Genomic DNA, 72,089 nt, shown 5'->3' on the forward strand with positions numbered 1-72,089 from the left:
CTGCCAAGCTCACTGTCACTTGGAAAGAAGCAGTTGCCAGGAAATGGAGCACTGAAAGAACTTGCACAAGAGGGGGGGGTCCCAGTGGGGTGACGGATATCAGATATCAGGTCAGGCTCCAATTGGGGTCACAGCTCTGTGATTGTGGCCCTGTCAAGTCTATATGTGAGGATTATGTGCCTGTCCTCCATTGTTGCCAAGTCAGCCAGGGTTCTGTACACGGGGGTAGGTCTCCATCTCCTATTCATCTACAATGGTAGCATTCTAAGGGACAAAAGAGTGAGGAGCCGGTCACAAACTGAACAAGGGGCTACAAAAATACAATGCATGCTGTCAAATTGTAATGGGTCAGTGAGAATTGATCTGTATGTCTAAATGTAAACAGTGATGCAGTAATTATCCAGGGCCTGCCCCCCCCCCCCCACCCCAACCCTTAAATGGTGTCCACCTGTCCTGTGGAGGGACAGGTGGAAGAGAGGTAATTCTACTGATGTTGTGCACATTGCGGGAGGTGGTCTGCAACCTCCGTGCAACTCCTTGTTGGTTAACATTGGGCTCTATGGGTTGCAGTGGCCAATGGTGATGTGCGCCGGCAGTGACGGTATGCATCGCTGTGGACGTGACTGTCATTTTCTATCATATTCCTCATGTGCTACCTTCAACCGGAGAGGACCTACACTGCATGTGCTGCTGTGACCTGTGTCTGGAACCTACCATTGCCCGTGTGACTGGGGAAAGGGCACCTGCCTTCACTTTGGCGGAGTTGGAGAGACTGGTGGATGGGGTCCTTCCCTGTACGGACTGCTGTATGGGCCTTCAGACTAACAGGTGAGTACACTGTGAGCACGCTGCATGTGGCATGAATGCATGGAGTGGTGTGTGAAGGCATCGTGTAAGAGGGGTGGGTGGATGTCCCCTGGGCAGCGTACAGGTTGTGTGCTGGGCCATGTGTGTGTAAATGGTAGTGTGTGATGTGTAGGGGTATGGTGGGCTATAAGTGTAATAGGCAGGACTGTCTGACTAATACTATTTTCTTGTGTGTATTCCCTCTGCAGGTCAGCGTCCACCAAAAGAAGGGTATATGGCATGTCATCGCCAAGGACATGCAGACTTTGGGGGTCTGTGGCAGGCAGAGCACCCACTGTCGGAAACGGTGGGAGGACCTGAGACACTGGGCACGGAAGACGGCAGAGGCCCAGCTGGGGGTGCCCGTCAAACCCTGACTCCCCTGATGGCCTGCATACTGGTGGTGGCCTATTCTGAGCTAGATTGGCACTTGGGGGCATCACAGCAGCTCAAGGGGGTGAGTACAGTGCCTATCATTACTACTTACACATGGTAGGGTGGTTTCCGTGTGTGGGATGTTAAAGTGGGTGCCCCAAGACCAGGCCTGACATTGCATCTCCTTCGCCTCAGGCCCTGCCCCAGTTAGCCCTTCTGCCCTGCGTGAGAAGGCTATTGACCTCCTGCGATCCATCTCTGTAGGGCAGTCAACCATTGTGAATGCCATCCAAGGGCTGGCAGCCCAGATGCAACAGACTAATGCATTCCCGGAGGGCATTCACACTGGCTTGGCGGCCCAACAGAGATCAATCCAGGCTCTGGTCTCCTCTCTGATGGCAGCCATTTGTCCCTGTTTCCACCCTACCCTCTCCAACATCCTCTTCCCAATCCCATTTCCCTCAACCCCAACCTATCCCATGCACACAGGCAGACAAGCATGCACACAAGACAACACACAAGAGTGGCATAGGCAAACACAAGCACCACACATCATCCCGCAGGCACTCACACAAGCACCATCCAGATGCAGACATACCAAAATCCACAATTTCCACTGTCTATCCCTCCTTCTCCCCCATCTCCCTCCCAGTTCCGTCTACACTCACATTTGCATGCACTATCTCCTCATCCACTACCAGCATCACCACCATACCTAGCAGAACACACACCTCACTGGCAGACACCTCACAACAGCCATGCACACGTCTCCTGTGTCCTCTCCCACTGTGTCTGACCCCTCCTAAAGTACACAAACACTCAGACACCCAACAACCATCCACCTCACAACAGCATCCAGCCCATGCACCTGCACCCAAAATCAGCAGACAGACACATCCTACAACCACTCCCCTCTTACTCCACTCCAAAACCTTCTCCCTCTTCCCGCCCCAATGTCCCTAAAAAGCTTTTCCTATCCACCATTTACCTCTTTCCTACCACTCCCCCTGTCCTGCACATCTGGCCAGGGTGGCAAAAACCCAGCCAAGCACCTCAGCCACCCAGTCCACAGGCCCAGTAGTCACCACACCCACTTGTGATGGGAAAGGATCCTGTGCACATGTCCTGAAGGTGATGGAGCCAGCACCAGGTAGCCTTAAGGGTAAGGAGCCTGTCCCAGCTGCTTCCAGGAAGACCAAGGAGCCAGCACCAGCAGGCAGGAAGGGCAAGGGGCCTGGGGCTGGACGTCTGACGGAGCCCCCACCAACCGCCAACCATGGTTGTGTAGCCATCCGAGGCAGCAGGGGATGGGCTGGAGCCTCCCCCCACCAGCAGCAGCACCACCACCACCGGTGGGCAGCCATCCGAAGCTGCAGGGGTTGGGCTGGAGCTTCCCCCCCCCTCCAGCAGCAGCACCACCACCATGTAGCAGCCGCCTGAGGCTGCAGGGGATGGGCAGGCGCTTCCCCCCACCAGTGGCTGCAGCAGTACCACTACCACCACTGAGCAGCTGTCACCACCGGCAGACGGTATGTAGTCCTGCATCCATGGGCTGCTGTGCGGCCTGCCCCCTGCAAATCCAGTGGGTATGACACCCACCTGAGAGACTGTGACCTTGCACTCCCCAGGATCAAGAGCACAGGGCACGATGCCCCCTCCAGAACCAGTGGGTAACACACCCACCAACCCAAGCCTCCCCAGGATCAAGAGCACAGGGCACGCTGCCCCCTCCAGAACCAGTGGGTAAGATACCCACCAATCTCAGCCTCCCCAGGATCAAAAGCACAGGGCATAATGCCCCCACCAGAACCAATGGGAAGACACCCACCAAACAATACGCTTATCCAAAGTTTTACTGGTTATGTCACAAAAAACAAGTTCTTAAAATCCAATAGTTATATGCAGCCGAAATTGCAGACTGAGAATGATCCTTTCACCTTGAAATCCAAATGAAAAGTGACCAGGAGATGGGCAAAGCTTGAGAGGAACCTTCTGAACAGAAGGAGGAAGTTAGTCTCTGAGGCGCTTCTTCCCTATTGAGAAAAAAAAGAAAAGTAAAATATATTTAAAAAAATGCTTTTTGCACTTAACCTGAACTGTCCATTCAAGTAGAATATTAACTCTAGGTTTTTTTTAGTTGATTTTAGCTGCTTCTCTAGTAGAAACTCTACTCAAGAAGGTGCCACAGCTGCTAGCAATCACTGGTGTCACAAAATTGTGCTGAAAGGCTCTGTTGTGACCGAACATCACACTAGTAGGTGGCAAATCTTGTTTGCACACGTGAGTGAGCGTTTAAGGAGCCTTTCATGCACCAATGGGAATATAATTCTGCCAAACTCTGGATGGCAGAATTTGACAGAAACTCCTTGTAACATGGAGTTACCTAACTTTTGCCAAATCCGTGAGAGTGAATTCTATTTCCACCCAAGCCTAACCTGAACTCAGACTGAGAGAGTCCTGAACCCCCAAGAGGTGTGCCACCAGTCCTGGGCCCCTGGTTGTGGTGCTAAAAGTACCCACATGGACAAATACCAAAACTGTGGATTAAAAAAATTTCCCAAAAACTGCCTTGAGAAACAGGCAGAGACTGGGATCAACCTGCATTGCCCAAGATGCATTGCTGGTTGGATTGACTTTGCAGCTTTTCCTGCTATGTTTTCCACTCCAGCAAATCCTTTTCAGCTATCCTTCACTACAGGGTAGTCCAGCATTGTGGAACTGTCTTAAGCTACAGTCCTCTGCCTCGTTCTACTGGATATTTTTGACTGCTATTTCAGATACTAAATTCAAATGTAGAAATCTTCACCTCGACTTCGACCTAAGGCTATCCAACAATGACACTTACTCCCTGGACACTACCTGCAACCTTGGCCTGCTAAACTTTTCTTTCTCAGACACTTTTTCTTAGAACAAATTCTAAGTCCAAACGTAAGCCCTGACAGGACTCAATGCACCTCTTGTATCCGTACCAAACTCCATCAGGGTCAGCCATAGTTTTTGACTTAGACCTGGTCTTTCATGACTAGGGGGGTCATTCTGACCCCGGCGGTCTAAGACCGCCGGGGCCAGGGTCGGCGGGAGCACCGCCGACAGGCCGGCGGTGCCCCGCAGGGCATTCTGACCGCGGCGGTTCAGCCGCGGCCAGAAAGGGTAAACCGGCGGTCTCCCGCCGGTTTACCGCTGCCCTTAGAATCCCCCATGGCGGCGCAGCTTGCTGCACCGCCATGGGGGATTCTGACACCCCCTACCGCCATCCTGTTCCTGGCGGTTCGCCCGCCAGGAACAGGATGGCGGTAGGGGGTGCCGCGGGGCCCCTGGGGGCCCCTGCCGTGCCCATGCCAATGGCATGGGCACGGCAGGGCCACCCGTAAGAGGGCCCCACAAAGTATTTCAGTGTCTGCCTAGCAGACACTGAAATACGCGACGGGTGCAACTGCACCCGTCGCACCTTCCCACTCCGCCGGCTCAATTCTGTGCCGGCATCATAGTGGGAAGGTTGATTTGCCCTGGGCTGGCGGGCGGCCTTTTGGCGGCCGCCCGCCAGCCCAGGGCAAATGTCAGAATCACCACAGCGGTCTTTCGACCGCGGTGCGGTGTTCTGACGGCGGTACCTTGGCGGACGGCCTCCGCCGTCCGCCAAGGTTAGAATTAGGGCCTAGATGTCCATAGTTGGCACTTTGATCTTTTAGTTGCCAGTTTCCACTAAAAACTTTAAACAATCATAGCTTTTGTTCTACTGATAGGATTTTTGTCATCTTGGCATCACATGATTTATAAAATGTACTCTGTTTCTCTGAATGTGTTTGCTTGTGTTGTAGTTTCACTTTATTGTGTGCTCCATAAATTCTTTACACATTGCCTTCAAGTTAAGCCTGACTGTTTTTTGTGCCAAGCTACGAAGGGTTAAGCATGTTCATTTAGTGTCTTTTTGTGAGTCACCTTGCAAGGTATAGAGGCTGTTGCTTGACCTGGGTTAACACCCCAGTCAACCAGCAACCCAATTACTCACAACTGCCATAGGCAATAATATTCCAAAAGCTAGCTGTATCTCTGTTTTGCCTTGATGAGATCTTTATAGTTGGCCTCTTCCCATTTCATCTTGCTTATTTATAAAGTGTGCCTGACACGTGCCCTAGTGGATTGTAGCGCAGTAGGAATGAATGCTTTTATTGCTGTAATGAGCCTAGAGTTTACTTTGACAGTCTTTAGTCATAGTATACCACAGATAACTCATTGTCTTTTTTGGGGTTCCTAGAATTAGGTGCATATCAAAAAAGTTGTTTTAATTGGGTAAACCAGAGATTGTAAATCTTAGAAATGGGGATATCATCTCATGGAAGTTTCACAGAGGGGCACTAACTAAATAAAAGTTATCATGTATGCTTGCCAGAACCTAGTCATTCACTGAGATTCTGGGCCATTTAATAAATCTATATCTATTCCCAGTTTTAGGTTGCGCCCAAGTTGGTCCACTATAATTAGAAAAGACCAAAAGCACAGCAGTACTCCTAGTGAGATTCAGCAAATTGTGGTCACTCTCTGCTCTAAGTGCCACTTCAAAATCAATCATTTTGGCCCAGATTGCAAGGTGCAATGAAATATTTCTTCTCCTAGATTGCTTGCTCCTGGTCTTGTTTTGGGGTTTCTTCTTTGTGTTCCAGTTCTGGACTCTGCATTCTGCTTGGGTCCACGTCTGTAGCCTGCAGGGTAGAAGGTTTTTCCTCTCTATTTTTGTTACCTAGACTTGATAATCTGAAGCCTGTGATTGCCTTTGAGAGGGTCAGGCTCTATCTCTGCAACCGAAGGATTGTCAAGTCATCGCCTAGAAGACCTGCTCTTTACTCAAACTACCTTATCCAATCTGGTTAAAGTGCAATGTTTGTGAACTAAAAAAAACAGTTTCTTCCTCCCTGAGGGTCTCCGCATCATTAAATCCAATAAAGCAGGCGCTCTGCAAAAAGGTATCTGGCTATGCAGAACTCATCATCAGATACAACCTGCAGCCTTCCCATGCTGAAGGATTATGAGCTCTTAATAAGAGACTAAGGGCCTAATTTAAAATTTGGCAGCTGGCCTGTTTCTTAATCAGGGTGACAGAGGTGCCATCCACCAAATAGAGAAGTGACTGCAAAGCAGGCAGTCATGTCTTTAAGTATTGACACATCACAGCAGATCCAGTCAATGTTTTGTGAAGCTTAGTGTAATGCTCCTTCAACATGATGGAGCCATGAACCATACAGTTTTCTTTTCGGAAAATACAAAATAATGTTCTCCTTGCCATTGGAACCCTTTTCCATGACGAGTGGAGCGTTATAGTTTCCATTGCCCCTTCCCGCCAGTGTTTCTTGGAAATACCTGACTGTGAAACCTGACCTCTAATTTCTCCCATCTAAACAGGGTGGGTGGTATTACAGGCATGCATCTGAGACCCTTACCTACCTGGACATCTGACTGGTTTAATTACAGTAGAGATGGAGTAGTCTCTGCCTTGCTTAAACCTGTGGTCCACCTGCATCTAAATCGGGCAGGATGACCATATTCTTGCATGTAAGGACACTCACTGTTACTTACTACCAATAACTAAATTAAGCCCTATCTTGGAAAGTAAAAATTTTGACTGAGCGAAGGCATCAACATTTTCCACCCAGCAAGACTTTCCTAGGTGCAAAATCTGAACTTTTCCAGCTCTGAGCTTTCCCCTTAAACACCAATGGATTTAGTGGGACTTCATCTAATACCTATCCGACTTTGTGAAGAGTTATTTGGATACAGCCTACTGCCTTGCCGCATGGAAGGATTTTGACTTTGATTTCAGAGTTGAAGTCCCAAGGTAAAACCTCTTATCCGGTGAAGCTGCTTGATGTGTCAGACCTGTGCTCCATCACAGAGTGCCTCAAATCACACCTAGGTCCCAGTCTACCGAGATATTGATTACCATTGACACTTTATGGTTTTCACTTAAATCTTCTAAAATTCATATTTCTGATTGTTTTTTTAAATTCTAATCTAATTTTCTCATTTGGAGTGAGAGTTTTATTGTGTCGTTTTTGAATTTAGACTATTTTGGTCTTTCTAAATCCATGACACATATTTGTAAGTTGAACATGTTTCCTTTGTGCCACAGACACCAAGGGTTGAGTTCAGGTTTAAATATCTAAAACATTTAAATTGACTTAGCAGGGTAAGTGACCTTATTACTTTTAGTGGACTCCATTATCCCAACTAATAATCCACTTTCACACATTGGTTTTCAGAGATGGGATCTAGAATTTGTAATTATGGGTACCACTTAGCTTTTGAAATGACATTAAAAATGCAGTGATTTCATTGAAAACAAAATATTTGATTTTTAATTGGCATTAGGGTCATTTTTGAGTTTGCCAAATTATTTTTCATTCAATTCTTTGCAATGTGAATGTTTTTGAGGATCTGTGGGGAGTTCTGGCTACCATGGTTAGTCTTACAGTGGTGGCGATGAACGGCATGTGCAAGCAAAGAAGCTGAAGGTGGGCCTGAATGCCAGGAAGGTGGATTATGAAAATGCCCTAAGTGCTTACGGAGAGATTTGCTAGCTACAGATCTCCACAGAGGTAATTTTGGGGGAAAGCTCTGCCAAGAATCAAGGTGTTTCGGCAGCGCATCTATTAAAGAAAATATAGCAAAGGAGTAAGGAAGCAGCCTTGTTTTAAACCACAACATTTTTTAATTGAGTAATACAAGGCCTTTTTATATTCATTTGAACCAAGATCTCATTATGTAGTTTTATCAAAAAGTGTACTATCTATTCCCCAGTCCTTCATTTCTTCCCATAGTTGATTTTTTTGTCAGTTTTATCAAAGACCTAGGCATTATACTATGGGCTGACATGTAGTACATTTCATAATTTGTGCCTCTAAACCCCCACACTCCATGGGATTAAACAGTATATGTAGTGGCACAAGTTTTGTCCCCACGTCCCATATCAAGTTTGCAAGTATACTGTTCTTATCTTTGAAGAAACAATAATGGAGGCAAACCGACTGCATCCAAAAGAATTCAATAGATGTGGCAAAACAAGCATTTTCTCTGTGTTTATCCTACCTTTCAGAGAGAACAGCAATGCTTTCCATAACTTGCTAGATTTCCTCATCACCTCTAACACCTGTTGATATTGGATTAATCAATGATGATGCACACGCCAGCAAAACACCTTTATACATAAATACAATTTTTTTTTATACACAAAGTAACATCACCTGCTAGATTCCACCATCATGAACTCTCCATCAACCCCAGCAGGTAGGTATATGGAGAGGCAGGCTGTGCGGCCCAGGCTTTAAGCTTAATGCCTGACAGGTCTCTGGTGGGGTAACACTTAACTGACAGCCAAAAGTACAAACAGGGAAGCTTAGATCCGATCCCACTTATAAGCAGCCACACAACAACGGTCCCCGTATATTTGCCCCAGTAAAGCACAGTTAGCCAGAGGGATGCATGCATTCCCAATACACCATAAAGTTACATGCCTTATGTAGTTAGGTACACTTAGCCAATCAGGACAAAGCATAGACAGCACAGGCAGTGACCATGTGCCCCTCAGGTTGGACATTTGGACAGGTACTCGCTGGCACACATTGTGTCAACGTCAGGTCGAGGCCCACATGCATACACTATCGGGAATTTTATTTATAACTCCTTGACAAATGTTCACAATTTTTAACAAGGAAGGAATGTTTTTAAGACTGTCACACCCAGAGAAATGTATAAAACATGCTTCAATTTAATGTACAGTGAGAGACAGTCCTCAGACCTTTCCTGGCACAATCTTTAATTAAACAGTTTCCTGTTTTGCCAGTAGCCTCTTGTGTTTTAAGGTAAATTCCCATTTGAGTAACAATCCTTTGCTGGGTTTCCTTCTATTAATACCTCACTTGGGTGATATACAGTCACTCCAAGATATTCGCAACAGTCAAATCTCCACTCAAGTCTCATTGACAGGCTGAATTGTGCTTTATTACATACATTGGATGTACAGGGAACAAATAGGACTTGTTCCAGGTGACCCACAACCCCGAATGGTCTCCAACGACTTCAAGTATAGTGAAGATTTCTGCTAGTGCCTGAAGACCACCCTGAAAATAAATCAGGGCATCATCGGTATGTAGTGGAATAATTAGCAATTTGCCTCATAATCGAATAACCACATTCTCCTCTTTAACAGGAATGCCAATGGTCCCATTGCAATTGCAACCATGAGAAGTAACAATGAGCACCCTTGTCTTTCACCCCTGTTTATAGGGAAGGGTCCTGATTTTGTCAGGCCCATGTGCACTCTGAAACCTAGATCAGTATGCAAAGTCTGGATCCACCTGCGATAGTACAGCCTCATGCCCATTCTCTGCGATACTTGCATATGGTACAGTCAAGCCAGGGTATCAAAAACTCTTTCTGAGTCTAGAGAACTTTCTATTTGTTATGATTCCCTCTCCCCATTTGGACAGTTCCTAACAGGGTAAACGAGCAACACAGGTTCAGAAAACATTTTCTCCCACAAATACATTTTGATCTGGGTGCAACATAGAGTATACCATTTTTAGCAGCCTATTGGCCCGTACTTTCCTCTGTGTTTTTTTTTCTTCTAGCTTAAGTAATGCCAGTGGCCGTTAGGAGATAAAATCTACCCTGTTTTATGAAAACCACTGTGAGTTCCTCTTTCATGTAGCCCAAAAAGGTTTCCTAAGTTGCTAGCCTCCTCCTATATTTTAGGATGTTTCAGGTCCAGTACAACCATGTATGTGCTATAAAACACGGTTGAGAGGTCATATATCCCTGGAGGTTTAGAGGGCACCTCAGATTTTCTTTAAGTTCAGGGGCTCATCTAATGTTTGACTTTGCCATAATTCAGTCCTACAGATCTCCCCATCCATAATGACAATGTCCATGTCCAGCCCCATCTTGATGCCATGTGAGGTCTTTATGCAAATACCCATTAATACCACCTTAAATGCATCCGATTCTAGCAACTCAACACTGGCTGTTCTCATTCTCTTGAAAATAGTGACTATAAGCACTTCCCACCATTTCCCTGAATGGTGTCTCCACCAGTGCACACACATTTATTTGCCATATTGGGATTATGGGTGGGCGTAACTCACATAATCTGTGTCGCCTAATCATGCAGAATTTTAGGGTGGTGTCTTGCACAAGTCGTGCCAGAAAAATTATTCTAGTGATGCCATTTATGACAAAGAAAGAAAATAAAAAGCAGCACAAACACAATGTTGCAGTACACAAGCGTGCAACCATTTTGTTTAAGGCCTGCTCCTGCTTAGCCATCCCCTGGTGTTCATGCTCATAGGCCCCATCCAATCCACCCCATTCTGCTCCACTTGTACCCTTTTTTAAATATATGTTCATTTTTTAAATTACTTTTCTATCCCTGTGTTTATTTTTTTTTGTTTTTGTTTTTACCCACCCCACCCAAACCCTGGTTATGGCGCTGCTAAGGCATGCACATCCTGTGGCAGACAGCAGTCTAAAAGGGATGCTCTGGTGCATCTTCTGGTAGTTGGAGGTGGCAGCACTAGTTGTTTTATTTTTTTTACATTTTTTTTTGTTATGTTTTTTATACGCAGCAATACCTCTTCCTCATGCTGGCTGCAGGTAGCAGGCCTGGTCGGGACTAAGGCCTAGCAGAGTGTTGGTAGAGGAGGGGGAGAGTACAGAGTAGCATACACTGCCAAACAGGGGTCTCCCGCACACAGTATATGTAAGTGTGTGTTGAGGTAGCTACTCTATAGTTATAATTAGACTGACCAAAAGGAGGGATTTTATTTGCCCCTTAATTACTTTGCACCCATTTGATGAATATCTGCAAAACCTTGCAGACCTGCCACCCTCAATTCATTGTCAGACTACTGAAAGTTTTGTGATGTTTGGTCAAGGAGGTGCAAAGTAAAGAGGGGTCCCAAAACGGGCTTGAAATCCAAAGCATTTTACATGTACTTTTATATTTCATATAGGTCAAATACGAGCAGTCAGATTTTGCTGAAATTTGGCAGCATTAGATATTAAAAAGCACAGATGATTCTTCTTGGTACTGCAGGTAAATAAAGTATGTATTTCTTAGGTTATAAGGTTTTTCCACTTAGTGATATCTTGTAGCACAATGCTACTAAAAAACTGCGTGTGTAAAGTTTCAGATTTACTACATGAACTGAAAGACCCATTTTGATCAGATGGTAATAGAAACATATAAAAAAAATCTAACAAATAAAATACATCTTAATCTACATAGATTTTCTTAGCATGCTGTCTGGCTCACAAAATGAAACTAGCTAAATAAACCAAACAAAAATAATTTTTCTTACACACCCCTGTGCAACAAAATGAAAACTTTACATAGCTGTCAGCCATGCACACTACTATTTGGAGGACATGTGAATTGACCACTAGGAAAGAAATATTAATCTAAATTTTCATAACAATTGCATTACATTTATTGTGGTGGCACATATAGCACAAAGAATGAACAAGAACGCCTATGTAAACTTTACATGATTATGTAAGCTAATGATCAAATATATAACAAATACAATTGATAAAAAGAGAGAAGTTTAGTAAAATTTGATTGCCACTCTGTAGTTATAGTTAGTATTCCTCAGATACTAGCTCCCTAATCACTTTCCACCCATTTGATGAATCACCACAAAACTTTCTAGACCTGTAGCATTTTATGTAAATGTTTGTGGTGAATCCTTAATGGAGTGCAGAGATAAGGGGGCCCCAAGTGTTTTTTTCCACCAACGTCTTTTCCATCGACTATTGACTATAGACTACAGCTAAATGGATGTACATGACATTCAGCAGGATTCTACATTACAGTGCAGGGATAATAAATAATACATTGTATTTGTATAGGCTTTACTACCCCTGCTGAGTCATTGAAACGCTTTACGGTATGTAGCATGCTACCCAGAGCCTAGTTAGCGGTCAGTCAATTGGTTATTGGGGTTAGTTTTACATGCTGTGTGTGGTGCTCATTTTGTTTGATGCAATTATTAGATGGGGCTATGAGAGGCACTATTTCTAGCTGGAATAAATATTGTTAATGTTTCCAAAGAACTTTGAGACAGATAGGCATGAGATTTTAGAGTAACTTGTATACAGATGAGAAAGACGGAAGGTAGAAAGAAGCAGGAGTAAATTAAAAAAACATAAGTGATGGGAGGTCAGTTTTTCATGCAGGATTTTAAGAGTTACAACAGGTTGAGAATTTTTGCATGCAACTTGTGCATGTAAACCTGCTGAAAGCAACAGTTTCAAAGATACTTCTCATAGTAAAAAAGGAAGCACCGTGACAAAAGCCTCTTTTTATATACCCACTGCACTGTATTGTAGATTATGGAAATGGTATGCTCCATACACAATATATTATGAAAAATGTTTGCAAACATCCAACAACTGAAAAATACAACAAGGAAATTAATATAGACACATTGCAGTAACCATTATTATATTCAGTGCCATGTTTGTCACCTATTCAATGTCTGGTTTGGAAGGCACCATCTCCTTTCACCTGAACCTGCAAAACACCCCACAGAACAGACACCATGTCCAGCAGAATGGATGTGTCCAAGGTCCCAGTCTCCTTCTAGGATCCACCTTGCCTGGTAGTGGAGCACACCTGGCCCTATCCAGAGATGATGCTTTTTGCATACTGCAGTTAAGTTGGTAAGTATGATTTATGTTATAAGGCATTGAAACTTAATGATGTCTGCCACTGCTGTACTTTTTGTTAAACGTATTTAAAAATACAAAAAACAAATAATTTCCCTACCTATTACTACTTAGTGATAATAAGTTACGGGGCCTACGACCTAACTATATCTAGTGCTCTAACATTGAACACAGCCAAAGTGTAGTAAACACAATATGGCAGCCTTTTAATTCTCTAAAAACAGCTGTTATCTAATTATATTCTGGCTAGTTGTTGCCATGTTCCACGCTATAATGCAAAGCTATGACAGAATAACATGGCCCAAAATATAACTAATGCCTATCCGTATTATTGGATTATGGTACCCTTGTTTCACTCATGGTGTGACATGGGCAATGCAATACTTAAATCAGATTTTCAAATGAATTTAAGGCCCCCGTTCATGGCACTGCATTGATTAGTAAATCTGAAGGAACGCAAGGCAGTACAATCCACTGGTTTTGCAGTACTGTGCACACCATAATCTACATTGCTGCTAAGTTTTACATTTATCTATATGCCAGGCTACTGTAGCCACTATACGCTACACTGTTCCACTCTATGCCACTACAATTTACACCTGTCCACTGTACGAAACTCCACTCTACACTATTACACTGTATGCAACGCCGCTATATGCCACTCCAGTCTGTCACTCTACTGTACGCCACTCCACTGGATGCTTCACTATACGCTATCCACTCTGTCTTTCTACTGTATGCCACTCCATTCTACTCTATTCTGCTGTATGCCACTTCACAACACTTCACTACATGCTATTCCATGGTCTGCCTCTCCACTATATGCTACTCCACTCTATGCCACTCCAGTATCTGGCACTCAGCTCTATGCCACTTCATTCTACGCTATTAGATTAAACCCCACTCCATTGTACACCACTCTTCTGTATGCTATTACATTCTATCCCATTCCACTGTATGCCATTCCAGTATACACCACTCCATTAGACTCCAGTATATGCTACTCCACTAAAAAAAAAAATACAGTCTATGCCACTCTACTGTACAACACTCCACTCTACACCACTCCCCACTATTACTCTGCACACAACTCCATTCTATGGCAGTCCACTCTCCACTATTACACTGTATGCAATTCCACTCTATGCCTCTTCAGTAAACTCCATTGCAGTGTACACCACTCTACTGTATGCTATTCCAGTATATGTTATTTCACTGTACGCTATTCCACTGTATGCCACTATTCTACTCTATGCCACTCCAGCTTATCAGTGTATGGCACTTCCCTCTATTGAACTTCATTCTGCGCTATTCATTCAGAGCCTACTCCCATGTACGGCACTGAACTGAATGCTATTGCACTCTACCCCATGCCACTGTATGCCTCTCCAGCCTACCCCACTCCATTATATGCAGCCCCACTGTATGCTACTTCACTATAAACTAGTACACTCTATGCCACTCCACTCTACGCTATTACACTGTACATAATTCCACTCTATGGAAGTCCACTCTACACTATTACACTATATGCAACTAAACTCTACGCCTCTTTAGTGTACGCTACTCCACTGTATTGCACTACTCTATATGCTACTCCAGGAAATGCTATTACACTCTAGCCAATTTTATTGTATGGCACTCCATTCAATGCTATTCCATTGTATGCCACTCTACTATATGCTGAGCCACTCCACGCCAATCCAGTGCATGCCACCCCACTCCATTCTACGGTATTCCATTGAACACCACTTAACTGTATGCCGCTCATCTGTATGCTACTACATTTTATCACATTCCAGTGAACGCCACTCCTGGCTACACCTCTGCACTTTATGCTACTCCACTATATGGTATCCCAGTCTATGCCACTTTTATAGCTCACTTCACTCTACACTGTTCCACTGTATGCCACTCCACTATGCCACTCCAGTGTACACCATTCCACCACTAATTGACTCCAGTCTTAGTCTATTAGATGCCACTCCATTCTATACTACTACACTCTATACCACTCCACTGTATGCTAGTTCATTCTACCCCACTCTACACTACTCCAGTCTACACCACTCCACTGTACGCTATTCTACTGTTATTCTACTTTACGCTATTCCACTCTATGCTGTTCTACTCTACGCCACTCCTCTGTCCTCCACTCTGCTATTTCACTGTACGCCATTCCATTCTACATTATTACACTGTACACAACTTCAATATTTGCCTGCTACTGTACAAAGCCTTATTCGACCTAGTACTGGGCTAGCTCAACCACCGTCTGAGGTTCCACCAGCCTACCAGACACATTTCCTACTCGTTGTCCCTCACGTGCCCACACCCTGAATCTGTTGCAGTCGCAGCAGTAGACGCTCCCCCTACATTGCTTCTAAATCCTGGAACAACCTGCCCCTCCCCCTCCAAACTGCACTCTTTCTCACAGACTTCAGAAGAGGCTCAAGTCCTGGCTTTTCAACAGAGACCTCATACCCCAGCACCCACATACCCCATGGGTGACATTGCTGCACTTTATAAATGATTGAATAATGGTATTCCAACTTACCCACTCCACTGTATCCCATTCCACAGTATGCTATTACTATCTACCCTACCCCACAATACACCCCTCCAGTCTAACCCACTTTAATGTACATCACTTCACTTTACGCTTCTATGCTATGTGCTATTATACTTAACTGTACTCCACACTATATGCTAATACACTGTATGCCACTCCATTGTATGCCGCTCCAGTCAGCACTACTCCACTCTGCTATTTCACTCTATGCTATTCTACTTTATGCCACTCCACTGTACACTACTCCACTCAAACTACTCCAGTGTACTCTTGCCCACTCTACAAAACTCTGCTGAACTCTATGCCACTCTCTTCTAGACTCTAGTCCACCCTATCCCTGTACACTCCGTTCTCCAAATTGGCACTCAACTTTATGCTCGTAGACTCTAGTGTAAAAATCTCTACTACACAACCATTTCCAACACTGCACGACAGCACTCCACTCTACTGAATGAGATGCCACTCCTTTTTAAAACAGTTTCATCAACCCTACGCCACACCATTTCAATATATGCCAGCCCACTCTGTACTCTAATCCACTGTACCCTATTCTACTCCACATATCTACACTATACACAACCCACTCTACGCTCTTCCACCCTTTGCCACTCAGCTCTTCCACTTTCCACTGAACAGTATTTCAAGCTATTCCACTGTACGTTACTTCACTTTACAGTTATCCACTCCATACAACTAGTGTATGTCACTCCACTTTAAGCTTCTCCATTCTATGGCCGTCTCCTGAAATCTATATAATTCCACTCTATAAAAGTCTACCCCACTTCAAGGCACTCTACAACATTCTACTCTACTCCATTCCTGTAAACTCCACTGTCCAAAGCTATACTCCACTCTAAGCCAGTACATTCTAATGTACAACATTCTGTGCCACTATGACACTTTTCTATGTGACACACCACTCCACTCCTCCTGCATGAGACCCCACTCCAATTTATAACAGTTTCATTGACTCTACACTATGCCTGTACGCGTTGCTCCATGCCTATCTAGTAGTACACTCTATTTTACTTTAGGCCATGCTGTTACACCGCTCCGCTAGACTCTACTCCACTGTACAAGACTTTACCTCAGTCTACACTACTATACAATAATCTACTCTAAGTAGCTCCATTGTTTCACACACTGATCCTACCCTATGCAACTCCACCCTACTATACTGTATGCCACTCTCCAACACTTGTGTATAACACTTTTCTCCACTGTACAAGACTGTACTATACTGTATGCCACTTCACAACATTCTACTGCACTCTGATACTCTAGACAATTAACACTCTATGCAACTCTTTGTATGCCATGATACCACACTTTACACCACTCTAAACCAGTATGCCATTGTTTCTACACTGTATGCCAATCTGTTCTACAACACTGTACTGTACACCACTCCACTCTACAAAAAAATAGACTTCACTCTGTTCCACTGTAGTCTACATCACTTTCCAGTGCTGTACGACACCCCACTACAGTACCCTGTTCAACACGGTACTTCAATTTATGACACTTTACTCAACTGTATGCGACTTCACTCTGCTGCATTCCATGCCACTTTACTCTACAACATGCCACTCCACTTTGACACTTTACTCCACTCGACCCTATCCACTCCAGTGTACTCCAATCTACTATACTCCACCCTGCTTCACTTGATGCCATTGGACTACACTCCCCTCTCTGCCGCTCCACTGTCTGACACTCTATTTCACTACATGCAACTCTACTCTACAACACTCTACTCCACTCTATTGGCATCCATTCTACGATGCTGTTCTACATTGTATGACACTCAGACCGGACACCAAACCTATGATATGGCACACCATTATAGCACAGCACTCCTCTGTGTGACACTCTCCTCCACTGCACTTTGACATGCCACTTGATACTTCACTCTGACACTACTTCACCCTACTACACTTTAAAAGGCTCTAGTCTGACATTCCAAAACACTCTACTGTACCCTAGAGTAGTGAGCAATAATTAGTAATGTCTGATTTGTGAGTTGAAAAGCTTGTGTAATGAGGTCTGCTACTAATATTTTTAAGATAGTGGATAAATTGTAAATAAAAGTTGTAACTATAACTTTAGAATTTGTAAAGTCTGTATAGGAAAAATATGTTTTTCTAACTATAACCAAGCTTTAACCTTTGTTGTTTTTATTGTGTATGTGTGTGTAATATATATATTAAACCTAACTGGCAGTCACCAGTAGGTAGTTATAGTTTGGACCATATTTCCAAAGAAAAAGCCTTTTTCAACTTGCCTATATCTTGACACATTTTACGAATCTTCAAGCAATTGTTTTTAAAAACAAAAGTAGGCCGGTGATTTTTGTTGAGCACAGTAAGTTTAGGGATGATCCATCAAGCGGAGGCCAAGAAAAAGGGGACTCAAAAACCGTTGCGTTTCCCATGTTAATTCCCATAGGACCGGTCAACACGTCCACAGCTCGAACCACTAGGTGGAATTATACCAAGTTTGGCAGAAAGCTAGCTGCCGGAACACAGATTGTGCTTATTTTTTGGTGTAAATCCGTTCAAGGGATTAGGAGATATTTAAGGCCAAATAAATTGATATATCTCTGGCCATGAATATTTTGTGAAATTAGGGAATTCTTGTGAATGTGTATGAAAAGAAGTGTTGCAATTGGCTGACCGCAACCTGACTAGAAAGTTGCGATCACCATTTTATTTCATGGGATACGTCCACGGGGGTGAAAATTTAAATTGAAAGTGTCATAAAGGGTCAGGGTGAAGGTATCCTGACACCAAGGGTGTGATATAGGTGTGTGTTAGGGGCAAATGAAACTCTGTGAATTATTCTCAGAATATTTGTGATTATGGAAAAATGTGAAAGAAAATCCAGACTCATTCATACACTAATTCATTCACTCGTGCATGCACTCAGAGGCTCAGGTGCCCACTCACATAGCCATTCAGACCCACTCATAGATTCACACACCCTCTTTCAGATCCTCTCAGACACTCATGCACCCACTCATACATCCACTGACAAAGATGGGCCCAGTAGCAAACCTGCACATGTCCAAAGGCCATGTTTGGCATGGGGTTGGGTGGTTAGGCCATGCATTGCAGCGGTTGGAATAACATATAGGGGGTCATTACACCATTGGCGGTAAAAGTCGCTTACCGCCGTGCAGAAGACTGCCAATACACCGCCGCGGAATTCCACCACAGCTATTATGACACACATCTCGGAATCCGCCGAAATACAGACACCCACACAAGTCCGCCACACCAAAGGTCAGTGTTAAACTGGCGAAAACCAAACCTCCACCTCCACGCCAACAGAAACACGCCCATGCTATTACGACCCACGAATCCACGCGGCGGTCTTTCAACTGCGGTATTCCATTGGCGGTACACACCGCCGTGCTCAAAATACACACACATCTCCAAAACATCGCCACATTGGACAATTAAAAAAACACACACATGATACACATACAAACACCACTCCCACACACCCAACACAATATAAAACACACACCCACATCACCCACAAACACCTATGACCAAAAATTAGTCACGAAGGCCAGAGAGACACCACAGAATAGACAATCCCACCACAAAGAGGCACACAACACCATCACCCACACAACATCCACGCACAAAACACCACACACCACTACACATCACCACACACTTCAACACTGACACCGCCCCACACATCACACTCACCACCCCATGTCATGCCAAAGACACCCCCGCTTTTCCGAGGAGGAGCTCCGGGTCATGGTGGAGGAAATCCTACGGGTAGAGCCACAGCTACTTGGCTCACAGGTGCAGCACACATCCATAGCCTGGAAGATGGAGCTATGGCGCAGAATCGTGGACAGGGTCAACGCTGTGGGACAGCATCCAAGAAATCGGGAGGACATCAGGAAGAGGTGGAACGACCTATGGGGGAAGGTGCGTTCAGCGGTCTCCAGGCACAACATCGCGGTTCAGCGGACTGGTGGCGGACCCCCACCTCCTCCCCCACAACTAACATGGGAACGAGCAAGTCTTGACCATCATGCATCCTGAGGGCCTCGGAGGTGTTGGTGGAGGAATGGAGACTGGTAAGTCAAATCTTAACTATCATATCCCCCACCCTACCTGCATGCTATCACACAAACCACGCTCACCCCCTCCCCTATCACCCAAACTCCTCACTAATGTACTAAGAACACAAACCACACATCCCAACACCAAGCCCTGCATGGCACAACTAAGCATGGACACCCATCACTAAAGCATGCTTACTGCACATACCCATAACAACCCCTAAGCATCATCACACAAGCCCCTACACAGGAATGCTTGCACTGGGGTACACGCACACCCACCCATTGCACACCATGACACACACACACGCAATAATCATGCTCTTATGTCCCTGCAGGATCACAAAGGACCGTCACCACACTGGAGGGTCCAGACAACTCCACTCCACCCACAGAAGAGGCCCACAGTGACGATAGCAGCTCTGCCCTACTGGATCCTGATGACCAGCCCGGACCATCGTGGGCCTCGGGACAGTCGGTTCCCCTTGCACAGGCACAGCCCAACACTGACCTTCCACCCTCTGGTAACACCAGCACAGCACCCACCCAGCGGGCCCAAACCTCTGTACCCAGTACAGGTCAATCAGCTGTGTGTCCACCACTACAGGGAACCCAGGTTAACCCACCACCCCAACAACAGGGACCTGGGGGCAGTGGTAGTGGGCACACGGTCCAGGAGACAGAGACACAGGAACACAGGGGAACTGGGAGGGCTGCTGTGTGACAGGGGGCCGACAGGCCAAGGGAACCCACTCTGCACGAGGCCCTCTCCTCCATCATGGGATCATACCACCACTCCCAGGAGACGATGGTGACCGTCCTGATCAAGTTTCAGGAGACCCAGCGCCTGCAGGAGGACCAGTATTTGGGGTTCAGGGAGGAGCTCAGGACCATCAGCTCCGCCTTGGGCACCATCGTAGGGGTTCTGAAGGACATACAGCAGACCTTGAGGGACACCGTGGCACTCCAAGGGGCCCCTGACACTAGCATGGATGATGAACTGCCCACCACCTCCGCCGGCGCTAGTGGACAGGACGCCCCGCCACCGGACCACCACACCAGCACCCCACCCCCTGCAGACGGACAACCACCACGCAAGCGGTCCCTGAGATCCAGGAACAGGACAGAGCAAGATGGCAAGACCCCCGCCAGGAAATGAGACCACCCTGATTGTCCTCCCACTGTCCCACTTTGTTACCCTGTCCATACTTAAACTGCCCCAGCTCCACTTCCTATGCCCATATGGGCAGTGCACCTGTGAGACTAATAGACTGGACTCTGCCATGGACATTCCTCCACCATCACCCATCACCATTTTACAACCCCACTCCATTTTTGAGCACGTAAATAAACACCCTTGAACCACAAAACAATCTGGAATAGGTCTATGATTTGGTAAAATGGATTATCAATGACCGTGTCAAAATGTGTTTCTAGTTGTAAAGGCAACATACCTATGTCACACATCGCAAGTCCTTGAAGGATGCATGCAGATGACACACGTTGGTTAGCACAGCTGTGAAACCGTAATGGAAAGGAACAACTCAGTTACCAAATAATCCTATGAAATTACACACAGGATAGAGGAAGACGTGTGAGAGTGAATGTAATGGTAAAAATTAAAATGCTCTCACCTGTGTGTCACTGGAAATATTGCTGTATGACTGACTCCCTGTTGTCGTTCTCTTCTTCCTCAGCTACCTCCTCATCACTGTCCACAGGCTCCACAGCTGCCACAACAGTCATCTGGACCATCCTCCTGCAGAAAAGGCACCTGGCGTCGCAATGCAAGATTGTGAAGCATCGAGCAGGCGATGATGATCTGGCACACCTTCTAAGGTGAGTAGAATAGGGAACCACCTGTCATATGGAGGCACCTGAACCTGGCCTTCAGGAGGCCGAAGGTGCGTTTGATCACCCTCATACTCCACCCATGGGCCTCATTGTACCGTTCCTCTGCTGGTCCTGGGATTCCTTTTTGGGTCAATAGCCAGGTCAGGTTGGGGTAACCAGAGTCTCCTAATAGCCACACACGGTGCCTCTGGAGTTGACCCATCATATCAGGGATGCTGCTATTCCGCAGGATGTAGGCGTCATGCACTGAGCCAGGAAACATAGCATTTACCTGAGAGATGTACAGGTCTGCCAAACATACCTTCTGTACATTCATGGAATGATAACTCTTCCGGTTCCTGTACATCTGTTCACTCCTGTGGGCGGGACCAGAGCTACATGGGTCCCATCAATAGCACCTATGATGTTGGGGATATGTCCAAGGGCATAGAAGTCACCTTTCACTGCAGCCAAGTCTCCCACCTCAGGGAAAATGATGTATCTCCTTACGTGTTTCAGCAGGGCAGACAACACTCTGGACAGCACGTTGGAAAACATAGGCTGGGACATCCCTGATGCCATGGCCACTGTTGTCTGAAAAGAGCCACTTGCAAGGAAATGGAGCACTGACAGCACCTGCACGTCAGGGGGGATTCCAGTGGGATGGTGGATTGCTGACATCAGGTCTGGCTCCAACTGGGTGCATAGTTCATGGATAGTGGCACGGTCAAACCTGTAGGTGACGATTAAATGTCGCTCCTCCAGTGTCAACAGGTCCACCAGCGGTCAGTACACCGGAGGATTCCGCCATCTTCTCAATTGTCCCAAATAACGGTGCCTAGGAAGGACAACAGCGACCACAGAGTCAACTTTTTTCCAGGTATGTACCCACAGTTACACAGAACACGACACCAAACACAAAACCCTTCCTGTATGTGTGTTGAGTCTAGGCCTAGCTATGTGGGACGCAGAAGTAAATGAAGCCATGTGGGCCCCTGAAATGGTGGCTGCCTGACCTTTAAACTGGGACAATGGGATTGTGGGGTAACTGCGTTGCCGTTGCACACCATCGCAGACCGCGGCGCAATGCTGCATTGGTTAACATTGGACCCTATGGGTCCCAGGAGCCAATGAACAAGTGCGCCGCCGGTGATGATACACACCGCCGCGGACGTCACCGCCATTTTCTATCTGTTCAATCACTAGATACCTGATCTTCGACAGGAGAGGACCTACACTGCAAGTGCTGCTGTGACCTCGGTCTGGAAGCGACGATGGCTGCTGCGTCTGGGGAAAGGGCCCCTGCCTTCACTGCTCAGGATTTGGAGAAACTAGTAGACGGGGTCCTCCCCCAGTACACGCTACTCTACGGTCCTCCAGACCAACGGGTTAGTACACAGGTAGCACGTTGTATGGGCTAGGCCTGGGTGGAGAGGGCTGGTTGTAAGAGGGAAGGGGGCAGAATTCAGGGAACATTAATGCATTTGAATGAATGTGCCACATGGCTAGGGTAGGGAGGGGGGACACTCACATCAACGCGCAGTTGGTAATGACTTCTCTTCTTCCCTTGTGCAAGTCATGTAGGTCAGCGCCCACCAGAAGAAGGACATTTGGCGTGCCATCGCCAAGGGCGTCCGGACCCTGGGAGTCCACCAGAGACTGGGCACCCACTGCCAGAAAAGATGGGAGGACATTCGCCGCTGGAGCAAGAAGGTGGCGGAGGCTCAGCTGGGGATGGCCTCCCAACGTGGGAGGGGTGCCGGTCACACAATGACCCCCCTGATGTTCCGGATCCTGGCGGTGGCCTACCCGAAGTTGGATGGGCGCTTGAGGGCATCACAGCAGACACAAGGGGGTGAGTACAACCTCATTCTGGGTACTTGGCACGCAGTGGAGGGGCTGGCTGAGGGAGGAGGGCTGTGGGTGTACCTAGGCCAGGCAGAAATACGTAGGCTAGGCCCCTCTGAAATGCAGGCCATGTGGCACTCTCCCCTACCGCAGTAGAGTGCCAAGTACAGGTATACATGCCCCTGTGGCATCCATGTGTGCAGATGTCCACCATAGCCATGTAGGCCAGATCCCAGAAATTGCATCTGTAGAGGCCAGGAGCATGGCGTAGTGCAGGGGCTGCTGTGTCTGTATTGTCTGCCAACGGTAGTGGTATGCCATGCACTCAACCTGTCTTTCTTCGGTCTCCTCCCCCCCACCCCCCTTTTTGTGCTCTCCCTGTTCTTTTGTGCATCAGCATCATCAGGCGGAGGTACAGTGGCACCGGAGCACGAGGGAGCTGCATTCCACACGGCCATGGAGGGCCACACCACGGACTCAGAATGCACCAGTGGGACGGAGGGCGAGGGGAGCTTCACGTTGGCCACTGGCTCACCAACCAGCGACACAGACTCATCCGCCGATGGGAGCTCCCTTGTGGTGGCGGCACCATCCGTGTGCCCCACTTCTACAGGTACAGCCGCCACCTCCCCTACCAGCACTGCCCTCCCAGCAGCCCCTCAGCGTTCGCCCTGTGCCCGCTCACCCAGGAGGGTGGGCATCACCTTCGCCCCAGGCACCTCAGGCCCTGCCCCAGTCACCCCTGCTGCCCTCAGTGAGGAGGCCATTGACCTCCTCAGGTCACTCACTGTTGGGCAGTCTACCATTGTGAATGCCATCCAGGGTGTAGAAAGGGAGTTGCAACACGGTAATGCATTCCTGGAGAGCATTCATTCTGGTCAGGCTGTCCTTCAGCGAACCCTGCAATCTCTAGCCTCAGAACTGATGGCAGCCATTGTCCCTGTGTCTAGCCTCCCCCCTCCAACCTCCTCCACCCAGACCTAATCCCCTGTACCCCAGCCCATCCCAAGCACACCATCAGACCAGCATGCACACACCTCAACACACAAAAGTAGCTCAGGCAAACATAGGCACCACACATCCCACAGGCACTCACACAAGCATCACACACATACGGACACAGCAACATCCACTGCCTCCACTGTGTCCCCCTCCTCCTTCTCCCTCCTCCCTCCCAGTGTCGTCTACACTCTCACCTGCATGCACTACATCTACAGGCACCAGGACTCGCACCAGAACACCCAGCACCACACCCCGCTCACCTGCAATCACCACCTCCACTCCCATTTACACGTCCCCTGTGTCCTCTCCTAGTGTGTCTGTGATGCCCCCTCCCAAAGTACACAAACGCGGGCACCCACACACCCAACATCCATGCACCTCACGACAGCCTCCAGTACCTGCACCTGCACCCAAATCACCTAAAGTGACACCTCCTACAACCACCTTCTCTTCCTCCACTCCCAGACCCCCTCCAGCTACCCATCCCAGTGTTCGTCAGAAACTGTCCCTCTGCAAAGTTGACCTTTTTGCCCCCAGCCCCCCTCCAATTCATCAGTCCGGTCGTAGCACCTCAGCCAAAAAGCCTCCAGTACCAGTGGTGTGTGTTTAAGGTGTGTGGAGTGCACCGGCCACCAGGGCAGGCAGTGTGACACGAAGCCAAGGCACTGCCAGTCCACCACCTGTAAAGGCTCTGAAGTTGGAAAGTGGCCAACGGGACCGTGTGAAGACTCCTGGAGGCAAAACAACTCACAGGGGTCCCAGGGGGATTGCAGAGTCAGCTGTGACTCCTCCAAAGGTGGGGAAGGGACAGAGGAAGTCTTCACAGCCTGGTGTGAGCATCACGGCGGAGAAGGGCGGCATCCTTCCTGGCGGCCGGGACGCCACCGCCAGCACCGTCGTCACTGGTCAGGAGACCACCGCCGGAGTCAGTGTCCAGGAGGGCCCAAGTATCATCACTGGTCAGGAGACCACCGCCAGAGTCAGTGTCCAGGAGGGCCCAAGTATCATCACTGGTCAGGAGACCACCGCCAGAGTAATTGCCCAGGAGGGCCCCGGCAGCCACAGCCCTGCTGGGCAATGAGGGACCGTCATGCCACACACCAATGCCCAGTCCAGAGAATGTCATGCCACAAACCAATGCCCAGTCGAGAGACCGCCATGGCAAAGCACCGCTGAACAGTCGAGAGACCGCCATGGCAAAGCACCGCTGAACAGTCGAGAGACCGCCATGGCAAAGCACCGCTGAACAGTCGAGAGACCGCCATGGCAAAGCACCGCTGAACAGTCGAGAGACCGCCATGGCAAAGCACCGCTGAACAGTCGAGAGACCGCCATGGCAAAGCACCGCTGAACAGTCCAGAGACCGCCATGGCAAAGCACCGCTGAACAGTCCAGAGACCGCCATGGCAAAGCACCGCTGAACAGTCCAGGACCGCCATGGCAAAGCACCGCTGAACAGGGCAAGCACTGCTGAACAGGGCATGCACCGCTGAAGAAGGAAAAGAGCGCCACATCAAGCATCGTTATCCCATGTGCAACTAATCCAGTCTGGGCACCATTCCCCCTCCAGAACCAGTGGAGAGATCCATCCACTCTCTGTCCTTCACAGGATGAAGCACTCTGGGCACCAGTCCCCCTCCAGAACCAGTGGAGGCTGTTATCTACTGGAGAGACTGTGGCTTTGCACTCCCCAGGATGGTCCAGTGGGCAACCCACCCACTGTAGAGACTTGAGAGACTGTGGCTTTGCACTCCCCTGGATATGGCAGTGGGCAACCCACCCACTGGAGAGACTTGAAAGACTGTGGCTTTGCACTCCCCAGGATACATCAATGGGCTTCGAGCCCCGTTGTGGATCTGGCTTTGCACTCATCCGGCTGAGGTGCCCCCCCTTCCCTTCACCCTGAGGTGCCTGTTGTATTTCTCTCTGATGCCCCGGCAGTGTTCTCTCCGTTTGTGTACAGGTATCTTGTGTGGGCCTCGCCCATGCATTTTTGGACTAGTGGTGCACGGACATTGATATGTGTATATCTGCACTATTTCTCGTAATGTATATACTTTTGAATGATTTTATAATATATCTGTATATATTTGAGACATGTATATTGATTCATTACAATGTTTGAACTGATTTCGTTTTGTCTTTGCATTCTTCCGGGGGGTTGTTTCTACATGCATTGATGTGTGTGTTGTAATATGCGAGGGTGGGGGTGTTGCGTGTGTGTCCCCCTGACTTTTGCCTCCCCCTCCCCTATGTCGTAGGTGCAGTACTCACCGTTTTCTTCACCGGCGTTTGTCTTCGTGGATGAGTAGGAATACAAGGGCCGGTTGGATTTGTAATTCCGGGTCCATGGTGTCCTCCTTCCTCGTGGGATGTGTTCAGGTGAGCGTTTTCACATTGCAGAAACTGTTTCCGCCGTGTTTTTATCCACAGTGAATCCGCCCCGGAAAAGGTGGCGGATTGGCGGGTTGTGATACTATGGGCGGTACATTGTCTTCCGCCTGTCTGTTGGCGGTGACCGCCGTGCTGCTTGTCTGTACCGCCGTGGCGGGCGGAGTGTTAAAGTGGCTGTCTTTGTTGGCGGTTTCCGCCACGGTCATAATTCCCATTTTTGTTCCGTCGGCCTGTTTACGGTATTACCACAGCTTTAACACCGTCCGCCAGGGTTGTAATGACCCCCATAGTAATTAAAATTACTTTACATGAAAAAAACATAGAAATACACTGAAACAACCAACGGTTGCAGGGATGTTATTGTTAGGGTCTGAATGTACTTGTACAAAACCATAGAAATTCAGCAGTTATACTTATAGTTCTTTCAAGTAACCATAGCTCCCACCCGAAGGTAACTACAACTTGTGCCTTCGCCATACACAGCTAATTACTCCACATATTGTGTAATTGAGATCTTGTATGGCATCTTTAATATCACTGCAATGTTTGTTAAAACATTATTGATAAGAAAACTGTTCATGGCAAGGGCGCAAATTATAGTTACCTAATGATGCAAATTAGTTACTTGAAATAACTCTAACTATAACTGCTGAATTTCTATGTTTTTTTTATGAGTAAATTCAGAACCTAACTATAAAGTCCCTGTAACCTTTATTTTTTTCAGTGAATATATATATGTGTGTGTGTGTGTCCGGGAGTGTGTGTGTGTATATGTATGTATATGTATGTGTGTGTGTGTATATATATATATATATATATATATATATATATATATAAATATTTATATGTTTTTCTCCAAATGCCACTGAAAATGCCGAACACTTAACGATGGGTGCCTCCTCCGTGCAAGTGGCATACACGTAAAACATACCAACAAAACCGGCTTTCCTTCAAAGCCATAAAGGAGCACTCTCCAGGTTGCAGCAAAGTTCATTTCCCCAGCATGACGCGTTTCAGCTAAATGCCTTTCTCAAATGCCAGCAAAATAAAAAGACACTCGTATTTGGCTGTTTAAATAGTTTACCTTCATTGTTAGTTTCGATATTAGTCATCAGTGAGAAAGGACTTCAATTCATCCATAAATCACTCTGCTCAGAGCGCTGCCATTTTAACATGTGTTGTTTATAGTTTAAAAGTCCCAGTTGCAGTAGTGATTCTGGTGTATTCATACTGTCATTGTAATCGGCGCGCTTTCAGCATGAAAACTCAATGTTGTTGTGGAGATATGCGAATGTCTTTTCATGAAACAAATTAGTTAAGCCTGTTCATCTCCGTCTCATACCCATATTATTGCCATACCTGAAGGCAGCAGTCTCGTGACTAATGCCAATCCATGTAGTCATGTCCTGTAAAATCAGCAAGTATTTCAATATTTCAGGGCTACGGCAGTTCTGGCATTTTGTCATTATGAGTTTCTCCAAATGCCACTGAAAATGCCGAACGCTTAACAATGTTATAATATAATAATATATATATTAGGGGTGGGCAGAACTCATGGAGTTTTACTCTGTGTAATTCTGCAGAGTTAAATAAAAACTCTGCAAGATTCTGCAGAGTTCCACACATCCTTAATTTGGAGTGGAATGGAAACCTTTCCTTCCAGATTGGAACATTTTGAGCTCATGGACCCTCCGCAAAGAAGAGCTAGATTTTACTCATCATTTAGAATGTTTAGCATTATAATTACTGTGTAACCTTATGTTAATATGCTCATTACTCTGTGTCTTTCATTAGTGACGATATGCCCAAACTGCACATGATTGTGGGGTTCTGTGAAGACTTTCAAGCCTCTTTCAAGCTGGTGCTGTGCTGTCCTGTTCGCCTTTATTTCTGTGTTTTAATCTGCCTAATTTAATAAGCTACAACTGCATTTTCAGCAGTCATATATATGCTCCGCAAGCATTAGGAGGGCACATTTTTCCTTATATTTTATATTGTGATACACCATTAGCATGATTAAAGAAAAGCAAGCAATCCTCAGTGTGTTTTACAGTGCACCACTGTTGAGCTATTCTAACAGACTACTCACTGAGAGGTAAACAGGAAGGCTAGGCATTTGTCATCAGCATCTCCCGCAGTGCTCTTATTAATGCTGTAGTAAATCAGCACTAAGTAAACAGATGAAAGGGGAAACACATTAACTGTGGAATAAGCACAAGGAAGAATTTGCAATTGTTCATCTTTGGAATTGCTAAATTATGTTTTTAAGAGTATTTCCCCCCTACAACTTTTTCCCCTTAGAGGATAAGGTCTTACTTATCAGATCCCATCCTGGAGGCTTGTCAGGAATCCCTTGTAGAGTGAAAACTTGTAAGTTAGAATTTTGAATGTGTCACCAAACCTAAATGCTATTTTTGCTATTAATTTAGCTGTATCAAAGGTGTTTTGCAACTTTATTAAACATGTAAACCCATATATAAATTAGTTGTCAATATGTGTTTCTCCTAATGTATTATTTGTTGTTTTTGTCTTGCTTGAATGTATTTTGTTGTAGTTATGATAGCAGATTCCAAACTCCATTTAATTTCACACAGTTATAGTGTTTTTTCGACTAATAACATATTTCATATATATGTGTTTTATATTGTAAATTCATGTTCATCTCCACTGCATTTATTTTGCTAGGTGTGTTCAACTTACAATTTTACAAGTGTTGTTAATGCTCAGTGAGGACTCCACTCCTGCAAGTCTAGATGATGAGGAGCTGTCTGGTCCATTTGGTCTGCCTGGGCAGACATTTCCAGTGAGTCTCACTCTATCTATACCTCCCACCCAAGCTGTTACCCAACCTCAGCCTATAGATACCTCTACTTCCTGTGTCCAAAGGAACATCAGCCCAATCTTGTGCCTCCCAACCCCCAGTCCTGGCTGCTGTTGATACAGCAACACCACTACCACCTCTGGTTCTGCCAGGTCCCAGTGGGATGGGGCACACTGGGTCAAGGGCACAGGGTACTGTGGTTAGGGTTAGGGGTTATGGAAAGGAATCTGTGAGCCAGCAAACTGAGGGCACTGGGTTGTGTCACCAATGGCACCATCGACCAAGTCTTGAGATCCCTCCATAAGTCTTAAGACATAAGCCATGTCCTTACTGAGCTCCAGGACATGAAGCAATTGCAGAGGGAGCACAAAGTACATATAGAGAATCTAAAATTCAATTTGCGCTCCCTGATTGGGGTGCTGCATGATGTTTTTACACATGGGCAGGGCCTTTGCAGCACTGCCTTCCTATTGCTGTGGTCCGACAACATGTGGGGCAACAATGTCTGCCTCAGCCACTGAAAGGGAGGGCCAGCTACAAGAGGAAATAGCTGCACCCACCTTAGTCTCCACAACTGTGGATCCACCACCCCCTCTCGGGAGAGGATGTTCATCCGGATCATCAGGAGAGGGGGCTACGCCTTCACCACTAGCAAGAGATACAGGACCTAATTTCCTCTAGTGTGTGACTACATAGAATGGTTTGCTTTTTTGCACCTAAGACAGTTGAACTCTCACTGGAATACCAACAACACTTCCAATCCTAATTTAGTTCAATGAATAAACGCTCTAACTGCCAGCAAGAATCATGTACTATATGAACTCTGCATTTTTGCACACAAGATATTGTGCAGGAATTCCTCAGCAGTTAGCAAGTTACTGTCAACATTCAGAAGAATCTGCACTCAGATTATCCAGCATGGTAATAGAATTCCAGTTAAGGCCCTCAAACAGGAGGTGCCAAAACATTAGAATTCTACTTATTACATGTTACAATGTCTATTTGAGCAGTACAGACCGACCAATGAATGCCATGCAAGGAGGGGATGCAACTATGAAAGGCACGATCATTGAGATGGACCAATGGGGCCTGGTCAAATGCCTGACGGAGGCGCTGCTCCCTTTTGAAATTTTCACACAGGAAGACAGCAAGGAGGACTGTACAATGGGCCAAGCTACCCCACTGCATATGTTGCAGAAACAGCTAAAGGAGGTGTCTGAAACGGACGCAGGTGTGGGAGAAAAACAGATGTGCAGGAGTTGGCAGAGAGCTTAATCCTTTGCTTATCTATCAATACAAGGTTTCAAAGAAACATTGTCTCATCCAAACATTACATCTGTGCCACAATTCCTCTTGACTCACAATACAATTACTGTCCACTTTCATTCCTTTTTCAGATGGGGATGTTTCATCCTACAAGACATGGATTGCTGAGCAAAAACAAAAATGACTGGAAATTAAAGGCCCACTCACGGGCACAGGTTCTGGGGTGCAGCCTTCAAATTCCATAGAGCCTGAAGACAGTTCTGTTGCCTCACAGCAGCCAAAATCAATACCAGCAACAACAGGAACAGGAGCAACAGCCACAAAATCTGCATTTGATTGGTTTCTAAAGGCAGGGCTTAAGTCCACTGCACAAGCAAAGGCTTAAAAGCTCAAGCAAAGTGGAGCACCAATGACTATTGGGAGAATGGTCCAGGCCTACCTGGATGACCCAACGGAAGTCCATCTGGATCAAAAACAATTGGTGTATTGGTATGGGAAGAGGCGCCGATGGCCAGTGCTCAGCAGGCTGGCAATAAAGTGTCTGGCTTGCCCTATTGCCAGTATGTCTGCTGAGCATGTGTTCTGTGCAGCTGGTGCAGTTGTGACAGTGAGAAGGACCACTCTCTTGCCCTAAAACATTGAGAGATTTACTATGATCAAAATGGTCCAACTTAGGTCATAGTAGTGTGTTAGCTGATCAACGTCTGTGTGAACGAACCACCTGAGTTTAAGGACGAACTCCACTTCCCTGACTAGACATGGGGCACCAAAGAAATTTCTATTAATAATGAACTGCTTTATATTGTTTCTTTCTGTCTAAATCACTAACGAATTACAACTGTTTCAGGCACATGTATGGCCGAAATGGAGTTGAACCAGTGTGCATTGAAGAAGCCCCCAAAATCACTTCAAGGAGATTTGAGAGAAAATGCCTGTCCCCATTCTGTGCCTATTCTTTCTTTTGTCCCCTAGCAGGATTGCCCCAGATATTTGATTTACAACTTATTGTCCAATGTATGTTTCATTTCCTGAATCAGAGGATCAGCAATGTGCCACTATGCTTGATTGGAATAGGTAAGTAGTAATGCTATATGCCTTAACGATTGTTTTGAGGGATACTTGTTTCAATGTTGAGATGGTTCGTGTGACTCATCTCTAGTGGTGGCAGATAATGAGTAGTTGTTTAATTTATATTGTTTTACTTCATTATTACTCTGGGTTATTTCCGTCATTATAGATTTACAGTGTTGGTGACATAATAATATTGTGATTTTTTTTTTTTTCTTTTTTTTTTTCTTTTTCCTGAAGGTGTTTTTTTTTCCCCCATTCCCCTTTGACACTTAGCGAAATTTGTTTGCTGGTTATTCATACTCCTTTATTTTCTGGTGCTTTGTTTTCTGGTTCACATTTTTCAAAGATGACCTGACCATTCCATTTAGCTAACAAACAAAATTCTAGTCCAGAAAAAAAATACTCAATGTTTCTCTTGTTGTTAAACAGAGCTATGCGCTACAGGTTGGGTAGGGAAACTGGGACTCTCAGGAGCAGTTGGCATGGAGTTGGACATAGTGATCTTCACGAAGATTCTGGAGGATGATGGAAGGAATCACAGCATGAATTGACAACATAAACAACTGCCAGAAGAAGAAAGTTATCAACTTAATGGAAATCAACATAGATGATGTCAAGATGAGTCAAATAGGCATACTCCAGTCTGTGGACTGGTGGTGAAACGTGTTGGTTACTTGATTTGGGAAATGCAATGCTTCTATGTGTTTCTTCTGGCTGGCTCAAACTTGAAACTATGTGGTGGTTGGGGGGGGAGCCTGTTGTAGGAAACTGGAGGAGACAGACATGTGATGGATGATAATATCACTTTATGGATGTGCTATAGGCTAAATGTTATTTATGATGATCATGATAGTTGTAAGTTTGATCATCCCTAACCATGCTGTCCCTTGTCCGTGATTGTTGGTTGTTGTAATTGCTCTCAATTAATTGATCACACATCAGTTATAAAATGAATGATTGCGAAGGCCTTTGCTCCTTCTTGATTCTACTATATCATGATAATTATTTCTGTTTTATAATCCGCAGGCATTCTCTTCTCCTGCACCATAACACTCATACTTAAATTATCAGACCGCTTCAGTCAGACACCCAGGAACATTGACTGGCCAATCCAAGAAGATTGCAGATGCACCACCCAGTTTGGTGAGACTGACTAGTATAATTCTTCTTTCCACATTCTTTTTTGTTATGTTTTGCTTTAAGAACTGTATAGAAGGGTCCTCTACTCTGTGCAAAATCAGTATGTAAATTAGGCTAATTATAATAGGCTATGTCAATGTACCTATAAGTGCCTAGCATATGGTAGGGCTTGTAGGTTTAGGGACCCCAGCATAGGTAGTGCACTGCTCAGGTGCCCAGTGTCAATTTAAAGGCAGGCCTGCCTTGCTGGCTGCTTTTAAATCAAAGTTATATGCAAATTTGACTTTGGAATTTAAAGTACTTCCAAAGTCTTAAACTACCTTATTTATACATATGTCACCTCTAAGGTGTGCCCTATGTGCTATGTGCCCCTAGGGTTGGGTGCAATGTAACTATAAGCACGGACCTTATAAGAAAATAGGGCCAGATGTAGCAAACTTTTGCGAGTTACAAATGGCCCGAATCACAATTTGCGACCCCGCAAAATCGGAAATGGGATGCAAAAATCCCATTCCCGAATCGCGAAAATGCGACGCAAGCCATTACCGACTCCCAAAAATTGCGACCTGCAAATAGGAAGTCGCAATTTGCGAGTCGCAAACCATATGAAATAGCCACTCGCAAATTGCGACAAGTCGCAAAAAGCCCATTTTGCACTTCCAATTTACCAGTAACCCAGAGCAGGTGGTAACCATAACCAAAGTATAAAAGGAGACCCAGAAGGCACCTGGGTTACTCAAGATGGCGGAGATATATGTGATAGCAAGGAGGAGGAGAGCCCACGCCGCACAGCAGATGAGGAGGAGGAGCCAGAGACAGGAGAAGATATACAGAACCAGACAGATACTTTTCCAACACACTGAGGAGGGGATATATGATAAATACAGACTTAGTGCAGCAATACTAGATTTAATAGATCTTCTCAATCTGCAGCTTCAACGCCAGACTGTGCGCAGCAGCGCCATCCCCACACATGTGCAAGTGCTATGCTCACTGCACCTCTTGGCCTCGGGTAGCTATCAGGGGGTCATTGCTGTGGCAGGTGGGGTATCCCAAAGTGCACTCTCCCGGTTCTTCAGAGCATTCCTAGATGCCATACTCACACACATGTCCAGATACATATACCTACCCAGGAATGAGGCAGAAATCAACAGCACCAAGTTGGAATTCTACAGAATTGCCAACTTCCCTCATGCAATAGGGTGTGTAGACGGGACACATATACAAATATGCCCTCCTGCAAATCTGGAATATCTGTTCCGCAACCAGAAGTGTACACACTCACTGAACATCCAGGTGGAATGTGACGCCCATTATGTTATCACTGACATGGTTGCCAAATTTCCAGGGAGTACACATGACTCCTACATTTTCAGGCACAGTGAGCTACACCAACGCCTAGAACAAGGGGAGTTTGGAGACGCATACCTCCTAGGTATAGCTGGACACACCTTGAAGACATACACACAGGTCAATGTGGAACCCATCTATGCCCAGCTAACATTGTACATTTTGTGCCAAACAGGTGACAGTGCATATGCACTACGACCATGGATACTTACTCCGTACTTAACACCCAGCAATGAGACAGAGAGGCGATACAACAGTGCACATAGGAGGACCTGAAATATTATAGAAAGGACCTTTGGACTGCTGAAGAAAAGATTCAGATGCCTCCACAGAAGTGGAGGTGCCCTCCAGTATGCCCCAATAATAGCTTTCAAGATCTTTGGCACATGCGCTATACTGCACAACTTTGCCACCAGACGTGGGCTACCTCTCACCCCAGAAGACCCAGATTCGGAGGATGACGAGCAAGAGCTACCACATCGCCAGCCTGGGGATAGAAGCATTGCAAATCAAGGCAGACAGACGGGACCACATTGCAAACCAATACTTTGGAAGGTACATGCCAACTGTCACCACGCACACGAATGTCACACACAAAGAGTCCAGGTGTGAAGTGGAACAAACAAGGAATTTAATAATGTGCACCAAAAAACTACTTACACAAACTACAGTTCAGGGGCTGTAATAGTCCACCTGCCATGAGGACACATTAATGTCATGTACCTCAAGTCAATGACAGGGCGTAGCTCACACCCTACGCCGTGCTCGACCACCATGGCTGGTTCCTGATGCGTCTGAAGTGCCCTGCCGTGCGCTACCACTTCGCAACACCCTGGTGTCTGTGGCAGAGACACTGCTCACGGTAGAGCCCTCCTCACTGTCCTGCAGCGTGTCTGCCACGCCCCTAGCCACATGTTGTGCCTCCATTAGATCTACTGTTTGGCTAATACGTCCCAGCCCACGTGCCACATCACTGCCAAAGTGGCCCATGTCCACCTGGAGGCTGACCGTGCGCCGCAACAGGCCAGTGGTGTTAACAGCCAGCTGGACGATGGAGGCAGACATGCGGTCCAGCCGGTGGATGAGCTGCCGGTCACGGCGCCTTGCACCCTCTCTCTCAGTAATAAGTTCTGACACCAGTTGTCTCAGTGAGAGCACAAGGTCACCAACATGGGTATTTAGCTGTTGCAGCTCACTGTGGACCAGTTGCATCCCTGTGGCCTCGTTACGTTCCATGCGCCGCATGGCCCCTGAAATAATCCTCATCTCTCGTCTGCAGGCGCTGACCATGTAGGAGTGCAGCCTCGGCGGCAGACATGGAGGCGTCCCCTGCTTCACCCTGTGGCACTGGAGGGACATTGAGATGTCGCCTGCGATGCAGTGGAGGTTCTGTGTCCTCAACACTGGCACTGTGGCTGGGACTGGGTGCTGGCTCACTCTCCAGTATGGCCACTGGTGCATCAGGAGGGTACTGTGTTTGGGTGATGCAGGTCCCTGTGGTGGCTGGTCCTGGGTCCTGTGCTGGCTGGTGGCTGACCTGTGGCCCCTGGACGCTGTGGCTGGAGGTGGTGTCGTGTGAGACCTGTGGGACATAGGGAACACACTGTCAGTATCTACCATCTGTTATCAGCTTCCTAATAAACTGTTGCCTATCAACTGCCTACTTGACTACATTGCCCATAATGCACCATGCAGGTGGTTGCTACTCTGAAATGGAGCTATTTTGGTTGTGCATGCTGCTGTGTACTAGGTGGGTGAGGGTATGGCAGATATGGGTGTAGATGCATGTCTCATGGTACTCACCGGTTGATGGTCCTGACGCTGACGTGTCCAGATCTCCTATCCCGGACACTGCCTCTGGCTCCAAGGTCTCCTCCACTCTTTCCTCCAAGGGTGTGGGTGGTGGTATGGTGGATGGTCCCCCTCCAGTGCCCCTCATCTCCCGGAGCCACTCTGCCACCCTCTCCTTGGTCCGGGAGCGCAGGTCATACCACAGTTTCTTCAGTTCTTCGATACTCCGGTGGCTCACACCCAGTGAGTTGACCTTGTCCTGCATGTCACTCCAAATTCGTCGTTTTTCCACCTCTGGCACACTGAGGGCTGCCCTCCCAAAACGTTTTTCGTGGTGCTGGCAGCATTGCTCAGTCAGCACCTCCAGTTCTTTTTCAGCAAATTTCAATTTTCTCTTTCTAGGAGTTTCTGCCATTGTAGCTGCTGTTCCTCCTGTTGGCTGTTCTGCAGTTTAAAATGGGTGTGGTCCTCCCTCCTCCCTGGTGTATTAGTAAACTTCCTGGCTGTGATGTCATCATCATGAGCCAGGAAGTGTTTTCCAGGGTGTTCTGCTGCACCTGCATTCAATTTGGGGGCACAGTCGCAATTTGCGGCACCCACTCGCAATTTGCGTTTTCGTTTTTAGCGTGGTCGCAAAAAGCGACCTCGCAAACAGCGGACTCGCAATCTGCGGTGCAACTTCATTTGCGAGTCGCAAAATGAAGTTGCTTTTTCTTCTAGGATACCATTTAGCGAGTCGGAAATTGCGAGTCGCAATGACTCGCAATTTCCGACTCGCTAACTTTTTCCTACCTATATCTGGCCCATAGTTTTATAAGCAGTGGTGAGGTAAAACAGCCAAATTAGTTTTTCCCTTACTGTAGTGAATGACCTCCATAGGCTAAAATGGGGAGACTGTATTTTAATTAATAAAAATACTCCCCTGTAAAAAATAAATAAAAAAAACCACAAGCTTTATTCGGTCACCATAACCATCAAAGTTACCATTAAAGAAAACAATTTTAAAAACATAAATCATTGAGAACGTAAAAAATGTAAAAGACCAACACTTACAATAAAAGGTATAATCACTCCCACTTCATGTGCATAGGATACATATTTACAAGGATTTAAAGTTCTTAAGAAAGCAAATACGTGTATACCAAGCAGCCACAAGGAACTTGCTAACCGCAGAGATTGAAACAGTTGAAGTAGCACTTTTAAAAATCCTTAAAGCAATATGACACAGTCTTATGCCCAAGTTCCGGCAAATTGTGCAAATCCACTTACGCCGAGAGACAGAGCATGCTGGACAAAATAAAATAAAATGTTCAACAGATTCAACACAATTACGACAGGGAGGGCATTGGTCAGATGTAGAAGGCAGCAATCCCCATCTGTTTGTTAAGGACAATAATGGTAAACAGCAGAAACAAAAGCGAGCATACAAACTCTTCCCCTGTGTATCAGATATGAGATCTACATATGATTCGAATTGGGGATACCACTTGAAAGCAAGAAATTGGTCAGTCAACCGACCATATGATGTACAAGAGAGAAGATGATTTTTTACATAAGACCAGTAAACAGCTTTCACAATGGATTTATGGTTTCTCCCTAAATTCGGATTTTCCCAATAGCTTTCAAGCCCCAAAATACAAAACCATTTTGACACTTGTCTGAACCATGGAATGGATACTGCCTTAGGTCTTCTCATGAGGTCAAGAAGGGAGTCCCTATATGCACTAAGCTTAGAGGTAGTCCAAAGTCCCCTTGAGTGTCAGATACCTCAAGCTTGGTATCAAATTAGTTGTTATAATAAATCCCACAACTTAAAATTGTTGGATTTAATGTAACTTGTTCAGGTAAAGAGTTTTAAACTCTACCTAAAAAGTTGCCAACTTCAGCCCTGTAGTGCCCTTCTCCAATTGACCAGCCTCTGGCTGCCTGGCCAGGCTGCCTTGATGAGGTGTGAAGTGGCCTGGGCTGAACACAGAGATAGGCTGAACACAGAGATGTGCCTGGGGAGGAGAACTTCCCTCAGCAGATGGAGAAGCAGGAAGGGGGGGAAGGCTGCCAAACTGGTCTTTAAAGGCAGGGAAGGACATGTGTAGTAGCCCAGCAGCTCCCTCACATCCTGCAACCCCAGACAATTAGGTGCTCCCTTGATTAGATTAGGAGAGGGGCGTGTTTGATTTTTAGCCACACCAGTGGGTAGGCTCAGCCTGATGTAACCTCCAAAAATCAGTTTAAGCCATGATGGATTTTTGAAGAATGATGCTCCCGGGGATTGATTTTTGCCACACTTCCCAGGAAGTGGTCATCACAGGGGTAAGGACCCTGCATCTGATTGGAGAACCAGCCCCCCCAGCCCCCTGTTTTTCACCCAGGAACAAGGATAAATATGGCAGAGCTGCACCCACACCTTGGATCCCTACAAGGAAGAACTACAGGAGAAGGACTGCCCTGCTGGACCCCCTGTCCTGCACCTGGACACTGCACTCTAGAGGACTGCACCAGCTGCACACTTGGGCTTCTCCACAAGAAGGACTTTGACTGGCTTTAACTGCTTCAAGGAGGAACTCCCTGTTTGCTACAGGTGAATAATTGCTAACCAGTGTCCCCTGCAGCAAGTCTTGAAGAAACTGACCAGCTGACCACTGTGCAGTGGCCAAATTGGAGTTGGTGTCAGGTGCATTCTGGGAGTTGTAGTCAGCACCCTCAAGGAGCATTCCAGAGCTTCTGGAACCTTGGGGTGAGCTGTGGACCTCAAAAGAACCTAGAGAGAACATTTGGAAGAAGATCCAGAAGTTTGGAGAACTTTTTTTAAAAAGCTCCATCAAGGGACTGACCTCAACTGCGACCCACCTGACGTGCATGTTCGTCCCTGTGAGGAACTTCTCTGAAAAAGTGACTAAGTCAGAAAGTTGACAGAGGGCTCCAAGGACATCGGATCAAGATTCAGGTTTGCTCAGGTCAAGGGATTTTAGTCTCAAACAATTGTCTAAGTCAAAAGGTAAAAATCTCCACCAAGGGCTCCCGCAATGCCTTTTCGAGGAAGAGTTCCAGGAGGCAGGATTGGACTGGTGACGTGGTCCCACTGAGGGAAATCTCCTGAAAAAGGACTAAGGGCCAGATGTAGCAAAGGTTTTTACCCATTCTGTGTCTATGAGAAAAAGTGTTCGTACATATGGCCCTAAGTCCTATGGTAAACATTTGACCGAGGCCTCCTGTGGGCTGTAACAGAGCAGGGCTTTATCACGGTGAGCCTTAAACTTTGACTTTGCCCCGGTCCATGTGCGTCAAGATGGCCAGATTGGCGTTATTCTTTTCTAAGCGCTAAAAAGCATTAATGCTTAAAAAAATCGTATCTCAGGTTACCCTTATCCGATTTTATTTGTTTTGGTGTCACATTAAAGATAAAAATATAATCTATTGTTATAAATTGGTGTTGGATTTGTATTGTGTTTTACATATTTAACTGTTTGTGTGTTTTTTAAATGCTTTATACACTAGTCTCCTAAGTTAAGCCTTGTCGCTCGTTGCCAAGCTACCAAGGGTTGAGCTGGGTTTAATTTATTGAGCCCTAACTGGACCTAAGTGGAGGTTAGTGGCCTATTGCTAAGTGTAGGTACTTACCTGCCCTTACCAATAATCCATTTTAACACATATGGCATGTTCTGCAGCTCATCCAAGATGTCACGCAGCAGGGCACATTTACTTCGACCTGCTTCAGGATAAGCCCGGCATGGTAAGACTAGCAAAAGTGAGATAAACTTAAGTTGCGTCAATGTACAAGTGTTTTCTCGATAAAGTGGTTGTGGTCGCCACTTTAAATTTAGCGATGCTGTCGCTCGTTTTTGACACTTCTCAGGATGCATATATATATTTTGAGATCCTGTTAATAACTTACCCACTTTGGGCCACTTTTATAATCATCTTCAGTTGCTGTGCTTTATTATTGCAGCATGGACTGATTTATTATGATATTGTCAACTCCAGCAGGCATTAGGATAGTGTTGTCGGCACTTCATATAATTTTGTCTGTCAGGAATTGCGTTCTATGGAGCATATTGAAATCTTTTTAACTGCTGCTTGTTAAGTCTGTGGAATTTGCCGCTTGTGTCCTCTTCATATAAGTTTCTCTTCAATATACTTTGTGTGTACACTTACAATACTTATTGTATATGGAGCCTTCCTCCTCTCCCTGTCAGAAGACTGTATCATTATTTGGAACAATGTCCTCTGCTTGGAAGCAACATAATAACATTTCCAAAGTCAAAAAAGGAACCCACCTCTCCAACAAAGCCTCCTTTCCCTTTGATCCTTGAAGACCGCATGGAAGAAATAAAACGTTTGAAGTCTTTGTAATAGAGACAAATGCTATGCTTCAAACGATTGAAAAAAAGTGGTCTAATCTAAAATTAAGGGTTAATGAGGCTGAGCAAAGGATAAGTAACATACAGGATGCAACAACCAAGGTAGAGGTTATGTCTAAAGAACTTTCAGTACTGAAACAGCAAACTGAAGATTTGGAAAATCGCAATCGATGTAACAACCTTAGAATTCATGGTATTCTTGAAGGAGCAGAGGGCAATGACATAATTGCTTTTCATAGTTGGTCTCAAGGATGGTACTTCTCTTAGCCTACAACATGCCCATTGTGTGGGGCCCAAACCATCTACGGCTTCACAGTCAAGAGGCAAAATAGTTATTTTTCTGAAATAAACTGAACTACTTAGTCTTATCAGTGGCTAAACGAAGGAAACAAATATTATGGTCAGGATGCAGCGTTTTCTTTTCACAAGATATGGTATGCGCTATGGCAGCTCGACTTAAGGAATTGCTTTCATTTTGTCTGGCTCTACGATCTCTGAATGCTTGATATGGCCTGGTGCATTCTCGTTTTTTTCAAAGTGACATATAAAGAGTGCTCTTTTTCATTTGTTCTCCTGCAGATCTGAGAAAGTTAATTTGCCAGTGCAAGGGTGAAGAAATGGAACTTGCCAAATCTTGACTGCTTATCTGCTTATATTTTTCTGTTTAATTGATACATACATACATTCTTACAAATTGTTTATATGCATAATGTTGCGTTTCTTAAGGATTAGATCTTGCTGTCGTATGCCACAAATATTGTTTATTTACCATCTTTTCTACTGTTACAGAGACTCCAAGCCTTGCCCGAAACCCTATTTCAAATATGTGTCCCTTTTTGTGTCTTGTGTCCCAGACCCATTATCTCAAATTAGTCTCATTTGTCAGTAAGAATTTTGTATCAGTTGCCAGTGATAATCCAAATGTCGCCTTAAATATTTCTCTTCACTCATCATCTCCGTAACTCCCTGTCCCCTCTCTTGTGGGGTTCCGGTTGCTGTCCATCTTTTCTCTTTGTGTTTCCCTTCCCCCTCTTATTACTATTGCTTTGGACATGCATTGTTTAATTATGGCTGAAGCCATTTGGGTTATAGCCATCTTTTTTGTTTTTATCCTATTTTACTCTTCTTTTCTTTTTCTTCTTCTCATTCCTTATTTCTTTTTCTCTTACTTAATTCAGCTTTACCTTACCATTATATACAGATTTTGTTACTTTATGATTCAGTGGTTTTCTATTTATTGTCATGTAACTACTGTTAAATTGAAGATTCTGTTACAAGATTTTCACTGTTGTCCTATTATATGGTTAAAGTTGTGCATCTCATATCCTGGAATGTGAAAGCTTTGTACAACCCCATCAAGAAGCAGAGGGTTCTTTCGCATTTATCCAAATTTAATTGTTGGATCACTATGCTACTGGAAACCCATTTATATAAAAAAGATCTTAATTCCCTAAAAAAGCAATGGGTGGGTTGCATTTCCCGCTCCCCTGCATTTCATTACAAAAATGGAGTTATGATTTTATTTCATAAATCACTCTCCTTACAGATAGAGAAGAGAATGATGGTGGAGGGAGGTGGCCTCTCATTCACCTTACTATTAATATTCCCTATTCCTTATTCAATATTTATGGGTCTACAGGTATAGATACAAAATTCTGGGAATGCATCTCCAACCTTTTGCACTCATACCCAACTGATAATTGTGTAGTAGGAGAGGACTACAACCACATTTTGGACCATTTTACCAATAGGCAATCCCTCTCCAGATATGTCCCTAATAAAATGCAAACATTATTCAAGAACTCCTTTCATTCTAGAGGCCTAATTGATGCTTGGAGAATATACACTCCAGATAAGGTTAGAATTAACCTTCTATTCTCCTACACATAAATACAAATCTAGGATTGATTATATTGCTTTGACTCCCCACTTACTTTCAGCTGTAGCGCATGCTGAAATAGGTTCTATGATAATATCTGATCATGCACCTGCATTTATTGACATAGAAACTTTATCAGAATCTTGTAGATCAAAGAGATGGTGTTTTAACAATAATCTTTTGGAAGATCGGATTTTTGTGGAATAATTTGAAAGATTCCTTAAAGAATATTTTGAATCTAATCCTATTTCAGCTTTGTGGTTCCTGATCATTTGGGATACTTTCAAAAGCCATGGCTAGAGGCTTTATTATTGACTATGTTGCCACGAAGAAGAAGAAATTTCTTGCAGACTCTGCACTTCTTCTATTAAAAATCTTGAACATAAATATTATACTTAAAATTATACTGCTACTCTTAAACTTCTCATTCAAGCCAAACTGTATTTCAATAAGAAATCAACTGAAAAAGCCTCTGGCACACTCTTGAGGGTCAACTGCAAGTTTTATGGCGGGCGTAATAAAGCTGGCAAATTGCTCACAAATTATATTAAGGTTATATCCCCAAAATTGAAAATGTCAAATATCATCCACATAAAGGGTATCAATGATTTCAGAGATTACGTCATTTTATAATGCTTTTCTGATTTTTACCAAAATCTTTATATACCAGAATCCTCCCCATCTGAAGCAGCTCTTGACTCCTTCTTTGAATAACTTCCATCTCATCCCCATTAATCTTTGGACTTCTCTTCCTTACATAAAGAAATATCCTTGCAGAATATCAAGATAACTTTGACCAAACTATCTAAAGACAAAGCTCCAGGTCCGGATAGCTTTACAGTTGAATTTTATCTTCATTTCTCTCACATTAGCCTACCTCACTTGCATTCACTATATGATCATTTTTTCTATAATAGTGAAGCTCAAGGTACTTTTTCTGAAGCAATGGTCTCCCTTATTCCTAAGAAGGACAAAGATATTTCCCTCTGTGCCAACTCTGTTATTTCTCTTATTAACTTAAATTGCAATCAGATTATTCCAGATTTAATGCGCATAGAACAAACAGGTTTTGTTAAAGGCAGATATATCACTGATCATTCCAGAGCTTTATTAAATATTTTACATGTTTTCTAAAAGTTCTTCCCCCCGTCTGCCATTACACTGCATGCTGAAAAAGCATTTGATCATGTTAATTGGCTTTTCATGATGCAAGCCTGTAACTGTATGGGTGAGGATGAATCACTCTGGACCGCGTCATAGTCTGGAAAAAAAAAATGTATTTGTAGTATTTGGTGTAGTATTGATCAGGTACGTATACGTCAGTCTTTGGATGCTGGGGATAGGGTGGTGGGATGTTCTTGAGGTTTGTTCTTCACTCTTCTCTTTCTGTCTCCCTATTTCACAGGTTTTCCCCGGGAAGCGCATGTGGAGAGAAGAGAATAAGAGCGGTAAGTGGACAGGGTAATTGTATCTATTTTGTTTCCTTAAAGTTTTCTTATTTTCTTTTCCTGTCTCTCTGTTCTTTTCAGGTTTACGTTTCTTAGACTGGTTCTCGTTGTACTATACGCTTTCCTCTGTCTGTTTACTCTTGGTCTAACTCTTGTGCTTTCTGCCTTGTTACTCTTCTTCAGTGCTCATACGTTCCTGTGCGCGGTGCCTTAGGTGGACTACTCTGGATACTGTGCTCTATGGTGGCCGGTGGTAAGTATTTATTTCTCTCCCGTTTCCCCCCCCTCTGTGCCCGTGCCCTTTTGTCTTCCCTTCCCCCCCGCCTTTCTCTCTCTCACCCTCTCGTTCATGGACGTGGTCCCACGCACCTGAACTGCCACGCTTCTCCAGAAGCGTGGTGGGATGCAGCGTTCCGTCCTCCCGGTCGCCTGGTACAGGGGCTTCCGTCACACGTCTCCAGCCTTCTCCTCGAGTGAAATAATGGTTCCGCCGACTCCAAGTCCTGTTTGGGCGCCACTCTTCGTCTTCCTTGTCCGCCTCTCTCTCTCCGGTTTCCTCCTCTGATGGGTTGTTCACGGCTCCTTTCTCGCCTCCAGCTTCCTCCTCACAACCTCCAAACGCCGTATGTTCTGACAGCGGTGCTTTTGACCTCCCGGCGTCCCGCAATTGCCAATCTTCCCACCAATCACGGGATGGGAGGCCAGGAAGCCTAGGATTACAAGTGGCAGCGTCAGCACAAGTGAGGACCATGTGCGGGCGAACAGGTTCCAGCTCGTCACAGAGCCCTTCAAAAGCATGGCTTTGGTCCTGGAATTATAAAATACATAAATATACTCTAATCTTCCCCTCTGCCTTCATTTTTTTAATTGGTATTCAATCCTCTAATTTTTCCCTTCATCGTGGTACCAGGCAGGGATGTCCTTTATCACAGTTATTATTCACCCTATCTCTGGAACCCCTTATACATTCTTTGAGGCAGTCTCCTTCTTTTACTGGTTTTATACATAAAGATCTGCATATAAAATTCACTTTCCATGCAGGTGATATCATCCTATACGTTTGTAACCCACAGACATCATTACCTGAATTTGCTGATCTTTTAAACATATACTTTAATCTCTCAGGTTATAAATTAAACTTTAGTAAATCTGAAGTACTTCCCTTGAATAAATTGTCTCAAGTATGTTTGCAGGAACTGATTTTAAATGAAATATATAAAATGTCTAAGGACAAATATACTTTTTCAATTTCAACAACCATTCAGATTAATTTGGATGATCTTCAAAAAATCTGTAATATGTCAGGCAATTGGTCTCACCTTTATCTTGGTAGGGTAGGTTGGAATAAATTAAAATGATGTTCCCGGTGATTAATTTCTATTTGTCCATGCTTCAGGTTAAAATACCTCTGAAATTCTTTGTCTTTTAATAGCACAATGGTAAAGTTCCTGTGGAATGGACGTAAAGCACACATATCTTTGTCTTCCTTATGTAAGCCTGTTGCGTAGGCTCTCATTCTATTGAGACTACTGGATTTCGGCGGCAGAATCACTTGCACTGTGGGGGACGGAGCCTGAACCCACTACACGTGACACCTGTTGGCCAAATCCGGGTTTTGCTCCGGCTAAATAGTAGTGCCTTATCTCCATCAGAGCAGGGATGATTGGGCAGCCGAGTGCTTGACAGAATTGATTCCTAAGGGAAATCATTGTCACTCAGATCGCATCTGTTTCTCTAACTTACATTAGTCACACATATACCAGGACAATTAGAGGCAGTATATATTTCAATGAGGTTTTAATGAAGCACCTGCATTTTAGATAATAAAGCATGTACTGCTATAACTAGGACGATGAAGTATGACAGGATTAAAAATGTGACGAGGAGAGTAAAGCATAAAAATAACACTACCATATTGTCACTAGAATCATTAGAATAATTTCTACCTATGCTATGTTAAAGCACAGCATGTTAAGCTCTAGTTCTGCCCTTCACGTTCCCCTGGGAAGACATAATCTCTCATATCTGAGCAAGAGGCCTGTAGTCTACATAAGCAGCTGTAGCGAAGCAATCGGCATAGTCGTGGTCCTCTGGCTGGAATCTCCCTCTAACGTACATGGATCAAAATACTGTTTTTAGAATAAAACAGCTGATGTTCCAAGAAAGGATCCCTAAGAGTGTGTATATTTCTATGAAGACTATAGACAAAGCGTTACCACATTTGCCAGCAACTTATCTTACTACAGCCTTGAGGAAAGCACAGAGTGTAAGAAATGTCTTGTTTAAGAACACAGTGCTGGCCTAGGCAAAGAACAGCCTAGGCCAGCACTCCACCACACTTTGTAATAACGACTTTTATAACAAAAAATACATTTGCATTGCAGTAAGGAAAGGAATCATCTTAATGTACTCAATTGCAGGGTAAGGTAGGGGAGATTAGGATGGGTAGGTACAGTACACACTTTACTGATCAATCAATTCCTCATCATCATGTGCCTAAGGTTTGGCTAGTAGTGTGACTCACTGTGGTTGGCAAATGTTGAAAGGGAAAAACTTGAACAGAAGTAAATCTGTTAAGAAAGCCATATTTAATTATATTTATCACTTGGCTTGAAAAATGTGGCGCAAGCAAATATTAGATTATTCAAATTAAGTTCTGTCCCAGACTTCTGAATAAAGATTAAAGGAGTGAAGTACTAGGAAGTGACTGAAGCAGTGGGCAATGGGAGGAAAAGGAAACACACTGTGCTTTTGCATTGCCATGCATTGAAAAGTGTTTGACACATTAACTTAACTTAAGCTCACCGACACACATTGCACAGCCAACACTGCAGTGCCGATTCTGCTGAATTGAACTATGCAGCTGTTAGGTCATCATGGGTGACACTGGTGCAAGGCCCTAGCGGGAGGTAGGAGATGGTGAATGAAAACTGGCCTAGAATGCATATTACCTGCCAGGCTTGAAAAATACTGAGAGTCAAGGGAATTTTCTGAAATTCCATCCACACCTTTGCATCAAACCTTTGATAAAAAACATTCCAAACAAGTAGAGTAGGTGAGAAGAATGCCCCTATTAAGAAGAGTTGCTTGTTTATTTAATCCAAAGATTTATCTATCCATCATTGCAAATTTGTTCTTCTAGTACTCTTACTTTTCACCCTTTCCTTTCATGCAGACCATTTAAGATAAGTGTTACATTCTCTCATCCAGTCCTTTGTGATTTAAAACCATCCAAATTCCATACATGTCTCTTTACTAACCTTTCACTAACATCCATTCACCCAATAACCATCCATGCATCCTTTCACTCTTCCAAGAGATCTAACCTACCCAAGGAGTTTATTCAACCTTCCAAGCATGGAATCCTTTCACCCAACAGGGCTGGCATCCTTTCACCTGTATACACTTTCATCCATCCTTCACCCACCCGCATCCTATCATCCTCCAAATCACCTACCTATATGATTATTATTATGCACCCTTTCATCCACGCACATATCCTTTTGCTCATATTATATTTCATCCATCCATTTTACTTCCATCCTTCTTTCAATTTTTCAAAACACATCATAGTTCAAGGTCATTTTATGAACCTTAGCCTGCTGAGTTGCAGATAGAAGAGGCCATTAATACTTAACTTCCGCTGCATCTGTTAAAGCAGGGTGTTGATGAGTGAGTCAGTAACAAAGCTAGTACACCCTTGTAGTAACTATATTACTAATTGTCAGTAGGCAAGCAATAGGACTTACCACGGCCTGCCACTGCAGAGACTACCCCATCATCTGCTCCCGCAGCCACATCTGCGCTGTCACTGCTGGGCCCGGAACTGGTGATCGGTGTGGCTATAAAAATAATTACACATTTTAGACGCTACGTACGCCTCCCCCTATTGGTTTTTTGTAATAGCAAAATACAACCACAATACCTCACTATATTTCAGTTACAGACTTCTCTTCTATCAAAATATCAGGTGGGCATTTTGTTGGCTGGCAATTTCTTTTTTAAAAGCCAGGTAGTCAAGTGAAAAAAAAAAAACTTTTTGGTAATAGAGGGAAAGAACTAGCTATAGATGAATCTGAGTTTTTCAAATGAAATAAAAAGGTGCAAGAATTGGTCAATGAAGGACATATGGTTTTGGTTGGCTAATGCAATAGGGCCATCCTCCTATTATTTCCAACCCTAGTGCATGTTCATCAACTGCTCATATACTAATAATACATATACAACATTCAAGGGTACAAACTGTAGTGGATCCTATTTGGTTTTATTGGGAATCAGGAAATAGCTTAGCCTTCTGGCTTGCAGGCCTGTGCCCCATCACCTAGTGACTTTTAACCTACTTAGCCGGCTCTATTTTAGCACAATTTATTTATTTCTTCCAAGATGGCTGGTATGTTTATAGTTAGGAAGGTGTTTTGATTTCACATTATCAATGCCACTCTGTGAAGGCGTCACTGTCAGTGTCAAAGACAAATGATATACGTAGGTAGTCACATGTTCTTTCGCAATTACGTGTGTCTCGAGCATAATGTACTTTGGAAAAATTGTTTATATAATTGCCGCCCCAAGCATGCCTTCTTATCTATTGTTTTAGAACATAACTGCATCAGGGGTCCTACAAGATCTGCATAAATATATCTCACCCAAACAAGGTTATCAGAGGGATTCCTACCAGATGCCATCACCGCCATCTATGCTATATGCCACCTTGATGCAGACCCAACCTTCATGTCCCCACAGAGTATGATCTAGAGACCTCATACCAAGGTAACAAGGGCTGGGGGGCTCTCCTCATTCACATTGCACTGGCAGATTAGGTTTATCACACCTAACTCACTTTAGGTTAGAGATTAGGTTCATCATGCTAGGGTATTAGGGCCTATTTCACATATCATGTTATATGTTATATTCATGACTCTTGTCTTACAATTCTGTTTCTTGCATTGTTCACTTTCCTAATCATTACAGCCCAGGCATTTTATAGTAGATTGCAATCTTAGAAACCTTTATAGCATCTCCTTCATTGCCTGTGTGTGACTTGTTGCTCATGTGAGAAAAGGGGTATCTCAGTTTAACCACGACTCCCCTGAGATGTCGCACTCTTGAGTCCATGCATAAAGTCTGCTAGAAATCACCTTTTACTATTTGGGTTTTTTATGAGGTACTGCTTGTGAGCCGGGAGGGTTAGGCTGACAGTTGTGACTTGTTGTAGGATTGGCCTAGTCACCTACAAACAAAAGTGCTGTCATCCCTAAACCTACAGTCTTGTCTAGAGCAAGAGTCCAACTACAACATGGCGCCAACAACAATGGTGTTTTGGCATTAATTTATGGATTCCCTGAGTATTACTGTCTCCCACACAACAGGTACCATAAGTACCATTATACGGAGAAGTCCGTGGTCTTGGGGATAATCCTCCGCAGCTAAACAGGGAGTACCTAACTAGGCTGTAGGTTGTTCAAGATCAAATTCTTAAAAGGACTTTTTCCACATTTGGTGTTCCATCTCTTAACCTATTTCATAATATGGCTAACACCATAGACATTCCCTAGAATGTCAGCCATGCATTAACACTTCATCTGATAGTGTATTGCTTAAGAGATAAGGGCGGGGATGTCACATTCACAGTAGAACTAATGAAGCTTACCAAACAAAGATTTTATTCATGAGTCACCTTTCCTGAAGAAGACCCTAGAACATACACATTTCACACATACAGAATTGCAAACATACCACAACAGTTCCAAGCATAGCAGTATCTTGAAATACTGATTACTTATCAGGAACATCAAACTCGTTTAATGGTGCCATATCACATGTAATACAACCCGTGAGATTAGGTCCTTTAGGTAATGACGGACCAACGTGGCCAATGTTTGCCACATATACACCTCAGCCCGGTATACAAAACATGCAGGCAGCTGATCTGACAATCTTTACAATGAGCTAGTAACACTATATAGACAACTTGTTCAGTTTGTAACGTGAACTTTGAACACAGCACCAGCGCGTCCAGCACCACTAGCACCCACTGGACACCAATTGGCCATTACTGATATTAATCCACAAACAGTAAAATCTATCAAGGGCAAAGTGCTCAAGGAATGAAAGAAAATAATGTTCTGAATAGCCCAGAAAACTAATCAGCTAAAAACGGTGCTTTCCCATACAAGGCCACAGGAAAAACATACGATTCTCACAACGTGCTTGCCCTTTGGAATGGTCCCCTCGGTGAATAACTGTGCCTCTTGGGGTAAGTCTTTGCTGCAATTTATACTACCACACATGGTACCCCAACACCTGCTAATTTACCAGAAGTGTTAAAACAAATTCAGAACGAACACGCAGCTGCTCCAGGCCTAGATTTGGGGATGAAACTGATGGCTAACTTCGACGCAGTCTCCTCAATAATACTTAGTAACATTAAAGGGGAAGCAGTAGCATTGGCTATATGCCAGCTGCTCTGAGAGATTCCACATATGGAACAGGAGAAAAAGCTACCGAAAATCATTATAGGACATGATAGTTTGGGAGCCCAGACAAAAAAGCCTAAAGTACAGAGTACCACCCCTAAGAAAGGCGCTAAACAAGCACAGGAGGGTTCTAAAAAGCACTGGGATAAACAAAGCAAATTAATGACAAAGTCAGAGAGCAGACTCTCCACACCCGGAGAACTCTGAAAGGCAATATAATCTCAGAAATAGAGAGGATATAAAAGCTCCTTACAGATATCCTCATTCACATCCCTCTCATTCCTTTCAGGATGCTCTGGATACACCTATCAAGAAAGTGGGGCGGTCAGAGCAACATCATGACTATAAAACGGAAGAAAGACTCACTGTGTTCTTCAGACAAAAAAGACAAGTCCCCGCAACAAAAGCAACAGTTTAAAAAGAAAAAGGTGGCAGCACTTTCAATAAAAAATACCAGAAAACTTGAACATTGCTGAAGAAAAAGACGTGGGCAGTGACACTGCTGGACAGCGCAGCAGAAGTCATGATATGTTGCCAGAGTCTGAAAGATAATCTGGATGTGACAGCAACTAGCGACTTTATTGCAGTCGAGACTGTGGACGGGCGCGTTCTCCCACTGAGAGGGTTTATGATTTAAATATCCAAATTGAGGGAGATATAGAGCGCACCATTAGTATAATATTATGAGATGGACTTAGTTGTGATATCCTAATGGCCAAAAGAGACTGGCCTCCTGAACATATCCATAAGGTCCCACATGGGGAAGATGTAATTTTGCCCTCTTTCTCTGATCTTGTTCCAGAAGCGGTAAAACAAGACTATGCTGTTAACTGAGCTTTAGCGCAGGCACCTGTGCTATACCGCAACCATGTAGGTTGGAATAAGGATTCTCCTTACCATGTAATACCGATTAGGTCTACCCCACAGCCTCAGCCTCAATATCATGTTAAACATGAAGCCAAATCTCCAGAGAGAGAGATCCATACTCAGCTCCAGTACCAGGGTGTAAATGAGCTCTGTGTGTCTGCATTGAATAACCCGTTATTCCCTGTTGCAAAACCCGACCATTCATATCGAATAGTTTTAGATAAGACACTTAAACAGTCACACACACACACATAGGCAATACAAAATTCACACAGCACTAATTAACAACAGTGCGCAAAAAATACAAAACAACCTTGGATATGTTCAACGTTTTTTTCTGCCAAAACTTAGCACATGAAAGTCGTGACCTGAGTGCATTCTCATTTGGCTCATAAAAAAGCGTCTGTCATTTGCTGCAGGGCTGTTCTCAGCCTGTGTAACAGCAATATTGCATGATATTGATCCCAAGGTGTTGTCCTATGTGGATGATGTCTATCTCACAAATGAGGACCTCAACATTTATCTTACCAGGGTCGATTTGGATTGTTTTGGGATTCACAGCCCTTGGTTACAAATTTACTTTTAAGAAAACTAAAATAGCTTTTCTCAGTCCATTGTTCCTAGGATTTGAGCCATCAAATGAGGACAAAAGCCTGGCCCCACACTTTTTAGAAAAATGTGCTCGATTCCAGCCACCAAACACTATCAAGAAACTACAGTCTTTACTTGATTTCTTTAACTTTGGCAGAACTTAAATTCCTGATAATGCACAACGCATCAAGCCACTTTATGATTTAATATGCATAGAGTTTTCTAGCAGACACTGGACAGTAGAACACACATGCATTCTTAGAGGACTGCAATAGGATATGCTAGAAGCAAAACACTTACATACTTGTGACAAAAAAACAAATTTGGTCATTAGAATAATTGCTGGTGCCATTGCCATGTTGCCCATAGCAGATAAATCACATTTATATACCAATGCAGAACAATGCTTTGCACCCACAGAAATAATTCTGATTACAGTACAGATGACTGTCATTAAGGAAACACATTATTGTCATTACCCCGATGCCAGCCTTAGAGGCCGTCACCAAAGCTAGCGTTCCTAACGCTAAAGCACTACATCCACATTGGATTTAACGTGCAACGTCCCTGACTGCAAACTATGTTGATTACATCTTTGATCAAAAACTTCAAACACAAGAATTCCTCCAATACGAACGGGAGTACCTCCACCTCTTTCCGCTTCACAGATATACTGTCATTTACACTGATGGTTCAGCACAACCAGCTGTAGATACTTAACATCAATACTCAGCAGCTTGTGCAGCCAAGAGCGGAGTGATGAAGGATGGTATATTCCACCTTCACAATACCTATACGCAGACCCTGGGGAACTGCACAGCTTAGCTGGCTGAACTTAAAGCACTAAACTTTGCACTGGAACATATAGATCCAGGACCACTCACATTGATTGTTTGTGATTCGTACTAATGTGTCCAGTCTTACAATGATTATCTTAATCATTGGCAATTGAACGGGTTCAGAGACTCAAATGGGAACACTACAAAACACATAACCCTGTGGGGGGAGGGTACCTGATTTTAAGGACAAGATATCTATTTCTCATGTAGTCCATACATTGCGCCTCCAACGTGTAGGTGTACATGTTATTGGCAAAACTTTGGCTGATGAAGCGGACAAATCCGCAGTAGCCACTGCTTCTGTTGCTGCAGTAACTCATTCCCAGATGAGATTGGATAATGAAGTTTTAGCTGCTGTGAAAGCTTTGGCTGAAGGCAAGCCTCTCCCAAGAGCATACCCTACAAAATACTCATAACACATCAGTGCACACAATGTTGCCTATGCAACACTTTCTGGGGTTGTAGATCGAGTGGTCCCCAAACAAGATCAGAGATTGGATCGAATCAAAGCAGCACATGAGGGTTTCACCTCTGCACATGCTGGTGTTGCGACCACAATAATACTTACAGAAACGCTTCTTGTGGCTGGGTCTATACAAACCGACCAAGCAATATATTCTTTGCTGTGACATTTGCCAGCAGAGAAAGGGCTCAATTATCCGATACCCACCACAGACATCCGTCTTAGTATCCAACAGGCCACTACAATGTGTGTACTTGGACCGTTGTGGTCCCCTACAGCTTGATGGTGCATACAAATACATCTTAGTGACTCTAGATTGTTCTAGATTCCTGTGGGTATGGCCTCAGCAGTCGGCTGATCTTTATCTAAACATTTGCGGTTGCAGCATTCCATTTGGACCAAGGCCCTGCCTTTGCCTCTAAGGCATCCAGGGACACCATGCGGACGATGGGTCTTGAACTCCAATACTCCTCACCTTACCATCCCGAGGAACATTTGGTTGTGGAGAGGAGGAATAAAGATCTAAAGCATTCCTTAACAGCTAGAGTACTAGGTTCTCTCTGCAGTTGGCTTTATCACCTATATAGGGTCCAGAGCACTGAATAATCTGCGAAGAGGGTCATTGGGAGGGCCCACTCCTTATGAGGTTCTTTTTGGGATACTTATGTATGTCCCAGATCTGATTTGTTGGCAGCAGATACATCTTTTGACATAAATGAACGTCTCACTGCATTTCAGGAGCTTCAGCAATTTCGTGATAATTCAGCCACCAGTGCGGCCAACTTATGAATAAGGGATTTGTCAACAAATTCTACTGGCTGGATTCCTAAAGTCAGGGATCTGGTTTGTGAGAAGATTGCTGTGAAGAAGGAATTCAGCCCTTCCTACAGAGCACCGGTCTAAGTAATGGGAATACAAGGTACTAGAACTATCACCCTGCCACCACTGCCTGGTTCCAAAGTAAACAGATTTGTCTCCATTGACAATATCAAACTTCATCATGTGGCTGATCCTGCACAGTAGACCCAGAGGTCCCTTGGGTAGTTCCCGGTACCCTCTCACTACCCAACAGGAAATACCTTTTCAAAGAAGAAACAACAACACTTCTGACTACAACAGAATGTACAACAATGCTACAAATGCTTCCTCTAGCACGGGGCAGCAGAAAATGAGCTTTTGCTGATTCCTGTTACCACTTTATTGCCAACAACTGTCCAAGATGTGGCTGTCTTCTACTACAACTCAACACTAGACATAGTCTAGTGTTGTAGTCTACTATGAGCCTCCGCGCGAAATCCATCCATCAATCAATCAATCCATCCATCCATCCATCCATCCATCCATCCATCCATCCATCCATCCATCCATCCATCCCTATGTTTGCAGAGACTGCTTCTGGGTATTTCATTGACCTTGATGACTTTTCTTCGACTTCATCCGCACCTGCAAGTCAAACTGTTTCAAAGACATGCAAGCTGTACATATGGCTTAAAAATAACTATTTAATTTAGCCACAGAACTATCTGTGGATATTTCTGACATTGCTTGCCTCTCTATTATGGATTGGTTTCATGACTGTTTTCTTTCTCCTTATAAATCTTCATCTTCATGAAAACTCTTCTGTTGAGCCTGTGGATGAAGTTTTAACTCCATATCTTTCCTCACATAAGGTCCGAAGAGACTTGTCCCTTGTAAACATTTCAGCTGTACCAATTCCTGATGGGATTGTTTGGGATAAAGTTCCATTTGATATATACGGTCCTACTAATGTCATTCAAATTCCATATGTTTCAACATTTCAGTGACTGATGTAATTACACCTGGTGTTGTTTCTGATTACTGGGATTTTCAAAGCGTTGATTCCATGCTTGTTGAATTGCAGGATTATAATGTATTTGAAAGTGATGATATGTACACCAACACAAAGAATTATGGGGAAATGTTCTGTTGTAACAATTGTGCACATTACTACCTGCACTAAGCAACTAGTCACAGATCAGTATTTAATTACACACAGTAGGAACACTGTTCAACTCTGCCTGTGGTGAGCCCAAAGCATTATTCAGATTACTTCACATATTTTTCTGGCCACGACATTAAGAATGCAGAATCATACTATTTCAAGTTAACACCTTCTAAAATTAGGAACATTTTGCTAACAAACACAAAATTGATATATTCAGATTTCTTTATTTCCTGACTTGCAGTTGAAGGATACGAATACTGGAAGAACACTATTGGTGTAAAGAGTGTATGGTGAACAGAAGATGGCAAATTCAGGGTAGGGAAGCTTTATTTAGAGTGTGCCTTATACCTGTTCAAATGATCTTTTTGAAGGATCCAATTCAACAGACATCATGTCTAGGGTTAGTAAAAATAAAGGAAATTAATGCGTCCAGTACCCAGACACCGGCGAAATTCACCAATATATAGTCCTTCCTAAACGTCACTGAGAAAGAATTACATGCAAAGGTTCAGGCTGGTACTTATAATTCGTCACTTTACAGTCCCAGCGATTGGTTATTGTGGCCAATAGACACAAATGGATGTCAGACTTTTAATTCCTGAGGGGGTTTCAAGATTAGCCGGCTGGACCCTTGATTTGTCTCGGGTCTACACTTGGATATAGTTACCACATACAGTGTTGGTAAACTGTGCCAATAATGGTTACAGACTGACACTTTAGCATCCATTAAGGAACATCTTAAAACTCTATCTGAAGACAGACTTGCAGGAGTTCTTGTTAGATCCAAGAAAGCCAAGATCTAAAAAAATTCATCTATGCAATATACAATGAGATCTAGAAGCTTTCTCGAATAGAAGCAGCTGCGTGTTTAAGGCAGATAGATAAGGGAAATTTAGAAAAGGTTTTAGCTGTTGTCGATAATGGTATGAACACTGATCAACAGGATATACTCCCTTAAAAACATAGGCCCTCATTATGACCCTGGCGGTGAGTGATAAAGTGGTGGTAATACCGTCAACAGGCTGGCGGTAATTACCACCAAATTATGACCATGGTGGTGATAACTCCCATAGACAGCCAATGTACCACACCAACTGCCAGGGTGGAAACAGCACTCACCAACAGCCAGGCGGGAGACAAAGTACGGCCCACCATATTAAGATACTGCAAACTGCCACCTTTTCCGAGCTGGTACCAACCTCATCAAAAGCCTGGTGGAAACACATCACTGAAGAGAAAAGACTCACCTTTGGAGACACAAGGAAGAAGAACGCCGCCATGGAACCCGAACTGAAAGTTTTCCCGATGATCTTCTACGTTATGCTCCACTTGGAACACCAACTACGACGACGGTGAGTACAGCTGCCTAGCACACAAGGGAGGGAAACGAGAGTGACACACACATGCACGACACACACCCGACACACACACACCATACACACAACCAGCTGCATACAAAAAACTATTTGCACCCGGTACACAACAGAGTAAAGTGATTGTATTCAAATCAACATCTAAAAAATTATCGATTTTTCAATGAAACAGATATATATACACATGTACACAAAGGGACACTGTCCAGTCCAATGTTCAAAGGTCCCACATGGCCACAGGGCACAGTCTAAGGCCCAACTCAAATCCTGACTTCATCTGGATAGAACTCTGCAGGGGCATCAGTTTGCAAGTGGGCAGGCACCTCGGGGGGGGCACCTCCACCGGATGCGGGAACATCCCACTGGTTCTGGAGGGGGCTCTATGCCCATTGCTCTGTCCTGGGGAGCGCAAGGCCACAGTCATTCAGGTGGGTGACTCCCCACTGGTCTGGGTAGGGCAACATGCCCATTGCTCTGTCCTGGGGAGTGCAAGGACACAGTCTCTCAGGTGGGTGACTTGCCTCTCAGGTGGGTGACTTCCCCACTGGTTCTGGAGGGGGCAACATGCCCATTGCTCTGTCCTGGGGAGTGCAAAACCACAGTCTCTCAGGTGGGTGACTTCCCCACTGGTTCTGGAGGGGGCCCCTCACACAGCAGCCCCTGGAGTGTGGCCTACATGGCGTCTGCTGGTGGTGATGGCTGCAGTGGGGTGGCGGAAGGAGGTGCCTCCGCGGCAGCCTCTGCAGTCGGACATGGCTGCAGTGTGGTGGTGGATGGAGGTGCCTCCTGGGAAGCCTCTGCAGGTGGTGATGGCTGCAGTGTGGTGGCACGTGGAGGTGCCTCTTGAGCAGCCTCTGCAAGTGGTGATGGCTGCAGTGTGGTGGTGGATGGAGGTGCCTCCTGGGCAGCCTCTGCAGGTGGTGATGGCTGCGCTTCCTCAGCTGGTGGTGGGGGCCCCCAAACCACTGGTGGTGGTGGAGGTGTCACCCTGACAGCCTCCGCTGGAGTAGAGGACTTTGTCTTCTCCATTACATGAGGTGTGGATTCCTTACCCTTCCTGGCAGGGGTGGATGGCTTCTTCCCCTTCTTGCCTGGAGGTGCAGGCTCCTTCCCCTTCTTGCCTGGAGGTGCAGGCTCCTTCCCCTTCTTGCCTGGAGGTGCAGGCCCCTTCCCCTTCTTGCCTGGAAGTTCAGGGAGGTGCAGGCCCCTTCCCCTTCTTGCCTGGAGGTGCAGGCTCCTTCCCCTTCTTGCCTGGAGGTGTGGTATCCTTCCCACCATGGGTAGGTGGTGTCACCATTGACCCTGTGAACTGTTTGGCTGAGGTGCTGGGCTGGGTCTTTGGTACCATGATCATATGGGCAGGACGGGGTGGAGGGAAGAGGTCAAGTTGGGCAAGGGAAAGCTTTTTAGAGATGGTGGGGAGGAGGGAGAAGTGCTGAGTGGAGGTAGAGGGAGTGGTTGTAGGAGGTTATGTGCTGGATTTGGTTGCAGGTGCATGGGCTGTATGCTGATGTGAGGTGGATGGCTGTTGGGTGTGTGTGTGTGAGTGCTTGCGTTTGTGTCCTCTAGAAGGGGGAGGGACAGAGTGGGAGAGGACAGAGGGGACGAGTGCATGGCTGTTATGTAGGTGTCTGCTAGTGAGGTGTGTGTGCTGATTGGTACCGTGATGGTGTTGGTGGATGTTGATGCAGGTGTGAGAATAGACATGACTGGGAGGGAGGTGGAGGAGGGGGAGACAGTGGAGGCAATGGGTGTTGTCGTATCTGCAACTATATGTTGTTTGCGTGAGTGCTTGTGTGATGAAGTGTGGTGCTTGTGTTTGCCTGTGCCACTCTTGGGTGTTGTCTTGTGTGCATGCACGTCTGTATGTGTTCCTGAGATAGGTTGGGGTTGAGGAGAATGGGACTGGGAAGTGGTAACTGGAGGGGCGACGGTAGAAACAGGGACAATGGCTGCCACCAGAGAGGAGGCCAGAGCCTGAATCAATCTCTGTTGGGCCACCAAACCATTGTGAATGCCCTCCAGGAATGCATTTCACTGCTATGTCTGGAATGCCAGCCCCTAGATGGCATTCACAATGGTTGATTGCCCTGCAGAGATGGCTCTCAGGAGGTCAATAGCCTCCTCACTCAGGGCAGCAGGGCTCACTGGGGCAGGGCCTGAGGTACATTGGGCAAAGGAGATGCCCACCCTCCTGGGTGAGCGGCACAGGCCACTCGCTGAGGGGCTACTGGGAGGGCGGTGCTGGTACGGGGGTGGTAGCTGTACCTACAGCTGGGGTGATCACAGAGGTCTCCGCCACCACCAGAAAGCTCTCATCAGAGGAGGTATCTGAGTCTGTGTTGTCACCTCCAGTCTCTGCTGTGGTGCTCCCCTCACCCTCTGTCCCACTGGTTCCCTCAGTGTCGGTGGACTCTGCCTCCTGGGTCCCGTGGGATGCAGCTTCCTCTGTCGCCGGTGCCCCGGCTCCTCCACCAGATAATGTTAATGCACACAAGGACAGGATGACAAAACAAGAAAGAGGGGAAGAGAGACAAAGGATACACTGGGTCAATGACTGTACTAACACCAGTATTGATATACACATCACCGTCACACACAGGGAACAGGCTTAAGCACTATGCTTGCACTACCAGTGATATGGCTAGTTACTAAGGCAAGATAAGGGCCACACACTGCCAACTGCAGCACTCCTGGGACTCACGATGCCCTGCCTGAAATGGACTGCGAACAAGCTAGGTTACCTGTATTTCCAATACACCCATTACCCTTGAGATGACCCACGCTGCAATGTGTGGCCTGGCCTTAGGGGCACCCACTAACACATATCCACCACCTGGATACCACCCCATCTGCCAAAATATGTAATGATACCTACTGTACTTACCACCTTGTGGCTGCTGTGATTCCCTCAAAGGCCCATCCAGCTCAGGGTCGGCCACTGCCAGCATGCAGGCCATCGGGGGGGGTCAGGGTCCAACAGGCACCCCTTCCTCATTGGGAGGCCATCCCCATCTGGGTCTCCACGGTCTACCGTGCCCAACATCTCCAGTCCTCCCACAGTTTCCGACAGTGGGTGCTCCGCCTGCATAGACCCCCAGGGTCGGCACGTCCTTGGCGATAGCGTGCCATATTCCCTTCTTTTGATGGGCGATGACATGCCGAGGCAATACAGACAGGAGAACACCATTAAACAAACTGTCCAGCCTGTCACACAAATGGACCACCATATCTGTTTTCATCACCATTGGGAGACACATCGTCCAGAGCAAACCATGTACACCACCACAAGACATTCCCCCCACCCCCTTACATGATACTTGAACACACATCTCCATGCATCCTTCACACATGCACTGTGCCCAAAGTATACTCACCTGTTAGTCTGGAGGCCCATACAGCTGTCCGTACTGGGGTAGGACCCCATCCACCAGTCGCTCCAACTCCTCCGAATTAAAGGCAAGGGCCCTTTCCCCAGTCATATGGGCATTGTACGTTCCAGACACAGGTCACAGCAGCACATGCAGTGTAGGTGTTCTCCTGTTGAAGGTCAAGAAACAAGTGAGGAATCAGATAGAAAATGGCAGTCACGTCCACAGCGGTGTACACAGTCACCGCCGATGCAGATCCCCATTGGCCACTGTACTCCATAGAGCCCCACATTAGCCAATGAGGAATTGCACAGCCGTGCAAGACCTTCTTCCACCACGACGCCCAACGTCGGCGGAATTACCACACTTCCACCTGTGCCCACATACAGGACAGGCGGTCGCCATTTCGGGGTGGGGGGCTGACAGTAATATCGACAACAACTGCGTCACAGATTGGATTGGCACATACCCCACCATTAACACTGTCCCATTACATAAGTGCACCATGTAGACTGCTGTTGTGGTTTCATTGTTCCAATTGTGACCGTCTACTCACTCTTGTGTCCCTTAGATACCTACCACTGCGGATGAATAGGAGGTGGAGACATATCTCCGTGTATAGACCCCTGGTGGACTTAGCTACACTGGAGGACAGGCACATTATCCTCACCTATAGCCTGGACAGGGCCAGAATCACAGAGCTGTGTGCCCACTTGAGGCCAGACCTGATCTCATCTTTCAGTCATCCAACTGGGATCCCCCCACTTGTGCAAGTGCTATCAGTGTTCCATTTCTTGGCAACTGGTTCCTTCCAAGTGACAGTGGGCTTAGCAGCAGGAATGTCAGAGCCAATGTTCTCAATCGTGCTGGCAAGAGTCTTGTCTGCTCTGGTAAAACACATCTGCAGCTACATTTCTTTCCCCAGGTGGAAGATTTAGCCATTGTGAAGCCCAGATTCTATGTAAGGGGACATATCCCCAATATTATTGGGGCGACTGATGGGACATGTATTGCGTTTGTCCCTCCCCAACAGAATGAACAGGTGTTCAGGAATCGTAAGAGTTTCCTCTCACTGAATGTGCAGCTGGTGTGCCTGGTGGACCAGTACATCTCCTACGTCAATGCTAAGTATTCGGGGTTGGTGCTTGATGCCTTTGTTCTGAGGAATAGCAGCATCCAAATTTGATGGCCCAACTACAGAGGGTGTGGCTCATAGGTGAGCCTTGGTTCCCACCCACTGTATGTTAGTGTATGCCTTTTGGTGCTACCTCCATAGGATTGTGTGAGGCTAACTGTGTTCCCTCAATACTTGCAGGTGACTCTGGCTACCCAAACCTATTGTGGCTGCTAACCCTTGTGAGGAATGCCAAGACAGTGGCTGAGGAACGTTATAATGAGGCACATGGGTGAACCAGACGGGTCATTGAAAGGACCTTCGGCCTCTTGAAGGCCAGGTTCAGGTATCTGCATCTGACAGGTGGATCCCTGTGCTACTAACCCAAGAAGGTCTGCCAGATATCAGTGACATGCTGCATGTTGCACAACCTGGCCCTCAGGCCCCATGTACCTTTTTTGGAGGAGGAGGAGACTGGAGATGCCCCTGTGGCAGCAGTAGACCCGGAGGACAGTGAGGATGAACAGGCTAAGGATGAGGACAATAGAACATCAGTTATCCATCAGTACTTCCAATGACACACAGGTGAGACAATGCAACTGCACATTTCTATGATGTTGGAAAATGGGTTATTGGTAAAGGCAGGTAGGTACCTACACTTAGCAATAGGCCACTAACCTCCACTAAGGTCCAGTTAGGTCTCAGTAAATTAACCCCAGCTCAACCCTTGGTAGCTTGGCAACGAGCGTCAAGGCTTAACTTAGGAGACAGAGTGTAAAGCATTCAAATATCACAAAACAGTAATTAAATAAAACACAGGAAACAGTTTAAAAATCCAAAACCAATTTATAAAAATAGTTTATATTTTTATCTGTAAAATGACACAAAAACGAATAAAATCGGATAAGGGGAACCGGAGATATGAATTTTTAAAGAATTATTATTTTTCTAGCGCTTAGAAACAAAAAGCGCCAATCGGGTCATCTGGTTGCACCTCGACCGGGGCAAAGTCAAAGTTTCAGGCCGACCGCGATGGAGCCCTGCTCGGCTACAAGTCGCGGGAGGCCTCGGTTAAAAAGTTACCTTCTGACTTAGTCTTTATTTTGAAGATTTTCTTCAGCGGGACGAACCTGCCAGTCGAATCCGACCTCCTGGAGCCCTTGTCCGGATACGCGATGCTGGATTCCTCGGTGGAGATTTTTACCTTCGGACTTAGTCGTTTTTTCGAGGTGAAAATCCTTCGACCGGGGTAAACCTGGATCTTGATCCGACGTCCATGGAGCCCTTCTCGGATACGATGGCTGGGAGGTCCCGGTCAACTTTTTACCTTCGGACTTAGTCTCTTTTTCTGAGATTTTTCTTTACCGGGACGAACCACCAAGTCAGGCCGGGTCGCGGTTGAGGCAAGCCGGCTAGAATTTCCGCGGCGGGTCGGTCCCTCTGTGGAGCTTTTTTACAAAAATTCTCAAATCTTCTCCAAACTTCTGGGGCTTCACCCAGATGTTCTTTTAAGGTTCTTTTGGGGTCCACAGCTCACCCTAAGGGTCCAGAAGTTCTGAGATGGTCCTTGAGGGGTGCGGACTACAACTCCCAGAATGCACCTGGCGCAAACTCCTTTTTGGCCACTGGACAGTGGTCAGCTGGTCGCTTTCTTCAGGAGTTGGTGCAGGGGACTCTGGATAGCAATTTTTCACCTGTAGCAAACAGGGACTCCCTCCTTGAACCAGTTGAAGCCAGGCAAAGTCCTTCTTGTGGTGAAGCCCAAGTGTGCAGCTGGTGCAGTCCTTCTGAGTGCAGGTTCCAGGTGCAGGCCAGGGGTCCAGCAGGGCAGTCCTTCTTCTCCGTTGGTTCTTCCTTGTTGGAATCTGATGGGGATCTGAGGTGTGGGTGCAGGTCTGCCAGTTTTATCCTTGCTTCTGGGTGAAAAGCAGGGGGGTCCTGGTTCTCCAATCAGGTGCAGGGTCATTCCCCCTGTGATGACCACTTCCTGGGAAGTGTGGCAAAAATCTATCCCAGGAGGCAACATTCTCTAAAAATCCATCATGGCTGAATCTGATTTTTGGAGGTTACATCTGGCTGAGCCCACCCACTGGTGTGGCTAAAAATCATAAACACACCCCTCTCCTGCCCTCTCCTAATCTAATCAAGGGGGCACCTAGTTGTCTGGGGTTGCAGGATGTGGGGGTGTTGCTGGTTGCTCCAAATGTCCTTCTCTGCCTTTGAAGACCAGTTTGGCAGCCCTCCCCCTTCCTGCCTCACCATCTGCTGAGGGGAGATTCCCTCCCACAGGCACATTCCTTTGTGTGAAGCCAGGCCACTTCACACCTCATCAAGGCAGCTTGGCCAAGCTTGCTAGAGCTGGCCAATCATAGCACAGCAGCAAAAACAATGCAGGGCTGAAATGGGCAACTTTTCAGGTAAAGTTTAAAACTCTTTTCCTGAACAAGATATATTAAATCCAACAACTGGAAGTTGTGGGATTTATTACAACAATTAATTTGATACCAAACTCTTGGTATGCATCATTTAAGGAGACTTTAAAAATTAAAATAAAGTCTCCCCATTCTAGCCTATGAAGGCCATTTACTACTATGAGGGAAAAACGAATTTGGCTGTTTTTACCTCACCAGGGCTTATAAAACTATTTTTATAAGGTCCCTGCGTATAGTTACATGGCACCCAGCCCTAGGGGCACATAGGGCACACCTTAGGGGTGACTTATATGTAAAAATAAGGTAGTTTAAGACTTTGGAACTACTTTTAATTCCAAAGTCGAATTTGCATATAACTTTAATTTAAAAGCAGCCAGCAAGGCAGGCCTGCCTTTAAAATGACACTGGGCACCTCAGCAGTGCACCTATGGGTGCACTACCTATGCTGTGGTCCCTAAACCTACATGCCCTACCATATACTAGGGACTTATAGGTAGGTTAACTTAGCCAATTATAATTAGCCTAATTTGCATATCCATTTTACACAGAGCACTGGCCCTGGGACTGGTAAGCAGTACCCAGGGCACAGCCAAGAGTCAGTAACCACCAGTACCTGTCCAAAAAGTGTGGGGGTGACCAGGGCAAAAAGGAGGATTTTCCTACATATGACTATTGGTGTATTCTGTGTGTCTGTAGCATGATGGCATTAACTTTCTTTTATCTCAACTTACTGTCACCTATGGTTTGCCATTTTACAGATGTTGGTGATATTACAACTGTGTACAGATGTGCTGACTACAGCCAGCTACAGGTAATTATTTCTCTATCACAGTGTACAGTTCATTTGCAATGGATGCGACTGTTTCCATAAATACACATTTTCAATATATAAAATACTAGTAGTCAAATTGTGTTCAAGGGTGTTTATTATAGTGCTAATAAGTTGAGGGGAATATGCAATGGAATGGGGTGATGATGGTGGAAAGTCCAGGGTATTGTTCCAGTCTGTTTGTAGCACAGGTGCAGTGTCTAAGGGGCCACTGAAAGGGGAGCAACAGCAGTGCAAAGTGGACAAAGTGACTGTCCCCCTTGTGTCCCACTCAATCAGGAGAGTCTCATTTCCTGGCGAAAGTCTTGGCAAGTGTCCCTGGCTTCTGTCTGGGTCACAGGGAACGTTTGTGGGGTGGGTCACCTTCTGCAGGAGGAGGAATGCTGGTGGCCTGTGGGTCCTGTGGCCGGGGTCTCCTGCCCACTAGCTGCAGTGGAAGTGGAGGGCTGGTCAATGGACTGGCTAGTGGTAGGGGCCTGCTGGTGTGCTGTTGCCTCCCTCATGATGCTGGCCATATCTGCCAGCACCCCTGCTATGGAGATCAGGGTGGTGTTAATGGCTTTCAAGTCCTCCCTGACCCCCTGATACTGTCCCTCATGCAGAGGCCTGTTCTCCTGCACGTTGTCAAGGATCTGGCCTATCGTGTCCTGGGAGTGTTGGTACTCTCCCAGGATCTTTGAAAGTGCCTCCTGGAGAGTTGGTTTCTTGGTCCTGTCCTCCCCCTGGCACACAGCAGTCCCCCCAGTGTCCCTGTTGGCCTGTGCCTCTGTTCCCTGAACGGTGTGCTCACTAACACTGACCACAGATCCCTAACTGTCTTGGGGGTGAAGTGTGGCCTGGGGTCTCTGTATAGGTGGGCACACTGCTGATTGTAGTGTCCTGCGGACAGAGGTATGGGTATGGGTATGCTGGGTGGGTGCTGTGGTGTTGGATACTGAAGGGGGAGGCTCTGTGGTGGTCTATGAGTGGCTTGGGTGACCGGCTGTCCAGTGGTCCCTGATGGGCTAGGTAGGTCCTCCAGATCCAGAAGTCCAGAGTTACTTTCATCACTGGGGGCATGTTCTGTTGGGAGACTGGATAGTCGTGGCACCTCCTCTCCGCTGTCATTGGTTGGGGTACCTGTGGGGATGTAAGTGATGTATTATGCTTCATCTGTGTGACATATTGTACATCCCTGGCTTCCCCTCTATTGTTGCTGTTGCCCTGCCACCTTTTGCTTGTATATGGTGATGTACTATGGGATTGTTAGTTTCCCTATGCTGTGCATGCTTTTGTGATGGGCTGTTCATGCATTGGTATAGCATGCAGGTCTTGGCATTGGGGTTAGTCATCTGTGTAGATGCAGTATGTGGGATGGGGTGGAGTGATGGGGTGAGGGTTAGGGTGTGAAATGACATGCAGGTATGGGGGGTGATAAGTAGTAAATACTGACTTACCAGTATCCAGTCCTCCGGCTACTCCAGTGAGTCCCTCAGGATGCAATAATGCCAAGACTTGCTCCTCCCATGCTGTGAGCTGTGGGAGAGGTGGTGGGGGTCCACCGCCAGTCCCCTGTATGGCAAGCTGGTGCCTTGCTGCTATGGAACGTACCTTCCCCCATAGATCGTTCCACCTCTCCCTGATGTCGTCCCTTGTTCTTGGGTGCTGTCCCACGGCGTTCACCCTGTCCCCGATTCTCCGCCATAGCTCTATCTTCCTTGCAATGGATATCTGCTTTTCTTGTGCTCCAAACAGCTGTGGCTGTACCCTGACAATTTCCTCCACCATGACCCTTAACTCCTCCTCAGTGAAACGGGGGTGCCTTTGTGGTGCCATGGGTGTCGTGTGGTGTGTGTTGAGTAATGTGGTGGGGTGTGTGATGTGGGGTGAGTGAGGGATGTATGGGTGTAAGTCGTGTGTGTCTAGTTATTGCAGTGGTCTTGGTGTCAGTCTGGTGGCAATAATTTGTATTCATAAAGGGTTGTGGGTCATGTGGGTGTCTGTTTTATAGTGCTGTGTGTGTGTGTGGGTTTGGTGTATGAGTGTCAGGCATGTATTTTTTGTATTGGCCAATGTAGTGTTGTTTGGTATGTGGGTGTCTATTCTGAGCGCGGCGGTATGTACCGCCAATGGTTTGCCGCCGCTGAATGTCCGCCGTGGTGATTCGTGTGTCATTATGTGACAGTACAGGCGTTGGGACCGCCACTTTTGCACTGACCTTTGGGCTGGTGGATTTGTGTATGTGGCTGTATTCTGTTGGATTGGTGTGTGTATGTCATAATATGGCCAACAGATAGTCGCCACTGCAGCGGTATGTTGGCAGTCATCACCGTGGCAGTAAGCTGCATTTACCGCCCATGTCATAATGAGGGCCTTAGACATCATTCAGAATAGCAGGTCCTTTTTACACCATGGACAAAATCAACTGCGATCCACCATGCAGTTAGGTTGGACACTACAGATTCTGAAAAATGGCTGTGTTACATGGAAATATATTAACAGTAGTGACCTATTTGCAGCTTTTAATTTATCCAGGGAAAAAAAGACAATGGATAAAAAGGAAGCGAGGTATTGCATCCTTCATTTAGAAAAGTTGCCTTTCACAGTTGCAGAAAGTCCATCGACAGTATGACTCATGCACAGCATTATAAATGTGCCTATTTGCTTGAAACATCTTGCCATAGGCAGATACGAGCGGCTAGGCGAGAGCTATATTAAAGAAGAGTTGGAGTTGCCCTTTGAATATAAATGTTTCAACTGCAAAATAGAGGTCTTTTTTAGCGGAAGCAAATGTGAGACTACTATTTGTCATTCAACGGTCTGCAAACTGGTGTCCCTTCATGTCCTTTGCAATGCAGGGTTGCAAACCTGGCCTGTTTTCTGAATGGTACTCCCATCCCTTTGATTTGAACAGCATTTCATACTTTTGAATGGAAGTTATGTGGTCCGGAACGAACACGGCTGTTGCGGTATGAGACTAGGAACTGCCTACGCAATTTCAGCCTCTAAGACTGTAACTTGTTGCGGACATGTTTTATTCCTCCACCACATAAGAGATAAGAGTAGAAGAAATGTGGCCTTACATTGATACAGCTAATGTAAATTATGACAAGTTGAGCAGACTAAAGGCGTTACTGTTCCGGAAACAAGTTGCATTAACATCGGCTAGAGAGACATAAGCTCTCCAAATAGCAAAATCATTAGCCAAGATACAATCCCAATTAAATACCAAGTTCCCCAAGCACTCTGGAGAGCTTGTATCCAAAATACTCAACGCTTTAAGCACTACAGGGATTGTGCTCTTCTGTAAGGATTTCGGGTCTGGATTCGTGTCCATCCTCCAGATTGTCTTAGGAGTCATTCCTTCAGCCATCCAGTCACTCTTTGCAAGTGCGTTTGATAGCTTTCCTGTAACTTTGGCATTGGTTGACAGGATACTTCTGCTGCTGTTTCTGTTACGTAGTGGTTGTTCCTTCCAAACTAAGTGGAGTGATGGAGCTACTACTACCAGCCCAGTTGTACCATGATAGCATGATTGCAAGGCTACTTACGAGCTGCTTTTTGTGGACTATCTGGCTCCTTTAAGCACTTTTGATGGTGCTGCTCTCATGGGTGATCCTGCGCTTGAGGCTGCTGTGCACTACTGCTCCGTGGATCCGTCTGCCAATCTTGTCATTGATCTGGTGATGTGGTCTCTTTCCTGGGGCCTTCTTTTGATGGCTTCAAAGACATTCTTCAAGATAATGATTACTGTTGAATGAATTTGATAATTGGCTTATTCTAAAGTTTCAAAGCTTTGCCAACATTGCCTTTAACTTTGGCCTGCTGTGCTTGTCATGGTCGACGTTTTGTTTTTGCTATTTTTAACAAGCTTTAAATTATAGTTTAATTATATTTTAATATGACTTTAGCTTGTTGTAGTCCAGAGCATTTTAGCTTGGGTTCATTCACCTTCTCTGGCATCATGATTAAGCATCGTAATTGTTCCTGCAATGAGGAAGGATGTAGTACTTCCTTTTTGGTTTTATTGGGAATCAGAAGATATCTTAGCCTTCTGGCTTGCAGGCCTGTACCCCGTCACCTAGTGAATTTTAACCTACTTTGCATGCTTTGTTTTAGCACATTTATTTAATAATTTCTTCCAAGATGGCTGCTATGTCTATAGCTAGGAAGAAATTCTGATTTTACGTTATCAGTAACACTCTGTGAAGGTGTCACTATCCGTGTCAAAGACAAGTGATATACATAGGTATTCACATTGTGTTTTTTCCCACTTACATGTGACAGGAACATAATATACTTTGGAAAGAATTGTTTATATAATTGCTGCCCCAAGCAATATCTATTATTTGGGAACATACATGCATCAGGGGTCCTACAAGATCTTTATAAATACATCTTGCACAGACAAGGTTATCAGAGGGATTCCTACCAGATGCCATCAATGCTATCCATGCTCCACGTTGCCTTGTTGCAGACCCAGCCTTCGTGTCCCCACGGAGTCTGATCTAGAGACCTCATTCCAAGGTAACAAGGGTTGTGGGGCTCTTCTCATGGACATGGTACTGGCAGATTAGGTTTATCACACCTAGCTCCCTTTAGGTTGGAGATTAGGTTAATCATGCTAGGGTATTAGGGCCTGTTTCACACCCATTTCTCATCTCATATTATTGCAAGATGGTGGGGGTCTTTGTATTTGTTACTCTTGTTTTTACAATTGTGTTTCTTGCATTGTTCATTATCCTAATCATTGCAGCCCTCCTATTTTACAGTAGATTGCAGTCTTGTTAATAAAACCTATTGAAAACTTTACAGCATCTCCGTTGTTGCCTGTGTGTGACTAAGACTTGTTGCTCATGCGAGAAAAGGGTAATCTCTGTTTAACCATAACTCCCCTGCGATGTCGCACTGTCCATGCGTAAAGAACGCCAGAAATCACCTTTTACTATTTGGGTTTTTGATGAGGTACTGCTTGTGAGCTGGGAGGGTTGGGCCCACAGTTGCGACTTGTTGTAGGATTGACCTAGTCACCTACAAACTAAAGAGCTGTCATCCCTAAACCAGCAGGATTGCCTAGATCAAGACTCCAAATACGACAAACCAATTACATTACATTGTACAAAAATATCTTTTTTTTTCTTTTTTTTTTTTAAATGATTGAGCTGCAGGAAGAAAAAGAAAGCCTTCTCACAAAACATGTGTAAAATGCCTTAAATGGGCATGCAATCTTCAGTACATGTATTCTCTCAGTATTGCCACCACTCCACACGGTAAGATGCATAAGGGGAGAGGGAAATCTCACCTACTAAGCAGAATAAAGGAAGCTACAAACAGACTAGTACAGCCAGACAGTTTGAGCAAAGAAACTTGAAATATAGAAAATAAGTAAATATAATAATACAAGGATAAGAAGAATTTATGAAACAGACAAATCTAAGTGGAGTTGAAAAAAAATTTGAAGACCGGCACGGTAAAAGATAGAAAATAATTCTAAGTGTGTAGCAATAAAAGTTATGGAAATAAATATCAATATTAACAACAGGAGGACTGGGGTCAGCAGAGCCATCTCTCCTGACACTTGCGGAGAGGCCATCTTCAGCTGCCTCACCCGCCTCATCACTACCGGCCCTCCTCCTGCTCCTGGATGCTGGATGATGTAAGAAAAAAAAATAGAAAAGGTTAGTGGTACTGTTATTAAGTAATCTCTCCAAGAATATATATATTTTTTTTTTTTAAAGGAAAAGGCAAACGCAGTAAAATTTCTACATCAGAGGTGCAGAGCGCCTGTTTAAGAATACTAGTATCTTGGACCATGCTATTCCAAATTTCCTAACCCTATTTCACAATCCTTAAACGACATTTTGGAATTACTAATAAACAATGACTTTCTTAGACAGGGCACAAGAGGATTCTCTGCATTACTTCGTAATCAGCCCAAGCAAGCACCAAAAACAAGTACAATTAGGTAGTGCCAAGCACCTGTTTAGATGATGATCACATTACACTATATTTGTAACATAAGGTTAACTTACTTGCATGTGAGCAGTATGCTTGCTATTTGGGAAGAAACTATTAGCATCACAGAACACAACTAATAATTAATTACTCACCAAGTCCCACAACCTTGATGCCTAGCAGGCCAATCCTCTGCTTTGCCATGGCACTGGGGACTTGGGTGTGGGGGGGAGGGAAGATAAGGAAGGATTAGGAAGAAGGAAAGGAGAAAAAAGTAAAGCAAAAAAATGAAAAAGTAAAAAAGTTGCAAAAAAGCACACAAAATAGGAGAAAAGATAAAATATAATAAGAGAAAGAGAAAAGGTAATATAATAAAAAGGAACTGGGGGAAAATAGGTTTTAAAAGTGGGGAATGGGGAGATATAGAGAGGATATAACTAGAACCCAGAACCATAACAAGCAACGTAAACAAGATTGCCGCGCCCAGGCGAACCCAGTGGTACCATTTGCATGAGAGTTCCAAAGCAAGGACATTCTTCACTTTGACAGTGATGTTGAATGTTATGCAAACGGGCATGGCAAGAAACTCCGCCTGATAGCGGAATTCCGTATAGCGCGATGGAGTTTTTTTGCAACTTCACGGAGTTTTGAATAGGGCAGCCACACAAACTCCACCCAGGCCTATTTAAGACATAACTTATAGTTACTTTGAGATAACATAACAGGGGAATTACAGTGGATTTGTTAGTTTAACACCATATTTAACCCTTTAACCTTGGTTTATTTTCAGTGAATGAAAAAGTGTGTATGAGATCATGGCTAATAACAGACCTAAAAAGGAGCCCACATTTCTAGGTGTTTTGCGAGGTATGGAAGACTACATGCATTTATGCTTGCTGCATGCAATGTGTGTGGTAATATCTGGAAGGTCCATAAAAACTGCCCATCAGACTATATACAAGAAATTCTATTTTTTTTCTCCTAGGGCCTATCGGGCCCTGCTTGGGGGGTGCCCGCCCTCCCAGGGGGAAACAAACATTATTGGTCAAACAAAGTATATAAAATATCAGTTTAGCTTTAGGCCCCATGGCTGACCACCACAAATTTATCTACAGTTTCATGTTCCCCAATCACCCCCCAGAAAAAAGCAAACATTGCATAAATAAACTATTGTCCTCGGGGGGGGGGCAGCCCATGTGTCAGGCAGGCCGGACCCTAGAACATGTGTGTCATTTTGTTTTCTCATGGGAGAGAATTGTTTTGCGCCCCCAAGGTGAAAACAAACATTCAAAATCATATAGGCTCCCCAAGGTGAGAGGTCAGCCAATATGTCTGAAGGGCTGAGCCCCATAAAATATTGCTCACCTAGGCCCTGGTGACAAGTATAGGTGGTGTTTATCACACATAATAAACATGAAATACCATGGGGTATGTTATTCATTGGATGCGACTGGCAGCTATCTAGTCAACATCTCTTAGAGTCTGTAGATGGAAACAAATCCACAATCAATACCTTACTGCGTTTGGTATGGAGCCACCTATACCAGTACCCTATGCCCCGTAATTGGGTAACAAAATAAGCTTCCCCTAGATTATCTACAAACGCTTCTCCCCACCATACCATATCCCAAACAAAAGTGCTTGATTCGACAAAGCTTAAAAAAAAAAAGAAACAAAAAGAGATGCATTAAGATTGGGTTTGCATCAACCAACCTATATACATTAGGGGAAAATTCTCCATTAAGACAGATATCCTGCACTCTCTTAGGCCCCAGGCACTAGTAGTGCTTACATGTAGGGAACAGACACAGCCCTAGTGGAATACAATCTACTAGTGTTAGCTCGTAGTGGAGCAGAGGGCTTTAATATTCCCCCTAAATCTTGTTAAAGTGTTCTATTATTGTTTTTGGGGTCTTGTACCTGGATTTTTTTGGCAGACTTGGAATTTTCAAAAAATGGGAGAGTCCAATTTCAGATGTACTTAACATAAGTTCTAAGTAAAAACTCCCTTCCCTCAAGTTAGCTGAAGAAGGCC

The 72,089-nt window shown here is 45.3% G+C and overlaps 1 long non-coding RNA gene across 1 annotated transcript; it reads left to right on the forward strand.

Annotated features, from left to right (window-relative positions):
- The first annotated feature begins 12,880 nt into the window (after nucleotides 1-12,880).
- Nucleotides 12,881-44,001, forward strand: LOC138267567 (uncharacterized). Its single transcript, XR_011199823.1, has 3 exons — nucleotides 12,881-12,933; nucleotides 43,760-43,802; nucleotides 43,986-44,001. It is a non-coding gene; the product is annotated as an uncharacterized lncRNA (long non-coding RNA).
- Nucleotides 44,002-72,089: the final 28,088 nt, after the last annotated feature.

This window comes from Pleurodeles waltl, chromosome 12 (assembly GCF_031143425.1).
Source record: "Pleurodeles waltl isolate 20211129_DDA chromosome 12, aPleWal1.hap1.20221129, whole genome shotgun sequence".
Classification (NCBI taxonomy): domain Eukaryota; kingdom Metazoa; phylum Chordata; class Amphibia; order Caudata; family Salamandridae; genus Pleurodeles; species Pleurodeles waltl.